The sequence below is a fragment of the Eleutherodactylus coqui genome, chromosome 10 (genome assembly GCF_035609145.1).
Source record: "Eleutherodactylus coqui strain aEleCoq1 chromosome 10, aEleCoq1.hap1, whole genome shotgun sequence".
Taxonomy (NCBI): domain Eukaryota; kingdom Metazoa; phylum Chordata; class Amphibia; order Anura; family Eleutherodactylidae; genus Eleutherodactylus; species Eleutherodactylus coqui.
The window spans coordinates 32,916,447-32,988,535 of record NC_089846.1 but is presented as its reverse complement, the minus strand read 5'-3'; the positions used below and the strand labels follow the sequence as shown (position 1 = coordinate 32,988,535).

The following is a 72,089-nucleotide window of genomic DNA, read 5'->3' as shown; positions in this document are numbered from 1 at the left end:
ACGGCACATTGGGTGAATTTAGTGGAGGCTGGGACAGAGTCAGAGCCTGGGACCGCTCACGTCCTACCCACCCCCAGAATTGCGGGCCCCAGCTCGGTGGTGGTATCTGCGGAGGTGTATGCTTCCTCCACTAAAGCACCCTCCTCCTCCTCCTCCTCCTCTGTCTCACAATCAAGATGTGTTAGCAGCAGCATGTCGCCAGCAGTCGGTGTCGCGCGGTGTGGCAGCACAGCGGTGGGCAAGCGTCAGCAGGCCGTGCTGAAACTACTCAGCTTAGGCGATAAGAGGCACACGGCCCACGAACTGCTGCAGGGTCTGACACAGCAGACCGACCGCTGGCTTGCGCCGCTGAGCCTCCAACCGGGCATGGTCGTGTGTGACAACGGCCGTAACCTGGTGGCGGCTCTGCAGCTCGGCAGCCTCACGCACGTGCCATGCCTGGCCCACGTCTTTAATTTGGTGGTTCAGCGGTTTCTGAAAAGCTACCCACGCTTGTCAGACCTGCTCGTAAAGGCGCGCCGGCTCTGCGCACATTTCCGCAAGTCCCACACGGACGCTGCCACCCTGCGCACCCTGCAACATCACTTTAAGCTGCCAGTGCACCGACTGCTGTGCGACGTGCCCACACGGTGGAACTCTACGCTCCACATGTTGGCCAGGCTCTATGAACAGCGTAGAGCTATAGTCGAATACCAACTCCAACATGGGCGGCGCAGTGGGAGTCAGCCTCCTCAATTCCTTTCAGAAGAGTGGGCCTGGTTGGCAGACATCTGCCATGTCCTTGGTAATTTTGAGGAGTCTACCCAGGTGGTGAGCGGCGATGCTACAATCATTAGCGTCACCATTCCTCTGCTATGCATCTTGAGAAATTCCCTGCAAACCATAAAGGCAGCTGCTTTGCGCTCGGAAACAGGGGCGGGGGAAGACAGTATGCCGCTGGATAGTCAGGGCACCCTCCTGTCTATTTCTCAGCGCGTACAGGAGGAGGAGGAGGAGCATGAGGAGGATGAGGAGGAGGGGGAAGAGACAGCTTGGCCCGCTGCTGACGGTACACCGGCTGATTGCCTGTCATCCTTTCAGCGTGTATGGCCTGAGGAGGAGGAGGAGGAGGAGGATCCTGAAAGTGATCTTCCTAGTGAAGACAGCCATGTGTTGCGTACAGGTACCCTGGCACACATGGCTGACTTCATGTTAGGATGCCTTTCTCGTGACCCTCGCGTTGCACGCATTCTGGCCACTACGGATTACTGGGTGTACACACTGCTCGATCCACGGTATAAGGAGAACCTGCCCACTCTGATTCCCGAAGAGGAAAGGGGTTCGAGAGTGTTGCTATACCACAGGACCCTTGCGGACAAGCTGATGGTAAAATTCCCAGCCGACAGCGCTAGTGGCAGAAGGCGCAGTTCCGAGGGCCATGTTGCAGGGGATGTGCGTAGATCGAGCAGCATGTACATCCCAGGCAGTGCAACAGTCTTTAAGGGCCTGGCCAGCTTTATGGCTCCCCACCAAGACTGTGTCACCGCTCCCCAGTCACGGCTGAGTCGGCGGGAGCACTGCAAAAGGATGGTGAGGGAGTACGTAGCGGATCGCACGACCATCCTTGGTGACGCCTCTGCCCCCTACAACTACTGGGTGTCGAAGCTGGACACGTGGCCTGAACTAGCCCTGTATGCCCTTGAGGTGCTTGCTTGTCCTGCGGCTAGCGTGTTGTCGGAGAGGGTGTTTAGTGCGGCTGGGGGAATCATCACCGATAAGCGTAGCCGCTTGTCAACCGACAGTGCCGACAGGCTAACACTCATCAAGATGAACAAAGGCTGGATTTCGCCAGACTTCTGTTCTCCACCAGCGGACAGCAGCGATACGTAAGCAATACGTAGGCTGCACCCGCGGATGGAAGCTACGTTCTCTCTCACCATCCAAAACGGGGACATTTGTGCTTCATCAATCTGTGTCTAATATTCCTCCTCCTCCTCCTCCTGCTCCTCCTCGTGAAACCTCACGTAATCACGCTGAACGGGCAATTTTTCTTAGGGCCACAAGGCTCACTCAAATAATTTTTCTGAACAATTTTTATAAGTTTCAATGCGCTTAAAAGCATTGGAACTTTAACTTGAACCAATTTTTCGTTACACTGGGCTGCCTCCAGGCCTAGTTACCACTTAAGCCACATTAACCAAAGCGATTAATGGGTTTCACCTGCCCTCTTGGCTGGCCATGGCCAATTTTTGGGATGTACATTAGTACTGTTGATACAGCAATTTTTGTGGGCCCTCGCCTACAGTGTAATCAAATTAATTTTTAGCCCACCTGCATTACAGCTGACGTTACCTCAGCTGTGTTGGGCAATGCAATGGGATATTTTTGTGTACCGCCGGTGGGTTCCAGGGAGCCACCCATGCTGTAGGTGCACACTGAGTTTTTAATACTTCTGTACACTTCTAAAGAACCCGTCTGACTGGGGCATGCAGTGTGGGCCGAAGCCCACCTGTATTACGCACGACATTACTACCTCAGCTGTGTTGGGCAATGCAATGGGATATTTCTATGTACCGCCGGTGGCTTCCTGGCACCCACCCAGGCAGTGGGTCCACAGGGAGTTAAACCTACATGTGTCCACTTGTAAAGAACCCCAGTCTGACTGGGGCATGCAGTGTGGGCCGAAGCCCACCTGCATTACGCACGACATTACTACCTCAGCTGTGTTGGGCAATGCAATGGGATATTTTTGTGTACCGCCGGTGGGTTCCAGGGAGCCACCCATGCTGTAGGTGCACACTGAGTTTTTAATACTTCTGTACACTTCTAAAGAACCCGTCTGACTGGGGCATGCAGTGTGGGCCGAAGCCCACCTGTATTACGCACGACATTACTACCTCAGCTGTGTTGGGCAATGCAATGGGATATTTCTATGTACCGCCGGTGGCTTCCTGGCACCCACCCAGGCAGTGGGTCCACAGGGAGTTAAACCTACATGTGTCCACTTGTAAAGAACCCCAGTCTGACTGGGGCATGCAGTGTGGGCCGAAACCCACCTGCATTAACCCTTTCCAGTCCACTGTGTGACCTGTGAAGACATTAGGGTTTAAGGCTGTACAGCTCCGTTGTTGGTAGACGTCCGTCGGGGTTCTCTTACTGTATATTGCCAGCCTCTCTGCTGTCGGAGCCTATCCTACGTGTCAGCTCATGCAGTACTGGCTTTAGCCAGCATATAGCGCCGTTGTATAACAGCAGAAAAAGAGTAAGCCCCCTAGGAAAACCATATACAAATTGGATTGGAAAGGGTTAAGCACAACATTACTACCTCAGCTGTGTTGGGCAATGCAATGGGATATTTCTATGTACCGCCGGTGGCTTCCTGGCACCCACCCATGCTGTAGGTGCACACGGAGTTTTTACTACATCTGTACACTTATAAAGAACCCCAGTCAGACTGGGGCATGCAGTGTGGGCCGAAGCCCACCTGCATTAAGCACGACATTACTACCTCAGCTGTGTTGGGCAATGCAATGGGATATTTCTGTGTACCGCCGGTGGGTTCCAGGGAGCCACCCATGCTGTGGGTCGACAGGGACTTCACAATAGGGAGTTGTACCTGCCTGTGTCTATGAATTAAAAAGCCCGGTCTGACTGGGGCATGCAGACACCTTGACAGAATGAATAGTGTGTGGCACATAGGTTCCCCATTGCTATGCCCACGTGTGCAGCTCCTGATGGCGGTGGCACAGGATTCTATTTATCATTGCTTCTGTACAGCATTGTGGGCTATCGCTCCGCCACTTTTAAAGAGGGTCGCTGCCTAGCCGTGCCAACCTCTGCAGTGTGTGCCTGCGGTCCCTCGTCATGGCAGACGCAATTCTAAATAGACATGAGCGTGGTGTGGCATGAGGGCAGCTGAAGGCTGCGCAGGGACACTTTGGTGTGCGCTGTGGGGGGGAGGGGGGGCGGTTGGGCAGCATGTAACCCAGGAGAAGTGGCAGTGGAGTGTCATGCAGGCAGTGATTGTGCTTTGTTGGAGGTAGTGTGGTGCTTAGCAAAGGTATGCCATGCTAATGAGGGCTTTTCAGAAGTAAAAGTTGTTGGGAGGGGGGGGGCCCACTCTTGCCGGTATTGTGGCTTAATAGTGGGACCTGTGAACTTGAGATGCAGCCCAACATGTAGCCCCTCGCCTGCCCTATCCGTCACTGTGTCATTCCCATCACTTTCCTGAATTGCCCAGATTTTCACACATGAAAACCTTAGCGAGCATCGGCGAAATACAAAAATGTTCTGGTCGCCCATTGACTTCAATGGGGTTCGTTGTTCGAAACGAACCCTCGAGCATCACGGGAAGTTCGTTACGAATAACGAACACCCGAACATTTTGGTGTTCGCTCATCTCTAATAAAGAACTGAAAAACCGCAGGAGCATTTGTTAAACCAAATGGCATCACCAAGTTCTCGTAATGCCCGTCAGGGGTGTTAAAGGCGGTTTTCCATTCGTCACCTTCCTTAATCCAAATCATATTATATGCCCCACGTAAATCCAAGTTTGAAAACCAGTGGGCACCATTCAACTGTGAAAACAGATTGGGAATGAGAGGCAATGGGTACGGATTACAGGGCCGCAAACCACCATCTTTTTCCTTGGCAAAGAAAAAAACAGCGACCAGTGGGGAATTTGATGGATGTATGTACCCCTTTTTCCAACTGTCGCAGATATAAACTTTCATAGACTGTCTCTCGGGCGCAGTTAGATTGAACATATGGCTTTTTGGAAGTTTACAGTCTGGAACAAGTTCAATAGCGCAAAACCCCTCCCTGTGAGGCGGTAAATTATCTGCCCCCTCCGAAGCAAAAACATCAGCGATATCAGCAATATATTCCGGTAACTCCTCAACTTGCACTGAAGACACCCTTACAGAGATGCAAACAGTATTATAGTATAGACTCAATTGAGAGAGGTCTCCCTTCTTCCAATCCACCACAGGCTTATGCAAATGCAGCAACGGTAGGCTTAAGAGTAGCTGCATTGGAAGGGATTCCATGACATATAAAGTGATGATCTCGGTATGGAATAATCTGATCTTTAAACATATTCCCAGGACACAAAATCTCAAGCACTTCTGTGATAATGGAGAGGCATCAATAGCGTACACATGAATGCGTGCATGAAGAGGTTTTACCTCCAACCTCAAGCGTTTGACAGTCTCATGATGGATTAGGTTATTACTAGCTCCACAATCAAGAAAAACTGTAATTGGATTGCTATCGCCCCCAAGAAGGATTTCAGCAGGTAGAACCAGCCTGGAGGATGCCATCCAAGCAATCAGTAGCCCTAGAGGGACCTTCCCTCCCACCGTGATCTGTTTATACCCAGGACTGTGATGGTAACAAGAGGGTATCGTCTACATCTAGAAGAAAGAAGGTTTCATCACCAACATAGAAGGGGGTTCTTTACTGTAAGAGCAGCGAGACTGTGGAACTCTCTGCCTGAGGACATGGTGATGGCAAAATCCATAGAGGAGTTTAACGGGGGACTAGATGTCTTTATAGAGCGCTATGATATTACAGAATATAGACATAAGGTGACCAGCGGGGTTGTTGATCCGGGTCATACAGTCAAGAAGGAACTATCAAACGTTGATCCAAGGATTATTCTGACTGCCATTATGGAGTCGGGAAGGAATTTCCCCCCCGAAAGGGCTAATTGGCTTCTGCCTCATTGTTTTTTTTTGCCTTCCTCAGGATCAGCAAGGGAGGGGGGTTGAAACAGGCTGAACTAGATGGACATTGTCTTCATCTACCATAACATATCATTTTACCTTTAGGCCCCCTCATTCCTCTGGCCGAGGCTGACGACAAGGACAATTTTGAACCAAACGATTAGTACGATTGCATGCAAAGCTCTGCCCTTTAGACTGCAACTTCTTCCCCTTCTTGATGTTGCCAACTAATGAACCCAGTTGCATGGGTTCCTCCCCACCAGTAGGCATCAAAGATGAAATAGCAGACAGCTCACTTTGCCTTTCTCTAATCCGATGGCCTACTCTGATGGCCAAGGACATGGCATCATCAAGCCTGCAAGGCATCGGACAGGCAACCAATAGGTCTTTAATATTATTAGCCACACCACAGTACAACTGGCTTCGCAAAGCAGGTTCATTATACTGAGTTTCTGTCGCCCAATGGTGGAATTCGGTGCAGAAATCCTCAACAGGAGAGTTTCTCTGATGCTAACCTCTGATCTTTCCCTCTGCCGGTGGAACCCTATCGGGATCATCATAGATTAAACTTAGGGCACAGAAAAAAATATCTACAGAAGATAAGGCTTCAGAGGAGGAAGGCAAGGAAAATGCCCATGCCTGAGGAGCCTCTTGCAGCCTGCATCAAACTATCAGCATGGGAGCAATCCCAGAACAGCCGCAACAGCATGTTCTCCTAACATGAGCCCATTCAAGCATTTATGCGATTTGGTGGAGAAATACATTCGCACCCAAGATCCTGCACTTACAAATACCACAAAGCTGTGAGTGACTATCCAGATGGCATGACTCGACATCTCTCCACATGTCTTCTGTCCACTTGTCAATACCACATCAAGTTGCTGCACTTCCCCGAGCTGGGAGGGGTCTCCGTGATATTAGTTCCTGTCCCATGAGTTTTGGCATGTCTGTATATAATGATCGGATCTCAGTGCCGAAGAGCTGGCTGCTTACTTCAAAAAGAAAATTGATGACATCTGTCAGGAAATAACTTCCCAATCCCAGACTAGCCCTGACCCTAGTCTTGTCAGCACTGCATCTAGCTCCTGCTCACTGTCTGTACTTAGACCAGCGACAGAGGAAGAAGTCTCCAAATTGCTCTTCTCTGCACGTCCCACCACCTGCGCTAGCGACCCCCTCCCCTCTCACCTCTCCGTTCCTTCTCCCCAGTGGTCATCTCCCATCTCATCACTATATTCAACCTCTCTCTGACCTCTGGCATCTTTCCCTCTTCCATCAAACACGCCATCATATCCCCACTGCTAAAGAAGCCGACTCTGGACGCGACTGATGCTTTCAACTACCGACCCATCTCAAACGTCCCCTTCATCTCCAAACTACTAGAACGCCTGGTTTACTCCCGCCTTGTAAGCTACCTATCAGAGCACTCTCTCCTAGAACCCCTACTGTCTGGCTTTCGACCTCAACACTCGACTGAAACTGCCCTTACAAGGGTATCCAATGACCTACTGACAGCCAAATCGAGGGGCGATTACTCCCTACTGATCCTCCTCGACCTCTCCGCAGCATTTGACACTGTTGACCACAAACTCCTCCTCAGTATGCTAAGCTCCATTGGCCTAAAGGACAATGCCCTCTCCTGGTTCTCCTCCTACCTATCTGACCGCTCTTTCAGTGTCTCCTTTGCTGGCTCTACCTCCCCTCCTCTTCCCCTTGCTGTTGGGGTCCCCCAGGGCTCAGTCCTCGGCCCCCTCCTTTTCTCTATCTACACAGCCCCTATTGGACAAACCATCAGGAGATTTGGCCTCCAATACCACCTGTATGCTGACGACACCCAGTTATACACCTCTTCCAGTGACATCTCTGCACCTTTCCTCCAAAACATCACCAACTGTCTGTCTGCTGTCTCTAACACCATGTCCTCTCTCTACCTAAAACTAAACCTCTCTAAAACTGACTTACTGGTATTTCCACCCTCCACTAACCGACCTCATCCTGACATCTCCATCTCAGTGTGTGGCACCACCATAACTCCCAGACAACATGCCCGCTGCCTTGGGGTCATATTCGATTCTGATCTCTCTTTTACCCCCTACATCCAATCTCTGTCCTGAACATGTCAGCTGCACCTCAAGAACATCGCAAGAATCCGCTCTTTTCTCACCGTGGACACGTTAAAAACGCTTACTGTTGCCCTCATCCACTCCCGGCTCGATTATTGCAATTCGTTGCTGATCGGCCTTCCCTGCACCAGAGTCTACCCTCTTCAATCCGTCCTAAATGCGGCAGCCAGGCTCATCTTTCTGTCCAGCCGCTACTCGGACGCCTCTGCCCTGTGCCAGTCACTGCACTGGCTGCCCGTTAAATACAGAATTCAATTTAAACTTACTACCTTCATCCACAAAGCCCTCCAAAGCGCAGCGCCCCCCTATATCGCCTCCCTCATCTCAATCGATCAACTAGCCCGGGCTCTCCGCTCTGCTAACGAAACCAAACTGAGCGCCCCGTTAATTCGAACTTCTCATTCCCGCCTCCAAGACTTCTCCAGAGCAGCACCGATCCTCTGGAACGCACTATCAAAGGCTACCCGAGCAATCCAGGACTCGCAAAACTTCAGGTGTGCTCTAAAAACGCACCTGTTTAGGGAGGCAACCGCATTCCTTAAATAAACCCCTCTGTACGCCACCTGATAACATGCTCCCTGACCTACTGACTGCAATCCCTGCTAGCCACCATATACCGCTCCTGCAGTCATACCGATTCTGCCGTCACACGGCTAAATGTCTGACCATTGTCTATGTGTATAACATCGCTCACTCTCCACCTCACCATACCGTGCACATCTCCAGCCCCTTTACCTTCTGTATCAGCCCACTATTCGTAATATGTAAGCTCGTTGGAGCAGGACCCTCACCCCTATTGTTTCCATCAATTGATTACTATGTAACCGTGGTTCTGTAATGTTTGTACTTTTGTCTTTCTGTATCCCCCCTGTCTATGTAAGCGCTGCGGAATATGTTGGCGCTATACAAATAAAGTTTATTATTATTAAGTCTAGTTAGGTATCATAAATCTTAATTTCAGTATGATTCAGTGTTTGCAAGGTCCAGATGGAGATCTTATGTTCTGAATGGTTTAAAGAGTTGTATGACATTACAAAAAAAGGCTACTTTCTTTCATAAACAGCACTCCTGTCCAAAAAGTTTATATCTACTATATTTTGCCTTCTTAAAGGGACATTCAGCTACAGAAATGCCCACCAAGCAACGTAAGAATACCAGATGTCTTCAAAAGGGAAAAACTTGTGGAGCTTGCAGGTAGTTTGTGCATGCACATTGTATATTGGAGCGATACTATAAATGCAATCACATCTTCAAGACTAAGGGCGAGCACCCACTGGCGTTTTTTACCTGCGTTTTGCGTTTTGCGTTTTTCCTGCACAGGCATAGAGATAACATGTGTTCCTGTCCACTGGCGTTTTTTTTGCATTGCGTTTGCGTTTTTAACATAGGAACTGTCAGTTGCATATGTGTCCTTATTTTTCTCCATGGAAATTAATGGCAAAGCCGCGAAAACGCAGCGAAAACGCCGCGAAAAACGCGCGGAAAAAACGCGGGACACGCGGCGAAAACGCTGCGTTTTTTCCCTGCGGGAAACGCAAACGCCAGTGGGTGCTCGCCCTAAAGCAGTAATGTTCAGGATTAGGCTGTTTTTTACCAAAAATCACACCACTTGTGTTCATAGGTCATATCTGCTATTGCACCTTAGCCCAATTCATTCTAACAGGGACTAGCTGCAATACTGGATACAACCCATGAACAAACCCCTTACCCAATTCTAAAGGTGTCTATACACCCTTGCCGAAACCAGCTGTGTCACCAGTACTAGTCATTAGAGGTGGTGTGAAAGAGCTAAGGCCCTGTTGTGACCTCTTGGCAAGTGCTGACTAGAAGGAGAGTGAAGTCGATGACATTGATTAAAATATGCTTTATTTTGAACCAGTGGGTAATGCGTTTTGAGGTTCTTAGACCTCTTCACCAGACAGCTGGATGAATATAACACTATAGGTCGATTCCTCATGGACCAATATGCAGTCACTCATGACCATTGGGGACCAACAGTAGAATGTAGGCCAGTAGTTTTACATCTTGCATAATTTTCATATATGTACTTGTACTATTGGTTTATGAAATAAAGTTTATGTAGTGGCCAGAAGTCTATGTTGCTGGCCCTCCGTAAAGGTCATACATGTCATATCTTTTGTAGGTGCGCTGTGCAAAGTTGTCTAGTCATCTTGCTATGTGTATTGCACAGCTGCAGCAAATGAGAGGTTAATGTTTGCATGAGACTAGGAGATGTTTGCAAATGTATCAATATTTATTTAGTCACATGATCTATGTTGTTTATAAGTATGAGTGCTTTGGGTGTGGTAGTGAGATTCCATCATCTTCTGGGTTCTGGAGGGAGAGTGCCAGCCACATGGGGGTACCTTCAACACTCATGTGGTGAAGAATTGAAGAAGAAGAGAGGTTTCCTAAGTACCCGAATGCCAGGAGCCAACAGTGAGTGAGGACAAGTAAGAGAGAGATTGAGAGAGCGAGCGAGAAGAGACGGCCAAAACCACTGTGCAGAGGTACTGCTCCCTGAGAGTGTCTGTGGAGTGACCCTACCTCTATCCTCCTCTGGAGAGTTCCTCTTCCAGAAGCGGTTCCTAGCAGATAACTGTAACTGCAGGACCGGTGTCATCCTGTGTTTCCTCCCTGACCTCTAATCTTCTGTTTACCTGCACCAGTGTATTCCTAAGTGTATTCTGGTAAAGTTCCAAGTAAAGTTTTGCCAGACCCTGACCATTCCCAGGGACCTGAAATACGTTACACAGTCTGCGGCTCCTTTATTTACCACCGAGGTTCATCCAGTGGGTAATAGAACACTGGCATCACCCGTGACAACCTTATCTCCTGTTCCATCTATATTGGCCATCCCTCTCCTAGGGGTGCCCGAAAGAGGCCCAGCGCTGCTCTGGCTGAGGCTTTGTGTGTCCCTCCAGGAGGGAGCCTGGTAAATACCACTGTGACAAGTGACCACTCTACACTCCCAGCACCTCAACGTATGCCCTGTGCCTGGAGTCACCCTACGGGATGCTGCAGTTTAGTTACTTTTTAACCCCTTATGAACCAGGATGCTTTGGTCCTAAAAAACCAGACACTTTTTAGGAATTTTATCCATGTGGTGGTAATACTACCCCATTTTTTTCTTCAGCTATCTAAATTATTATTGCTGGCACATCCATAGCAGACCTAGTTACAAGGTAAAACATCCCCTGTAGTAACAATAGTCACTAACCGAGTTGATCTGGATCTGCTAGGACCCTACAGCTTTGCCTTGGCAGGGGGCACCTGGTAGTCACGTAACTACCAAGCCCTCATTGAGCTCTATATAACCGTTATAAACGGCCTCTGCTTTCTCCTCTGGGTCCTGAGTTTACTATCGGCTGGGATTAAAGCCCAGGGCCAAGCACCGTAAATTTACTATGCTTGGTCCCTAAGAGGTTAAGTAAATGCCCAGACCTAAAAAAGACCAAGAGACTTGGATGGACTGATGCCTTCAGTGCCGTGGCCTCACCAAATACAAGTATAATACATATGCATAGAGAAGCTTTAAGCTACATTACAAGTTATGTTTCTGTAAGGTTCCTTTTTGTTTGGAGGATTATTTCCTAATCCTTCTATGCCGGTTGTGTTATTCTAACTATTAGCTGCTGCCCTGGTAAGTGATCCCTGGACTTACCACTAAGGTTGTCATGAATGAAACGATTTAAGACAGAGGATGACTTAGCAAACATCCCTAAGCACCGAATCCCAGACTACGATCCTGATCGATTACATTTCTGTGTATTTGCTCTGCGTTTGGTTCTCTTGGGCAAAAAAGAGATTAATTCCGCATTCATGTTGTTAAACCTTCTGTTTGAGCCGGTTCCATTTTCTCACAGTGACTGACGGAAACATCTTTCTCCTCTTCGGAATTGGGATAGCAGCCCAGAAAAAAAGAGGCCAAACATTTCATCCCACCAAAACTTCCCTCTAATAGTAATTGTGGTTATCCTTTAAAACCTTTGAGTGGCAAATTTCCCACAGTCAGGAAAGTTCCCCTCCCCAAAGAGTCACATCGTTCTTCCTCCACTCCGTAGGCTCAGAAATCCCCCTCCCTTCGCGGTTGCAAGCCTTTGGTATTGTTTGAAGAGTTAACCATTGATGAACAGTATTGCTGCTTGAAAAGGGACTCATTTAATACTACTGTGTATCTTGTGCTTTTAGCCCAAAATGAGCATTGCAACTAAGGTCCTCATGCCATTGCTAGGTTTACCGTCACCGGGAGTAAAGGTGCCGTTCACTGCCCTAGTGCCTTCACCAGCACCATATGGTGCTCACATTTGCATTATGAAGATACCTCTGTAATACGACAACTAATATAAGATGCAGCAATTCATAAAAATAAGAGTGTACAGAACCATAATGCAACTGAGTGCATGAGGCTTTAAAGGGGCACTAACTTTTCAGACAAGTTCTGCTCATCTACTACCACTTTTCTCGGAAAATAGTTCCTATCCCCATAGTAAGACCTATTGGGTTTTCGGGGGGAGGCTTGAAATATAAGACCTCCCCCAAAAATAGGACCTAGCTAAAGTGCCCCCCCCCCCCAAATCAATACTCACCTGGTCCGCGGCGTCCCGATGGTCTCCGGCGGCGCTGCAGTAAACTGCGTTCTCCTCGTCTCATATCTGAGCGTCTGCTGGTGACAGGGCTTTGAATACCTCACCACCAGCAAAACGTGTGCTGTGATTGGCTAATTGAGCGCCAGCAGCCAATCACAGCCGGCACTCTATGAGCCAATCACAGCCATTCAGCCCCGTCACCAGCAAAAGCTCAGCTGTGAGACGAGGAGGACGCAGTTTACCACAGCGCCGCCGCAAAGACCATCGGGAGGCATCGGAACGCCACGGACCAGGTGAGTATAAGGCCCCCCTCCCCCAAAAATAAGAAACTGTGCCCTTTTTGGGGCAAAAATTAATATAAGACACTGTCTTATTTTCGGGGAAACAGGTAGCTTATGTTAATCTCATTATTTCTGTAATATACTTACATTAAAAATGTGGTTGCTTTACCAATGTAAATCATGTTTGAAATGGCCACCACTAGTGGTCTCCCTTCCAGCTTTTCTGCAATCCACTCTCTGTGGTTAGGTTCTGAGCTTCTGCAGTAACGTGGACGCAGGGCCGTTCTCTTAGCAATGAGGGGGGACAGAGAGATATTGTCACAGGGTTGCTCCCATGCATTTAGAGGCTGCAGGCTGTCAGATCTGCAGGCACTGTGATAATGTACAATCTCCGCCTCTCCTATGGGTGGGGGCGGGTGTATACATACATTATATTGGGTTTATTCACCATTTGGCCAAAATAGCTGAATCATCCTGGGAGAATAGAGGGGCAGGAATTTAGATACTGTCTCCTTGCTGACTGGGAAGTCAGCAGAAGGAAGTACAGGACAGTGAACTACTGGCAGAATGCTATGCTTGCTTACACACTGCAAGCATGAAAGTGGATTGCAAACAGCAAAGCAACACAAATATGGGGAAGGCCATCTGAAAATCAGAACATACAGACATGACGCGGGTGCAAACAGCAGCAAATGAGGGTAAGGAGGACACTTTATATTATAGAAAACTTGTTGAAAATTCAGGAATGTTTTAAAAGGACTGTCTCATGAACCCTTGTCTATGTGCCCTACTAGTCCATCATTCGGGACCAATCCCATTCTAGCATTTTACATGCATTGGAATGCTGAAAAAACGGTTGTGAAGACGGACATATGGCCATACCCTCCGCTTATGGTATTAATGTCATTATACATTTATACCACATGTAGCATTAGGGCACCTTTTCATATGATGTGAACTTAAATGATATAAAAGTTGTGACCAAACTAAATACATTTTAAATATAGTATACCTATTTCAGTGTTCCCCAACTCCAGTCCTCAGGGACCGCCAACAGGTCATGTTTTCAGGATTTCCTCAGTGTTGCACAGGTGATATAATTATTGTCGGTGCCTCAGACATTGCCACAGGTGTTCTTACCATAGGATATCCTGAAAACATGACCTGTTGGTGGTCCCTGAGGACTGGAGTTGGGGACCCCTGATCTATTTATTTAGAGTCCCATAGGTTCTTCTAAGGAAAGTCCACACTTCTACAATGCATGCCTGTACAGCGTAGTGGGTGTTGAGACTTGACTCTATGCGTTATATTTCAGCAGTTGGAGGTGCTACCTGCAGCCTGCAAGAGAAACCCAAAACTCAAGAAAGAGTTTCATCTGCATCACAGTTCAGGATCCGACAAAAGATCGACGTGACTGTAGGAAAACATGAGATTGGGGAATTCTGTCCGTCATACAATGGTGATGTGTCTCCAGGTGGGCTGTATGATAGCGGTTACTGTTAGTACATGTGGTTTTCTCGTAAAACAAAAAGGTTGGCTTTCTTAAATGAAACCCGTCACCCGCCTAAAGTACCATAAACTAACTTATGCTGCTGTTAGGGGAGTTGAGGGGGGGGGGGTTAGTTTTTCACACTCATCCGCTACCTGGTTAATGCGGTGCCAACTTGTGAAGTTCACGTTCACCCATACAGTTGTAGGACTTAGTTTGCTTTAGGGCTTTGACAGATGAGCGTGTTACGCAATACGCTCGCTACTGTGCAATTTTGTTGTGCAGTGAACGAGTATAGTCAGTGCCTGCGCAAATACTTGTTCCCACCGCCCTGATTTAAAGGGCTAATTGGCCTAACACGATGTATCATACATGCGTCTGTTTAAGCCCATAGACAGGTTCTCTTTAAAGGGCTTAAACAGACGAATGTGATACAATGCGCTTTTGTGTGCAGGAAACCCCCGTGCGTATAATGCGGGAAATAGAACGCACTGATTTTCCACATGTGGTTTTCGCGGATGCCAAAAAATAGGAATTGCTCTATCTTATGCGTGTATGCGCACCAAAGAACCCCACAAGGGTCTATGGGAGGCGAGCAAACAGGCACATCTATCCGCGCAGGTATGCACTAAACGCAGCGCCTATGCATGATTACCGACACTGCATTTGGCTAATTAGCCCTTTACATCTTGACGGGGTGATTTTCCCACCCCTGTAAATAAGTGGTGCCTGCGCAAATAAGCTCTATAATAGCACAGGCATGAGCACAAAATATACTCATTCACAGTGCAGGAGCAAGCGCATTGCATAGTACGCTCGTCTGTCGGAGCGCTAAACCTCATTGTCCTATGCAGAGGTGTAACTTGAAGCTTCTGGGCCCCAATGCAAAACCTGTAAAAGGGCCACAACTATAATGCTTTATTCATAGTACTGGGCTCCCTATATGGAGAAGAGAGGCCTTATGGGCCCCCTAAGGCTCCTGGGCCCGGGTGCAACCGCATCCCCTGCATCCTCTATAGTTACGCCACTGGTCCTATGATTTCAGGTCATCTTTACATATAATACGTGGGACACATACGCCCATAAGAGTGAGCCCCAAGGCCTCATCCACACAGGCATATACAATTACGGTCCATGAAATATGCAGTATATATGTGGGGGGTTTTTGGTGCATATGTTGCATCCATATTCACTGCGTTTTTCACGCATGCAAGAAAAAAAATGCAAGAAGGCCCAATTGATGTCACTATTTCCCCCCACTGTCTCTTATCAACATGCATAAAAATGCAGTAAATACGAATGCAACCGCATATTTGCTGCGTTTTTACATGATGATGAAAATACGCTCATGTGACAAGGCCATGGAAATCAATGGGTTTCTATTCACTGCGCGTTGTGCACCCAAATCTTGCGCGTGCAAAACACTGCGCAAATATGACCATGTGACACAGGCCTCTGGCTGGCGCCACACGGGCGTATGTGTATTTTCACGCACCTAAAAGTAACATCTTGGCGGAATGAACAATGCTTTTTTGCGTGCGCATCGGCGTATTTTACTGTACTTTTTGCGTATGTTCATTTTAACGCGGCAAAGAAACACGCACCGATTGAAACGGCTAATTGGTCTTAATGCGTTTAGGATGGGCTATTTTTCCTGCTCAATTACGCAGTGTTTCACGCATCTCTTTGCGTATTGCGTGCACATCTGCGCACCCTCCATTGACTTTTATGATGACCTTTGGTGCAAAAATACGCAGTAAAATAGAACATGTTCTATTTTTTTTTTTGGCGTGACCGAAATGTGCAAGTAACATATGGAAATGTGAACGAACCTATTGAAATCCATGGGTTCTCTTCTCTGCGTATTGTGCGCGCAAATATGACCTCGCTCCACCAATAACGAGGACATGTCTTCACAGGTAAGCCCACAACCATAGTGCATAACAACAAGGCTACAACACAGGCTCCATCTCTTGTCAACCTGCAGCCATTAGCCCCTGTGCAAAAATTTGGGTCCACCACATTGCACCTCTATATCCCAACTGCTTCTAATGAAGAGGAGGAACCCAACCCAACCAGGTGCGTGACGACCTCCGTACCCCGCAGTCATGTCCTTCTCTGTACTGCCTGCAGCCTGCCCAACAAGACTGCAGTTCTACCAATATGAGGAAACATGAGGAAATGATACAGAAGGTATATTGGAAAAATTGTATAAGCCTCTGTTCACACCTGCTTTGTGGTTTCCATTTTTAATGGAAACCATAATGCAATGTCGGCTCCATTACACAACGGATACCAATGGCAAACAGTGGACTCCATTAATTTATAATGGGGTCTGTTAGATCATGCTGGGGTGACTGTCATTTTCCTGGAAAATTAGAGCTGTGTGAAGGCATTAGTATACAAATATTAATTATACCTTTAAATGAACACAGACTCGCATTATATTCATCACCCTATGTGTGTATCATCCATCAAGCAATATACTTGCATTAATGTTTTTTTTTTTTTTGCTTTAGCATTGAAAATCAAGTTTGAAGTGCTTGCCACTAGGGGTCTCCCTTCCAGCCCCTTTGCAGACCACTGTCTGTTGTTAGGCATTTGGCTTCTCTAGGGACATGGGGAATCTGTAAGTTACAACATGCAACGGAGGGGCAGGCATTCAAATGTTGCCTTGCAGCTGATTGGCAGTAGACATAAACAGAAAAAGCGTGCTCCATAGTGCAGGAGGGGCTAATTGAGAAACAGTTGCAGGAATATTGTTACCTGGTTCCGCACACCATATGATTCTTGAGCAAAGCAGGAGAAAAGCAGTGTAACCCGATGCAGTTTGCGAAACAGGTAGATACCAGCTGATCGTTGAAGAACTCTATTAACCCCTTGAGTGGCGGGTTTCCTACCACAATGTCGTGCCCACCAGGGCAGGTTTTTTAAAATGGTCTAATCATTGAATTTCAACTAATTTTGCAGTTGCGTCTCAAGAGCCATAACTTTTTCATTTTTCCATTGACATGGCCATATAAGGGCTTGTTTTTTGCGGGACAAGTTGTGATTTTTTAAACAGGGGGGAGGAAAAAAAATGGGGAAAAAAGAAAAAAAGTGGCCATGTCATTAAGGGGTTAAATAATGTATTTATGATGTAATTACGACGCATGGATACCACATGTGTGATTGTATTTTTGATTTTTTTACAAAGTAAAGGGAGACAAGTGTTTTTATAAAAAATTTTATAATTTTTAAACTTTTTTTTTTTTTTAATTTTTTTTTTTTGTCCCTTTAGGAGACTTCCACAGGGACCCATCAGGACCCCTGATCACATTCCGGGGGTCCGATGGTGACAGCCCTTTACATGCTGCAGTGACAGCCCTTTACATGCTGCAGTCACATAGACTGCAGCATGTAAAGGGTTAACACAGCAGAGATCGGAGGTTTTCTCTGATCTCTGCTGTAAGAGCTGGTACCTAGCTGTCCTCTGACAGCTAACAACCAGCTCTCCCTGCCACAGAGACCATCGGCTTGCTTCTGACAAGCAGATGGTCTCTATGGCAACCTGTAAACAAACCAGGAGATTGCCGACATATCGGCAATATCTTCTGCTGGTTTTTCAAAGCCCTTGCTTTGTTCTATGTGGGTCTGTGCAGGCAGAGCACACTGTCACAGCTTGTGGCATTGTGCTCTGCAGCTCCCATAGTGATACATAGCCCGGAAATCTTCCGGGCTATGTCACTATGAGCAGTGGAGCTAGTCCCGGAAAATTTCCGGGCGTGCCACTCAAGGGGTTAAAGGCCTACTCCTGTGAAAATATTTTTCCATGCCTGCACCCCTAACTTGATTGACTGTCACAGTCTGGAGGTTTCCTATATATATTGTAGCCCGTCTGATGCTTATCAGGCATCATCTTGATGGTGCTTTCCCTTTCACATCAATCCCATGAAGCATCAGCACAGCATTACATGATCAGCTACAGTTTGTACCATCTCTGCAACCCTTCCATTACCATCTGCATTGTATATTCTTCCAAATAAGCTACAGACCATAACAATCAGTAGGATGAGCTGTCATCTCCTTCATTATAACTAAGCAGTAATTGTAGTAGGAGTTTCCGTGTCCCATGCTAGGCAATTTTTTGTTGTTGGGTCCATGTAATGTCAGACTAAGAAACTGACTAGAAACTGAACACATAACCCCAAGTAAATCGACCTGGTCAGAACTGAGATCACGTGATCACCTGAGGAAAAAGAGGCCAGGAGTTTCAAATAGCTGACTGATATTACTACATCATGAAGGCCATCAAGCCAGACTGCACATTTCAGAGTCAAAATACCTAATACCTGACCTGAGGAAAGAGTCATTTTGACTCTGAAACGCGTAGCCTGCCTTAAAGGGCAACTCTGGTGATTTTTTTTCCCCCTCATAATGTAGCATGCCTTTACCCTTTCCAATCCTTTTTTTTTTTTGATTCATGGTTTCCTAGAGGGCTTGTAGTTTCTGCCATTATATAACGGCGCCAGGGGCATAACTATAGAGGATGCAGGGGATGCGGTTGCACCCGGGCCCAGGAGCCTTAGGGGGCCCATAAGGCCTCTCTTCTCCATATAGGGAACCCAGTACTATGAGTAAAGCATTATAGTTGGGGGCCCTGTTACAAGTTTTGCATCGGGGCCCGGGAGCTTCAAGTTACGCCTCTGAACGGCGCCATCTGCTGGGTAAAGCCTATAACTACGTGCTGAGATGCATTGGAGAGCTGCAGGTAGTGGAGCGCCCGGCGGAACATTAAGAATACCCTGTTGGACCTGAAAGGGTTAATAAAGTTCTTCACCGATCCGCTGGTATCCACCTGTTGATTCGCTGACTTTCCTCCTTCTGTGCATCTGATTGGAGCAGGGCTATGTAATGCAGCATGGGAAGTGCGGAAGGGAAAGTCCCGGCCAGTACAGTGTCGGTAGAGCGGCTAGTTTAGAACCCGTCCTCCATCTGTAGACTGCAAACAGCAGAGAAATAGAAAATCTACATGTAAAAGGGATTTGATAAAACTCAAAATGGGAACAAACAGCAGCATAGCTGCCGCCAGTAAAGAGTTGGGCTGCTTTTGAACATTTTTTTTGAAAACTCGGGAACGCTTTAAGTTATTTTTGTAGTTATGTGAACTTTAGATTAAAAATAAAAAATTCCAGCAATGATCAGATTTTTTTTTTTGCTATGAGCCACCTCTCTATATTTCCTTTTTTCTTTTTTAATTACTAAGCTCTGAGGAATTTAGCCTTTATAGTTTGGTAGAAAGAACGGAAAGCTTCCTATGCTGGAAAATGAATAGGACTGAAAGGGATGGTAAAAAGAGCAAAACCACCACTGAATGCACTGCGGGAATACAAAAAGCTCACAGAAAGTTAAAGGAGCCATCCGCTTTTAACAATCTCTTTTTATTAAAAGGGTCTTTGAAAATAGGCAAATCACACATTGTCGCACTGCGGGAGCTCCCAGCAATCAACTGAAATATGCCGGGGGAATCTGGCAGAAACTGTACAATTCCCCTGCAGTACCACTAGAAGCAGGTGGTGGTGTTGTGTGCGGCGGGGCGGTGACAGATGGAGGAGGGGGCAGCAGCTTTTTCTTATATATAAATAGTATAAATTACATTTTGTTTCATTAAAGGGTACATATAATAACCTATAGCATAAACTCTTAAAGGGACAGTAGTCAATTACTTATCACCCATTATGCACAGTACGCACTAATTTACCCGTTGTGTTACACTGGCATAAAAATCTCCTGTTCATCTCTTCTGACTAGCGGCTACAAGCCATATGATGAATGAGCCTTCCATCATCATGCCCGACACCGGTTATTGCATGTTTTGACTGACCCATTATGCTCCGGGGCGCCATACATGGCAGCAGAGCTGCTGTAATTTGTAATCCATAAGAGGGGAGCAGGGCACTGCTCACCCCTCTTACACAATCACAGGGAAGATTAATGATTGCAGGGTCCTCATTGAAATCAATGGACTACCGTATCTGTTTAAACCCCAGATGTGCCAGGTCCTTCACAGAGAGAGACATTCATATTGAAAGACTTAAAAAAAATTTTTTAAGTGGGGCGGAACAAGTAAAAAGCCGCAATTGCACCATTTTAGGTGGGTGTTTACAGTATTCATGGCCAGTATGATTACAGCGCTACCAAATGTATATAGTTTTTTTTATATAGTAGCACTGTAAAAAATGACCTTTTTCACTTAGAAAGGAATGGAGTAAAAAAAGTGATTCTAATATTTCTAACACCATATTTGCTGCTGAAATAGAGGCGGACGAGTCCAGGAAGCACTCCCCCCCCCCCCCCCCTTCCCCGCCCCGTCTGCTTCCATTCACAGTAAGCAGATAGCCATTCAAAAGTGACCAGCTGCTGTTTACACTGAACGACGCGCTGTTCAGTTTTCTGCATGCAGAAGCTGAACCACCGAACAATTCTCATTTAGTCCCTGATGCATGTACACAGGATGATTATTGTTCAGATTCCCATGGGAGCGCTGTTGTGAGTTCAAAGATAAGCTCGGCTACCTGTCACAGTTACGACGGCCAACAGAAGCGCTCTCCAGCCCGCTCCACCTCCATTCATTGAACTATTATCACTCCTATGTGAAAGAACAGGAGCGATACTAAATAGGTTTAAGTTTGAGCACCCGACAATCGTCGTGTGTTAGGGTGCTATTACGTAGGACGATAGCTGTCTCAACGACTATTACTTTTGTGCTTTCACATAGGAGTGATAGCTCTTCCCAGAATGGAAGTGGAGAGCTCTGGAGTTCTCTTCCTGCTGCCCGCCTCCATTCACAGTGAACAGGCAGTTGTTCAAAAAAGGAATGACTGCCTGTTTACACTGAGTTGCTCATTGGTTGCTTCTTTTCGATGAGCTGAACCAAAGTGACTAGCAACTAGTGAGACATTACTCTCTCAGTACCCTATCAGGTCTCGCTTTCACACTGGACAACTATCCATCAAAATCGCTCATTTGAGTGATGTTTCGGCCAAGAGTTGACTTGGATAAAAGTACCCTAAAAGGATGTAATAAGTTCACAAGGGTGTGGTAAGAGTGGAAGGACAGCAAGGCAGACAGTGGAAACAGGTATTGCCATACCAGTTTGTTTCCTGATGGGTTTAAGAGATCTGCCCTTCCATGTGTTGGGTTTGAGCCACTACAGGGTCAATGTATTTTTGGTTGCCTTGTTGGCTACCACCTGCACATAAGAAAGATGTTTACAGTTTTCTACTGTATATAGTATCTATTTATCGATATATAGCATCCACTTGGGTGATGTAGTAGTGTATCTATTATTCACCTTAACCCTTTCCAATCCAATTCTGTATTGAGGGTTTCCTTAAAGGCTTTCTCTTTTTGCTGTTATACAACAGTGCCATCTGCTGGCTAAAACCAGTGTGTGTATGTGCGCCAGAGAATCTCCGACAGCGGAGTAGCTGGCAATAGACAGTAAGAATACCCTGTCGGATGTCTTCTGACATTGGAGCTGTACAAGCTTCAATCAGAATGTAGGAAAACGTCAGACAGTGGATTGGAAAGGGTTAATACTGTAATCATTATTGGCTTTGGCTCCATCTCTGATATGGTGATAACTAGAGATGAGCGAACCTACTCGTTTCGAGTAATTACTCGATCGAGCACCGCAATTTTCGAGTACTTCAGTACTCGGGTGAAAAGATTCGGGGGGCGCCGGGGGGCGGGGGGAGGCGTGGCGTAGCAGCGGGGAACAGGGGGGAGCCCTCTCTCTCTCCCTCTTCCCCCCACTCCCCGCTGCAACCCCCCACTCACCCACGGCGCCCCCCGAATTTTTTCGCCCGAGTACGGAAGTACTCGAAAATCGCAGTAGTCGGGCGAAAAAGGGGTGTGGCCGAGTACGTTCGCTCATCTCTAGTGATAACCCTTTTTATAGTTTAAGGTTTCGTTGTAGCGATTTCCTTTATTAATCTATTTTATATTATTTTAAAGAAACAAGAATGAAGCCCCCGACCACAAAGACTCAAAAATGTCAAAAAATGTTTTAAAAGTTGACCCACTAAAACCGCTGGTTCAGACTTCTTCAAGACGAAGGACTGAAAAATGGACACGTGTTCCATGTAAAGAAGCTCTCTCCACAGCTAATCTCTCCGTCCACTTTTGTGAGGACGTGAAAGGACTATATTCATCCCCCTCAAGGAGGGGTCTAGTAGACAACACAAGGAATAGTTTACTAGGAGAGACCACTAACATAAGGAATCCCATCCAGAGGCCAGTTAGTAATATAGGCTACAGACTGGGGTCTTATCACTCAGACAAGATAGTCGAAAGCTCTCAGTATGGACTAAATGTCAGCACCCTGAAGTTAAGCGATGATAAACCCAAAGGATCGTACTTGTTAAATCAACGTAGAGGACTGGACAAGATAGAATCCTTCCTTAAAAGTAGGAAGGAACATGAAGTGCAAGAAGAGCAAAGTACAAGATGTAAAAGTCAGTCGGATGTTTTAGATTTTGAAAAACGGCAGACGTATATTTAATATTTTCCTATAGCCGAGTCCACCAGGGAGGTGATCCAGATAGGATAATACATACTGCCATTACATAGAAACATATCGGTTGTTGAAGGGGATTCTTCCATAGCGTAACTGAAAATTCAGAAATCAATCAAATGCTAGTTGATGGCAACTAGCTGCCTATAGAAGGTTCCACCCAACGCTCTCTTTGAAGGGCGTCAATGGAAAAACTTTCTAAACCCTCCGACAACTTGTGGATTAGTCACTCCATGGAATCACCACCTTCCTGTACACAAACTAATTCCGTTCCAAACTGAAGTTAATTTTCAATTTTGGTTCCTGCCAGCTTTATTGAGCCTCATAGAAAACACTTCTACACAGCACTTTACATCAACAAAGCGCATAAGCAGTGAAAATAAACCCTGGTCGCCTGGCCTCTTACTATACATATGATGTCTCGCTCTTAACAATCAGGCCTCATAAGCCATAGAACTGCACAAGGTGCATCCCTTACCCTGTCGTATGGCTCCTTCAGGCCTTTTTTCACAGCCTGTATAGCTCCAGCCAGGAGTCGCTCTCTCTTCCACAATGGGAGCCACAACTGAGAGTCTCACACCTCTTTTTAATTAGGCCTTAAGCATAATCAACCAGCTCCAAAGCAGAAAAACCATCTTTACTAACCATTCTTCTGAAAGCTGACCCCCTAGTGGCTCCAACACAGCACTACAATGGCTTCTCTGCCACAACCTCTATAGCCAGAATGGTGACTATACCAATTTATACACTCAATATCCATTTAAAGGGTAACACTACTGAAAACCATAGTTTCCCATGTGAATGTTGTCTTGTCTTCTTGAGGTTTCTTGAAGGTTTCTGAATAAAATATTATGCAAAATAAGTCTGGTCCATTACTTAACAGCAATGCAAGAACCGAAACTCTTTATAGAGCTATATTGAGTAATGGTGTCCCAGAATCTCCTTCAAGCTGCTTCCCGTTTCCTGTAGATGATGTATGCATGTTGTCAGCCCATCATCTCTGCCCCTTGCTACATCAGGCCAGAATCTACATACTACCTGTGACATTAATACTGATCCGACCTCACCTATCTATGTGAATTCTGGATGAGGCAACATAAGTGTTACGTTCATGCAGGGCGCCAGTACGGCAATCCTCACAAACATCACATACACATAAAACTATGACACGATAATGTCCATATATATATAGAGACTTAGGGGTCCAACCACCATCGGACAGGTGGAACAAACAAGACAGAACTTGGAACAAACACAGACAACACCAGACAAGCAAATGTCTAAAGACCATGCATGCGCACATCAGAATAACTGTCGCCCATGTCAGGGCACAGCCAGAATACATACACATCAGTTATGGCTGATTTGGTGGCTAGGGGAAACACCTCCCTGTCAGCCAATAAGTGCACACACCAGAGGAGATAATGAAGCAGGAAAAAGAAGAAGGGAACATTAAACACTGAGGGATTTGTGACAGACAACACCCAAGGGAAAGAGCCATTGCACAGTGCAGCAGGTGCGGACATGTGAACCAGGCTGACGTACAGACACCACTCCGGTGCCACTTCCGGAATGTGGTTGGCACGCTGCAACAATAAGACATGCAGTAGCCAATGTCGACAGACAATGACTTCTACAATCAAGATGGCAGTCAGGAGGACTATTCTTTTCTAAAAAGCAAGGTAAATGTTGCATGCGGGAAACAGAACAATATGATAATATGAGCTCGGTTAGGGGTGATAAGTGATGTTTTTGTGTCTGCTGGACTTTCTGTTAAATTACATGCTTTTAGGGAACAAAAACACAATTTTAAGGATACTATCATGATTATTTATAACAAAATGTTGGCTTTAAGCCACAGAAAAAAACTACCATGTATCTATAAGATGCGGAGGAGGCAATCTGAGCCAATGATGAGATGGGGGTTGTCCCAGACTACTTCAGATTAGTCACAGATCACAGCTCTGTCCTAATGGAGTTGAACTAAAAAGCAGTCAAGGAGCAAGATATCAGGAAAATAAATAGCAGGTAATCATCTCAAGTAGGTACTACTAATACATCTATAATGTTGCTGTTGAAGGAGTGATAACCTGTCCAGCATGCACATGCCCACAATCAGACTTTGTGTTAGCTACTTTGGCTAGCAACACCTAGGGCCATAGGTTTAGGTCACTGTGCATCCCGCTTTCTACCAGGGGTCACTGGACCCTCAAGACAAGACGAAGAAAATCTAGGGTATTGTCCTCCCAGAAGTAACTCTTCCAGCACTTGCACCTCAGAGAATCACTCTTCTAGTACTTGCTGTGCTTTTGGGAATTACCAGAGTATTTAGATGGATATAATGTATATGACAATTCTTACAGACTAAATAGGACCCAGAATGTCTACGGCTCAGTTCTCACGGCTCTGTGCTCAATCTTTATGTTGGAAATTACTTTTGATGTGTTGGACAACATGCCCATAGGATTTATCAGCCATGCATCTCCTTTGGGCATATGTTTGCCCAATATACGTTGGTATACTGTGTTGAAGAGTGTAGTCAACTATGCTTTTCACTGCAAGGAGATGGTGCAAACAAGTCAACCACACATACACTGAATGACTACTTTATTAGAGACTATGACACCTTCATGATTGGAGCTTCCAAGTATGGAAATTCGGCCTGTGACCCCCGGAGTGAGGCATAAAATTAAGTGACAGGTTCTCCATAGATGAGTTTCAAATGTAAATCCATATTAGAATTGCAAAATCGAACGATTTGAGTGACTTGCAGCAACACATGATGGTCATCAGTGCTAGACTAGCTGGAACCAGGATTTCAAAAACTGCCAAACTTGTGCGTTTTTTTAGTACATTGGTATGAAGAGTATCCTGAGAATAAAGTGATTAAGGAAAAACATCCAATGGAAGGGGAACCTGTGAATATGAAGGGTCGGTGATCTAATGATTACCCCAATTGCCAGATTGGAGTTGGAAAATAATTTTTTCCCTTAAAAATGGAGAAAGTTGGCTTCTGCCTTATTGGGGTTTTTTTTTGCCTTCCTCTGGATCAACATTGGGGGGTAATAGGCTGAACTTGACGGACATATGTTTTTTTTCGGCCTTACATACTGTTTCTATGATTTTAATAACTTGTCAATGAAAGGGGACAGAGGAACATTTCAAGAATCATTCTGATGAACAGGACAAAGACAGTCAAGTCAATTGAAGCTGAAGAAGACCCCATTGGTGCTGATCGTCTGGGTATCTGCAGCTTGCACCCCAGATCGTATACTTTGTGCCCAAAGCTATGGAAAGGTGATGCTGCTACATTCTCTATGCAATTGATTGAACTGCCTGGCAGTCTTATTTGGGTACCTTTTGGTACTACCGGTATATCTTAAACCATTTGGTGAAGCAACAGTAGAAGCACAAGGAATCAACAGACAATCGTCCATTGAACCCATTGAACACTATATTAAAGCCATTAACTGCTTAACGTTTGCAGGGAGCGTTGAAGGTCGTGAATACACAGCAGGTTGTTTATGTTTCCATAACTATAAATTAGACACCTATTAATCACCAAGTCGCAAGTAATGAAAACAAGTAAGAAAGCGTCCACCTCTGATCTGCGTCTTGTAATTCTGTCATACTGTTTATATAGCAGTAAATGTATCACCTACAAGCAGTAACTCAGGAAGGAAGTGTAACTCTTCAAAGAAAGTGTTGGGATGAGGACTTCTAAGTATGGAAAATAATTATCAGGTAAAACCGCAAAGAGCTCGCTGCTTATCTAGGTGTTTACAGATTGACAAGCCCCAACAGCAAAGTCTTTGCTCTTTTTTTTACTGATCCTGTCATTAAAGGTAATCGACTGAAAATATCAGGTAGTTTTCAGATGTGTTTTCTAACCAGGGGCATAGCATAGGGGACGCAGAGGTAAAAGTTACACCTGGGCCCTAATCACTGAAGAGGCCCAAAGGCTACATAATTTGACACAAGTATAAAAACTGGCACATACTAGGTATTGTAGCATGGTTTTTACATTACAGCAGCCTATGGTTGTTATCACTACGATACATTTTTACCCCTTCTAGTTAATGCGGCAACTGTATGTTAACCCCTTAGTGACTGCCAATACACCTTTTTACTGACCTCACTAATGGTCTTTAAAACCTGCACATACATCTTTTTAAGGTAGTGGCTTGGCTAACTACTGACAGCCAGGCTCCTGCTCTAACCTCTAGATGTGGATCCTGGCAGTTTAACTCCTTACATGCCATAATCAATAGCAACTGCAGCATGTAAGCAGATAACAAGGGGAGGGGGCTTTTTCTGTCACCCATCAGCACCCCGCAGTGGGATTGCAAGGTACCAATGGATTCTAATGGCTGCCGGGAGCCTGCAAAAAGACGCCATATCAGGCATGTAACTCAGCCTATTAAGCCCCGCCTCCAGCAGAGTCAAATAGGCTACTGTCATAGGTTTTTGTGGAATGCACTACATAAGTAATGCAGTGTACTATCCAAGTGATCAAACAATCACAAGTCACCTTGAAGGATTAAAAATAGCATTAAAAAGTTCAATACAGTTTAATTTTCAAAAAAATCCAGTTTAAAAAAATATTCATATTTTCCACACAAAACACATTTTAAATTGATAAAATACCAAGAAAATGCTTAAAAATGTGGCACATAATAAGTATTACCACATTTGTAATGACCAAAAAAATGTTATTTATTGCTCACGGTGAACGCCATAAAAGTAATTTTAAAAAGTAATGACAGAATTCTTATTTTTGTATTGTTAACCTCCAAAAAAAACATAATAAAAAGCAGTCCAAAAATCACATGACCCCCTGTTGCTGTAAAAATAAAAAGGTTCTGGGTCTTAGAATGCAGCGATGCAGATTCAATAGCTTTTCTTCAAAAAAAGTGTTTTTTTGGTACAAAAGTAGTAAAAAAAAATTTAAAAAATCTATATAGACTTGGTACTGAAATAACCGTGCCGATCCAAATAAGAAAATTACCATTTTATTTTTACCGAATGATGAATGTTGTGAAAACAAACCCCCAAAACAATGGTAGAATTTCTGGGATGGTTTTCGAACCCCCACCCCCCCAAAAAAATGTCATACAACACATTATGTGTACCCCAGAGCGGCGCCATTAAAAAGTACAACTCGTCCCAACAAACAAAACAAGCCCCCATGTGGCTAAGTCAACGAGTTAGAACTCTTGCAATGCGACAATGAAAATCATTTGGTCATTAAGGCAAAAAATATGCTTGCCACTAAGTAGATAATATCAATATGATTTCCATACACGGATGTCAGTCCATGGGTGTACACGGTCAAGCTCAAATTTGGATAAGAAACATTTTAAAACCCTCAATAAGAAATGCTGCATCATGTGGCCCACTTAAAATTACACAAAGGTCAAACAGCGGTTGCGCGACCAACGATTGCAGTCTAGTCCTGTGATCTCACATGGCCATCGAGCTCAATGGAGTTGCAGTGTGAGCCACTCGTTGCCACGATTCGCACTTTTCAAAAAATTCCACTTTCATGGATTTTTTGCATCCTGTGACTCGCACAGCGACTCCATTGAGTTCAAGGGCAGTGCGAGATTGCAGGCCTACATAGCGATTTTTGTTCACATTACCCCCACGTTGCTGCCAAAAATCACCATGTAGCCCCACCCTCAGGGTGTGTTCACCCACGGGAATTAGTTGTCAAATGTCATCTGCACCAAAATTCTGCAGTACAATGTTAGTGAATGGGGTTTAGCAAACCCCATCCACTCACAGCAGTAGAAATCCATAGCGGATTCTAGACATGCTGCAAAATTCTGAATCCACAGCATCCTCTATCCATAGTGGAATTGTGGTGGATTTTCACCATGGATTTCATTCATTGCCATGTAATTAGTGAATTTAGCAGCTTAATCTGCACCAAAATCCACAACGAAGTCATCTGTAGATTTCATTGTGGATTTTTGGGTGGATTTACTTGCAGAAACTTTTTGCAATGTGTGCACATACCCTCAAAGGGGTGCTCTACTTTGGATAATCCATACATCCTAGAAGACACCCTTAATGCCCGTTTAGACACAACCACTAATCGCTCAAAATTCGCTCAAAAGCCATCTTTTGAACGATAATCATTGCGTCTAGCTGCGCGATCATCGTGCACTGTTCATTCATCACTAGAGATGAGCGAGCATGCTCATTTAGAGCAATTACTCGAACGAGCATCGCTATTTCCGAGTAACTGCCTATATGTCCAAAAAGATACCGGGGCGGCGGGGCTGACTGGGGGGGGGGAGATCTCTCCTCTAATCCCCCCGTTACACCCCGCTACACCCCCCCCCCGCGCCCCCCCCCCCCCCCCCGAATCTTTTCGGATGAGAAGGAAGTTACTCGAAAAAAGCAATGCTCGTTCGACTAATTGCTCTAAATGAGCATGCTCGCTCATCTCTATTCATCACTCATTTCTGACCAGCTAGAAATAAGCGATAAGTCTTATAAGCACCGCATGCTGATATCTCAGTGGGCGGTGCTGATAGTATTCTTTCAGCTGGTATCCCACTGGCAGTTATCAGCAGGACACCAGCTGAAAGCCCTGAGAACAAAGCAGCTGTTTTCATATACAAAACAGCTGCTTTGTTCTCTGAGCTATCGCAGCAGTATCCCACTCCACCTGTATTAACTCTTTAGTAGCTAATTGTAGCTTATTGTAAATGGGCCTTTAACAATAAGCAGACAACAAATTGTCCCCTGCTGGGATCCCCAACAATCAACTATGGGGAAATCTGGCAAGCAAGTGCTTAGCTACCCTGAGCACCCTAACAGGACGCTTTGGGAAGGGGGGGGGGGCATTTTTCATTTAAATGCATGTATTTTAAGTTTAAGTATTTCTGCAATATGGTTTAATTAAAAATTAAACTGCAGTCTGAGTCTCAGTAGGTCATCCGTCAGTGAGGCTGGACTGACTGCTTAGTTTTCAGCCCGTATCTCTTCACTCCTGCACTTTTTATTAGCCAATTTACGACAACTACAAAGATTAACTTTGTTGTCATATATTAGCTGATAAGAACATGCAGAAGAGGAGAGAACAGAGAGAAACTAAGTCATCAGTTATAGATCTCCTACTGATACTCAGTCTGCATTTTCTATGTACAGTGATATGTAGAAGCTGCAGAAGGCAAACAGTGCAAACTTTTAGATTAAACTGTGTTGCAAAAAATTGTCAGCCCAATATATATGCATTAAATGTGCCCCTGAAAGGTGTCCATAGCCTTTAAAGGAGTTGTTCGAGCTTAGAAACAGTGCCACATCTGTCCTAGGGTTGTGTCTCCTATTGCAGCTCAGCCCTATCAAAGTCAATGGGGCTCGGCTGCAATATCAGACACAATTTACAGAGAGGTGTGGCAGTGTTTCTAGAAGAAAGCAGCCATGTTTTTCAAATCATGGACAACCCCTTTAAAAATTACACAGTATCCATTGAAATCAGTGGGTTGTCTATATAATAAAGGACAGGGACATTCTCTAAGAGATGACGATCCTGAACCGAGGACCTTCTGCATTAACTCAGAATTCCCTATTAGGATATATAATAAAATGGGTTTTCTAAACTAAACCCCTACTTAAAACTAATAGAAATTCCTAATAATACATCATACAACATCAACAATGAAGAATGTGGACACAGTCAATACAAGGAGAACATTACATTACTTCACCCTTTCTCCTAGGTTGGTGGGGGCTTGCAGCACCTCCACCCCTCTACCGCCACCACCCTCCGGTTGGGTGATCTCATTGATCTCTTATGTGACCACACCATGCCTGATTTCTTAAATCATCTGATCACTACCTTATGTACTAAATGTACATTTGTTATTTTTTGAGTCTTTAATCCCTTTTCAATATATTTTAATTTATCTTTAAGTTATCATGATCTCAATGTAATTTCTCTGTTGGCGCAGAAGGCGTTTGGATGAGGGAACTACTTCCTTGGCACCATTCAAAGTTGGTTCAAGCATGAATGAACGTTTAAAGCTCCCAACTACAATCAGAACCTCACGCAGTCCAACAAATCCTATCAATATTAAGCCCTTATAGCGCCTGTGGCATTTTCTTTTTCCATGTGAACTTGAGCCCAGGGCGGAATGGATGTCAGCTTCCATTGACGGGAGATTGGCAGTGCCAGGACATATGCCCCTGCTTTAGTATCCGGAGCTTCTACAGTGGTGGGAAGGGAGACTCACAGCAATAGAAAGAGTGAATAGTAAGTAACTGGGAACTCTAATTTCATTCATGTCCTCAGCAGGGTTGAGCTGCGCACAGGACAAATCTCCTTTTAACAAGCCCAGTAAGAAAATGGCCTTTTTAGTAGTGGGATCCAGGGCGGCTGCCCTCCGCAGACCCCCGGTGAATGCTGTCATACTGCTCTAAGCAAGTAGTGACATTTAGCAGAGGGGGCTACAAGCAGATTTACTCTGATGCTTTCCAGACTTCCTTTGAAGCCGGGCTCAAGAACTGCTTGCCAGGCCTACGGTCATTGTCATCAGGACTCGGAGAGCGGTAATAAGCAGCGCTGCTGCCATCTAGACCTCAGCGTACTGTGAATAGAAAATCTCATTAAGAAAATTACTCCTGGGACTAAAATCATCCGCGTTAAAACTAGGATTCCCAATGTAGTCCTCTGTGTGTCGCTACTACCCTGTTTCCCTGAAAATAAGACATACCCTGAAAATAAGACAAAGCATGATTTTCCAGAATTTTTGAGGATGCAAAATGATTTTTCAGGCTTTTTGAGGATGCTTGAAATATATGACCTACTCCAAAATTAAGCCCTGCTAACAGTTAATTAAAAAAGTCAATTTAAATAGTGTCCAGGCAGCTATACATGTAAAAAAGTTAAACCTTTTTGAACAAAAATTAATATAAGACACTGTCTTATTTTCAGGGAAACACGATAGTGTTTTATTTCACAGGCTGGGTTAACATGGGGCGGAAATCCTACATCGGGACCGCACGGAAATTCAGCCAGATTTCCGCAGCTAAAGTCCCAAGACATTTGGCGCGGGTTTTGAAAGCGGCTTATTCCGCTGAGGCCATCTCTTCCCATAGAGAGGAGAGAGCCGGCAGCGGAAACGGCGATACAATTGACATGTCGTGGCTTTGCATTCCGCACTGCATGTCAGTTTACGCGCATCTTGGCGGACTGTCCGCAGTATGTGGAGGAGATTTTTGCGAATCTCGTTCACTTTGCTGCTTAGTCTCACGCCTAAGCTAGCAGGCGGAATTTCCATGCAGAAAGGGCGGCTTCACATGAGCATGTGCGCAATTGCATGTTACTCAGCGCTACCTATTTGCACTGTAACTAAGTCTTCTTTGCGTGTGTCTATGTATTTTACTATACTTTTGTGCAGGTAAAGCATGTTTTTTTGCGCAGGGGACACAACCACGCTGCTATTTAAATGAGTAATTTGTCGTTTTCCAGTGAAATTGCGCTGACTTTCATGCATCTGCTTGCATATTGCGCACTCCTCATAGACTTCTATGGGGATATTTGGTGTGCAAATCCACGTAAAAGTTGAGCATGTTGCGTTTTTGCTCTGTACTTATTCTGCAATTAAGGGCTTAAACAGTGAGGGGGCAGGGCTAGCCCACGGATCCCTCTAGCCGCGCCCCCTCACTTGGCTAGATCACTATGATAACCCCTCTAGCCCCGCCCCCTCTCAAGTCCTGCCCCCGCTGTCAGGGAAGCCCTGGCAAAACCCCATAGCCCCGCCTCTCTCTCCTCTCTATGGGGGATTCCTAGGATTTTTCTTATTGCTGTGAGGCTTGAAAGAAGACCAGAAATGAGAATGAAACCATTGAAAATCATTGGTTTCATAATCACGCGGTTTCACTCACTCTCACATTGCTGGAAAGTCTATCGCCAATGGGGAAGAGCCCCTACACCCAACAGTCATTTTGCAGACACCCATCTAGTAATACATTGAATCTCTTTTGGCCTTCAGATTCCACTTGGTGTCAAAATTGTTCTGCAGCAATATTGGACAGGAAGCTTCTTGAAGTTGCCACAAATTAGATAAGAGTACTGCCATGTTCTGAATAGCTGGCAGGAAGGGTTCACCAATTCTTGCTGCTTGTGCCAAATTCTGACCTGCCATCAGTACCGTGCAACAGAAATCTGGATTCTTCTGACCCGGCACCGGTTTTCCACTGCTCAGTGATACAATTTTTGTGCTCTTTTGCCCGCTAGAGTCTCACCTGGAATGATGAGTTGGACTTCCATAGTTGGAGCACCAGAATTGCATTCAGCTGCGATTTGCTTTATTGCACCCCCTGTTTATTAGATGGAGTCTTGACATCCTCCTCTGATCCCTTTTGCTGGCTTCCATCACAGGATCACCTTTTGGAAGATATTTTCCCTCGATCACACCATTCTCGGCATACTCTCCACATTGTTGCACAAGAAAACCCCACAAGGCTGGCAGTATATGAATTCCTGGCCCCGGTCTTTCTCCGATGACCAGGCCTCGTTGGAAGTCGCTCAGATCGCTGGATTTTCCCGTCTAATATGGATTCACACTGAAACTCATTCATGGAAGATTTGCTCACTTGATGTTATGCTGCACCCCAGGGTCACGGGTCTAATTTCTGTACAGGGAAGCTCCAATCACGAAAATGCCAGTGTCTCTAATAAGGTGACTATTCTCTGTATGTGTGCCATTGACTTGTTTGCACCACCTCCTTGCCATAAAAAACATAGTTTGCTTCAATTTTCAACGTATACAGGGCAAATATATTCCATAAGACACATTTGGTTCTTAAATTCCATAGGCATGGTGTTCCGTATGTCAGAAGCACTTTTCAGCATCCAGTACACACTGAGTGCAGAGCCGTGAGCACTGAGCCAGAGACATTCTGAGGTCCTACACAGGGTCCTATTTAGTCATGGTTGTAAGAACAGCTGTATACAGCACATCCATCCAAATACCCGACCACTCCAAGATAATATTGTGTCCAAGATCAGTTTCACACAGCAGCATTTTTACATCAGTGTTTGCAAACCGAAACCAGGACACTGCCCCCTGCTGGTGTGATGGTCTGGAGGCCATCGCATACGACAGTAGGTCACCCCTAGTAGTGTTACAAGGGACAATGACGGCTCAGCGATATGTTCAGGACATCCTGCAGCCACATGTGTTCCTCTCATGGTGACTTCCATGAGGCAGCAGGATAATACCCAGCCGCACACGCACGGGGGTCACAGGAATCTGCATGCTGATGGTTTCCTAACAACAACACAATTTTGTTTTCTTCCTAAAATGCACAGTGCTCCATTGTTTAATGTGATCCCTCTTCCAGCATAACCATATTACGCAAATCCCATCTCCACAACAAGCCCCGGGCATAGGAGGGCTCGATCACATCAGTGTTTTGTTTTGTTTTCTCCCACACGATGTTCGATTGCATGAAAAAATACGCAGCATGTCATATTTTGGCGCATATCATGTACAGCAATAGGCAATCGAAGTGAATGGGCCAGCACAAATACGCAGGAAGCCTGTATATATATATATATATATATATATATATATATATATATATATATATATATATATATATATATATATATATATTGCGTATTTGCACAGCAATGGGCCCTTCTGCATACTTTTTTTTTGCATGTGCAAATACAGGCAAAATTTGTGAGCATAGGCGATTTTCGGTGGCGTAATCACATAGCATATTTGACGCAAGTTTTGAAGCAGCGCTTTCTCGGCGGAAATCTCGCGGTTTTTCGTTGCGGCCAAACCGCACGATTTCCGCCCGGAATCCGCCCAGTGGGAACTCAGCCTGGTACTGTATACACACCTGCGTTACGGTCAGTTCAGAGTTTCCGTCTCTTTGCTCCTTTTTTTTTAGAAGAGAAACTAAAAAAGAAGGAAAAAAAATATATAGTTTTTTTCCCCATTGATTTCAATGGGGTTTCATAAAAATGGAAAGTAAACGGGAAAACTTCAGCTTGGTTACATTCTGGCAGGTTTCCATTTTTGGGATTGAAAAGTAACGCAGCAGACTTCGCTATTTTTCCGTCCAAAAAGACGAAAGCAAACGAACGCCTTTTCGTTTGCTTTCCATTCTTTTGAAACCCTATTGAAGTCAATGGGGGAAAAACTGATCTTTTTTTTTTTCAGTTTCTCTCCTCCATGAATAGAGCAGAGGGACAGAAGCCCTAAACTGACCCTAACGCAGGTGTGAAAGCAGACTAAGGCCTCATGTCCACGGGGAAAATCAGGCCCGCTACGGATTCTCCATGGAGAATCCGTAGCGGGTCCTTCCTGCCCCGCGGACATGAGCGCTTAAAATCAGAATTAACTCACCCGCAGCGGACCGGGCAGTTCTTCTCCTCTTCACGGCCGGATCTTCTTTCTTCGGCCGGCGGATGTGCTCGGCACGCCGGCAGCGTGCCACGCGTATGCGCCAGGCACATCCGCCCAGCCGAAGAAAGAAGATCTGGCCGTGAAGAAGAGAAGAACTGCCCGGTCCGCTGCGGGTGAGTTAATTCTTATTTTAGGTCTCCCGCGGATCCGGTCGGCTTCCATAGGTTCCAATAGAAGCCTGCAGGAGACCCGCACGAAAATGGAGCATGTCCAGATTTTTTCATGCTCCATTTTTTTTTAAATCACTTTTATTGACCATCCGCGGGTATTTATCTACTCGCGGGTGGTCAATGCATCCCTATGGGATGCGGATCCGCATGCGGGTGATCCGCTGCAGATTCTAAATCCTATTGTGCCCGTGGACATGAGGCCTTAGGGCTCCTTCATATGAACGTGTGGTGTCAGCATATTACACGCACTGGTTTTGCCATAGGCTCCCATGTCGCTGCTTACACATATTGTGCGAAATACGGTGTGCGATAAAGATGGCAGCATGTTCTATCTTGGCACGTATTGGTCATTGGTGGCAAGTACGCTCCCGTAAAGCTGCCCTTTATGTAGTATCAGCATACAACTGTATCTTAACAGTAGCATGTATTGTAAATGCAGAACAACACTGCCCTCTGCTGGAATCTGAGTAACACTGCATCTTATACATTTTGAGATCCTGAACACTGGATGAATTAATACAGAATAGAACATCTTCGAATAAACCTTTCAGGAAAAAAAAAAATGGTAAAAAAATACAGTAATTCATTATATCTAGAGATGAGCGAGCACGCTTGTTTAAGGCTGCTACTCGATCGAGTAATTGTGTACTCGCCCAAGCAGCATGCGGGGGGCCGCGGAGGGAAGAGTGAGATATCTCTCTCTCCCTTCTACAATACACTGCAATACTTCAGTACCGCATTATATTGTATTTTTTGACATTTGTATACCGTATTAGAGGTGTATTCCAGGATTTTATTATTCATGACCCATCATCAGCATAGGTCATCAATAGTTGGTCATCAGGGATCTGCCAGTTGGGATTTCCACCAGGCGGCTGATCGTCCTGCCCACTGTCAGTGCAGCGAGCCGAACATTCAGGGTCAGGGCCAGAAGTATAATAATAAGAGGACTCCTACTTAAGGTGTCCCTCGGTTTTGGGACAAAACTCTGTCCTGGGAGTGGAGGGTGGAGGGTGGAGGTGGTATGTTACTAGTAGATTATCTTCTCAGTAGTCTCTCCGTTCTCCCAGTTCTGAAGGCAAAGTTTGGGCAGCCAAGATGGCCGCCTCAATCTTTAGACTACCTAATCCCATATAATGCATTGGTACTATTTGGACTACCAATGCACTAAGCCTGCTCTGCGATTGGCCAGCGCTGCTCACGTGATCAGCACTGGTGAATCACAGAGTAGTACATAACGTAGTTAGAAAATAGTAGCGCTCATCCTGGCCGCCCGTAAACGGCAACTAAAACCAGCCAAATGGAGGGAGGACCAAGAAGATGATCTACAGGTAATATATCATCTCAGCCCTCTAATACTGGCACTGAATTGTGTCCCGAAACTGGAAGGTTGCTTCAAGATGCATGTTTATAGGGGGTTTTCCAGGAATTTATATTAATGGCCTGTGCCAAGTTATAAAGTCATCCAAAGGATAAGATATAACTATATGATCCAACTGTTGGAATGCCCACCGATTCCAAGAATAGGGAGTGCTTAATATCCCTGCATGAATGAAGTGGCAGTCGCATGAATGTGCGCTGCTCCACCATTCATTACAATAGAAGCGTCTGAGATTGTCAAATACTTGTACTCAGCAGCTTCCGACAATCCTACTGAAATTAATGAAGTGGCAAAATGACTTTAGCTCCAATCATGAGTGGTGAAAGACCCAGCAGTCAGACCTCCACCAATCATGAAGTGTATTACCTGTGGATAGGGAATAACTTTACAACTTGGCACAACCTCTTTAAAAGGGATGTCTAGGACTTACCATTCATGAACAATGCTCGGGATAAGTCATCAATAGCCGATCGGCGGGGGTCTGCTGCTTGGGATCCCTGGCGATCAGCTGATCTCCGGCCCTCCAGTGAGTGAGGATAGCTCAAGAAGCAGATAGTGCTGCGCACGTTGGTATTACAGGTAGAGCTGCCATGGAATTCAATGAAAACTGTGCCAGTAGAACCAAACTAAGCTGCTGCCGTGTTGACAGCGCCGTCAGCCTCTGGCTCTGTGCGCACTGACAGCGAGCTCAGTGAACTGCTGATCGGCAGGGATCCTGAGCAGCGGACTCTCGTCAATCAACTATTGATGACCTATGCTAAGAATTGGTCATCAATAGCAAAAATCACGGACAACCCCTTTTAGGGCCTTTTACACAGCCCAATCGGGCAAGAACATTTGAGCGGAAGTTCTTTTGCCCAATCACTGGGCCATGTAAAAGTGCAAATGATCAGCCGACAAGCAAGCAAATGTTCATTAGTCGGTTGATCGTCTCATTTAGACTTGTTAGCTGACTGTATATCTCCCCATGTTAAACCATTGACGGTCTATTAGGACAAACAAAAGGATTAACAATCATTAATCTCCTAAAAGATTCTGAATCGGCCTTTGTAGTGACCTGATCAGAGGTGTAACTTAAAGCTTCCAGGCCCCCGCAGCAAAATCTGTAACGAGGCCCCAACTATAATGCTTTATACATAGTACTGGGCTCCCTATATAGAGAAGAGAGGCCTTATGGACCCCCTAAGGCTCTCGGGCCTGGGTACAACCCCCTATAGTTATACCACTGGGCCTGGTAGAAGTCGGCGATCCTATTGTTCAACGCTTGTCTACTGGAGCGAATTCCTCCATGTGAAAGAACCTTTAGAGTCTGCGACCATAAGTCACGTCCAATTCAGGTGAACACAGTAGCAGACACAGAGGCATGGGTGTATGCCTTGCTATCGTAGTGAAGGGGGCTGTGGCGCTACAGATGGGGGTAAATATTTGTAACATTTGGCATCTGTGACCATCCATAAAGGCAGTTTCACATATGTGGCAGGGATTCCACTTTCCTGCTCCATTCGGGGAGCAGGAAACAAGAACCCCCACAGCCAAACACTTCCATCTCTGGATGGAACCGAACAGCGCGGACATACCCTATTGACTATAAGGGGGGGTCGACCTGCTTTGCACCCAGCTGTCCGGCTTTTGGAAGGAAGAAAAAGTGTTGTGCTTTTTCTTTCAGTATTTTCAGCCAGACAACGAAGATGTGAAACCACCTTAAACACTTCTAGAATCTCTCTTGCAATATCCAAACAAGTCAGTTGCAACATTGCTGCCAACAAATGCACAAGAGAACAACTTTCTGCAAAACTTTTCACCAGAGGCGTAACTTGAAGCTCCCGGGCCCTGATGCAAAACCTGTAAACAGGGCCCCCAACTATAATGCTTTACTCATAGTACTGGGCTCCCTATATGGAGAAGAGAGGCCTTATGGGCCCCCTAAGGCTCCTGGGCCCGGGTGCAACCGCATCTCCTGCATCCTCTATAGTTATGCCCCTGCTTTTCACGGATTCCAATACTACAGCAGGTAGCGCAGGATCTGGCATGCTGCACCTTACAAGGAGAGGAGTTCAGTGTTTGATCAATGCCTGGGCTACAAAGCGGAGCGGCTGCAGTGGAATGTGAATAGCCGCTCCAGCCTACCATTCAGCTAGTTGCTATCTTGGCAACAGGAAAGCTTTCTTTGCATAACAAGGCCTAGCAGAAGACCTGAACCCAGCAGGAGCGGCTTCTTAAGAACATGCAGTGAAGATGTGGAGGAGTCCGGGAGAATACTTTGCAAGCAGCACAGTGAGATACCTTGAGAGGCATAAAGGGGAGGTTAGTAACAATGTAACCAGATAGAAGCAAAACACTAAACAAAGTCATCTTAGGTTTGTTTATTCAGGATTATTCTTTTGGTTACATGTAACAAATATTTGGGCTCACTGATGGAGTTTTAGCAACATTCATGTTGCCTTTCATTGCCCTTCAATTTGCCTGGAAAATAAGGAAATTGCAGCGTCTGCATGTTAGACACAAGCGAATGAGATGATATCAATTTGCATTCGAACAGTGGGGCAGTGTTTATCACCAGAAAAATGGCGCAAGTGACATGTTCCATATTTATGAAAGACCCATGGCACGTGTGACAGGCTTGAAAAAGATGCATTGAAGGGGATGTGGCTAAGGGCTCATTCACATTAGTTCTGGTAGGTGAATACACGCTGTATTTACGGACCGAAACGGTGCGAATTTACTGCACATTGAGGGTTATTTTATGTGCGCATACATTGCATATTTCACACGCACAGAAAAAAGGCACGAATAGCCCATTGATTTTATGTGTAAATATGCAGTGGATGCGCATATATCGTGGGTTTTTACGCAATCCCATTGACTTAAAGGGGTTGTCTCGAGGAAGCAGTGAAATTTTTTTTTGCCCAGTCCCCCTTATTAAGCATACATTACTAAGCCCCCCTGTAAATGACTTTTCTAGCTGGTTTGTACTTACCGTTCCAGCGTTTCAGCAACTTATAAAAATTTTCCCAAGATGGCCGCCGGCATTTTTCCCGTCGCTTGCTGTAGCCCGACGTGCGCGCTCCCGAGACGCTACCAGCTGTGTCTCCCTGACAACCAGACGCCCCGCAGCCACCGACCGGACCCCTGGATTGAACGCGGCCGACCACGGCACACAGTCACCCACCGCCAGGCAGCCAGTAACCGGCGCTAGACCCCTGACAACAGACGAAGGCCCCCCCGGCCCAGCGGCAGTCCCCCCAGCCCAGCGGCAGTCCCCCCGGCCCAGCGGCAGCCCCCCCCCCCCCCCCCGGCCCATCACTTACCTGGGCGGCGGGACGGCAGGACGGCGGGACAGCTGGGCAGCTTCTCGGGACAGCTGGGCGGCTTCTTGGGACAGCTAGGCGGCTCAAGTTTCTGCACCTTCCTCTAAGAGAGGATGATACAGAATGGCCGCTCCAGCGCGCTCCCGAGAAGTGACAGCTCGTCTGCGCATGCGCAGAAGAGCTGTAGCGGCTAGCAGGCTGAAGCGGCTCGTGCTGAGAGCAGAAGACCGGACTGCGCAAGCGCGTCTAAAAAAGCAAGCCGCCAGCGAATTTAGACGGAACCATGGAGACGAGGACGCTAGCAACGGAGCAGGTAAGTGAATAACTTCTGTATGGCTCATATTTAATGCACGATGTATATTACAAAGTGCATTAATATGGCCATACAGAAGTGCTGAAACCCACTTGATTTCGCGAGACAACCCCTTTAAATGGGCTATTTGGGCCCATAATATGCACCAAAATAGGACATGCTGCATTTTTTTCATGCATGTATTAACGCAGGTCTGAATATCCCAAAGCAAATCCATGGGGTTTCAGTATCAAGCACATAAATTAATTGTGAGTAAGGGCGGCTTCACATGATTTTAAGCACAGAAAAACATGCGGTAACGCGACTTTATGCACATTGAACGTCACGTTATCGCACGCATAACTGCAATTTTTACTGTACTTTTTGCACCGCTGAGGACCATTCTAAAGTGAGTTAAAAGGCCATGCAGCCTAATTAGTGCTAGGTGGTTTCAATTCCCTGCGAAATTGTGCAGCGTGTTGCGCCATTCACACAGGTATCACCTAATTTGAGCATGCTGCATAGCAGAGAGGGAACCTCCTGAAAACAATAGCTTCTATTCTCTGCATATAATGTGTGCACAAATATGTCCATGTGAGTCCAACCTATGGCCGGCTTCACACGGGCGCACGAATCTCGCACAAATATGAACCTCATACTTTTAAATGGGGCTATGCACATGAGCGATGCTATGTGGGAAACAAATCGCAGTGTGATCTCACATCGTAGCAGCCCAAAAATTGGATCAGTCAGTAGTGAAAAAACATCGCCTCATCAAATGAATCCAGATTTCTGTTGCACGGGTTATTCTGATGGCTGAAAACTCCAAAAAATTGTCTGTGAACTGTGTGGGAAAGTCTTCAACAAGTGTTCAATTTGCCTGCAGCGCCTCCACAGGGGAAGTAAGACATTGCACTATTCTACATAAAATCAATACTATTTCACTAGCTTCTCCCGATCTGATGAACCAAGACATTTATTACAGCCACCTGAAAAGATGGAAACTGCGGCACAGGTCGTCACACCGGCAGGGAGAAGCCAAAATACGTAAAAACAGCCCTTCTATCTAAGGTCAGAAGATTCCCTGCAAGGGTGCATTCACAGGGGCGAGTTTGAGGTGCGAGTTTCCTCCGATAGTGATATGGACGGCACTCGCACGTGTTAAAGGGGTTGTCCCGCGCCGAAACGGGTTTGTTTTTTTTTCAAACCCCCCCCCGTTCGGCGCGAGACAACCCCGATACAGGGACGTAAAAAAAAAACCGCTCAGCGCTTACCTTAATCCCCGCGCTCCGGTGACTTCTATACTTACCGGTGAAGATGGCCGCCGGGATCCTCTTCCTCCGTGGACCGCAGGGCTTCTGTGCGGTCCATTGCCGATTCCAGCCTCCTGATTGGCTGGAATCGGCACGTGACGGGGCGGAGCTACACGGAGTCGGCATTCTGCACGAGCGGCCCCATTGAAGACAGGAGAAGACCCGGACTGCGCAAGCGCGGCTAATTTGGCCATCGGAGGGCGAAAATTAGTCCGCTCCATGGGAACGAGGATGCCAGCAACGGAGCAGGTAAGTATAAAACTTTTTATAACTTCTGTATGGCTCATAATTAATGCACAATGTACATTACAAAGTGCATTAATATGGCCATGCAGAAGTGTATAGACCCACTTGCTGCCGCGGGACAACCCCTTTAATAATACATTTTTCATATGAGCCATTTTTCGTTCAGTGATGCTGCAAGATTAAAAACTGCTGCATGTCCTGTTTTTTGACAATTCCTTGTAAGAAAGCAACCATTATTTCTTGTGGGAACTTATATAAAAAAAAAAAGTGCGATGCAATTTTTACCATTGAAATCTATTGAAAGCTCCTGCGATATTTCCATGCATGCAAAAAACACGATTTCGCGGTAAATTGCGATGTTGCGCGATCGTGATTTTAACATTACAAGTCCCATAGACCCCTGCAGAAAAAAAAAACTGCTGCAAATTTAGCAGTGAAAAAAAACTGTAGTGGGTAGTCACCCTAAAACTCGCATAGGCATGCGTAAAAATGCAACGCTCATCCTGCAAATGTGCATGTAGACGTGCTTACACCCATGTGACACCGACTTAAGGAAAATGAAAAGGCAATAGGGCAAGATTAATTCTTAGCCTTAAAGGGGTTGTCCACCTGTACACTATTGATCAGTGGGGGTCTGCCGCCCAGCAGGTCTCTCGGCAGATGTCAGTGTGTGCAGACCAGATAGCAGGTAGTTCCCTACATATTGCAGCGGCCTGGTTGGTAATGCCGGCACGGAATTCATACATTCCCATTGGTAAGGTGAAAGCCACTCAGAGAACAGCTGATCGGCCAATGTCCGACCCCGCCGATCATGTACTGATGATCTATCCTGAGGACAGGCCTCAATATTGTAGAGGTGGACAACTCCTTTATTAGTATTTTATGGGGCTACTTTAATGTTTAAAGGGCTGACTGTGCAAAATCTATCTGTCATAGGAAGGATTTGACTGATACTGATGGGCAGGATAACTTCCTTCATTGTGCTTTTGGCAGGTGAATTGCTGCGCTATTTCTCCAGACTATCAGCTTGTCCTCACGTGTTCTGATGACAGTCGTATCCATGTGTGGGAAGCCAAGAGTGGGTTACTGAGGCATAAAGTGACGGGACACGCAGGTAAGTGCCTCATAGCAGGGCCGCCGACTCAGGTGTTTAGTTTAAGGGGATATGCAAATGAAAGATGGAACAATACTTCTGCAGTGCCACCTATTGGAAGGCAGCATTCCTGCAAGTCAGTGTCTGACTTTCTAACAAGCCTTATAACAATGACTAGGAATTGTGAGCCAAAGCCAGAATTCCATACACAGACAGCTGTTTCGAGGTGATTGCCCCTCATCAGTGGGCAGCAGGTCTCTGGCTTGGCGAGTGATAGTGAAAAGTGCTTTTAGGGTACAGTCCCACAGTGCGGTAACCACAATGTGGCCGAGTCCCCACCCACAGTGGCCAATTGCTATAAGATCTTGCCAATAGAAGGGCAGAATAATGGGCAAAATCTGCAGCCATTGGCTGCAGTTGGTGGGTGGGCCTTTGGAGACATTGTGGTTGCTGCACTGTGGGACCATACCCGTATTTAGTAAGAACATATTTGATAGCAATTACAGCATGTGTGAATAAGTGACTTCTAAGGCTAGGTGCACACTAGCCCTGTGTTAGAGTTGCTCCTGAGAGGTTCAGGCGCTCCTCGCATCAGACAACACACAAACACCAGTCTGAGCACTATTTGCATTGGCGTGTCCTATTGACCATCCATTAGACAGACAGGAGTAGGACATGTGATAAGTTTTTACATGCTGACCATAACCCCTTGTGAAAAAATCTCAATGTGCAAATCCTCATCGCCCTATAATGGGATGCTGTCCGTCAGTGTGCAGGGGACCTAAATGTAGATGTCAGTTCCCAAAATGATTCCGGTACACTGCAGTGATGGAGGTGAAAACCTCTGTAGTCAATCTTTTTTTTTTTTTTTAAACCGAGCTGTCGCCTGAAAATGCTGCCTCACAATATTTTTGAGCAGCACATATAGGGCAGCATGTTTAGGGGACACATCCACTTTGAAATGTACTTGAGTTTAACAACTTTTCTAAAATACATCCGGTCCTTCTTACACTCATTTTCTGCTGTTTGATGTTTTTAAGTACTGATTTTCATGTGGACTTTCCCATTTTTCTGATGTCCTGCTGTTTGCCATGCACTTTCAGGCAGGAGCCTGTAGCAAGCTTAACATTCTGCCAGTAGTTCACTGTCCTGTACTTTCTTTCCCTCATTTCCCATCTGCACTGTTCTGTCTCTTGTCCAACCAGCAGGGAGACAGCATCTGAATGCCCACCCCTCTGCTCTCCCAGGACAATTCCGGCATTCAGAGGCTTTCTGGCCAAATGCTTATTAATCTCAAAGTAATGTAGGCACACATAAATGCTGTAACAGCAGGAAAGATAGAGATTGCAGACACCATGCCTGCAGATCTGTCAGCCTATGAGTGCAGGGTAGTGAACCTGTAAAGATAGCCCCTTCACGTCAGCACCAACCCCAGGTCCTAGTATCTTAATAACCATAGAAGCTCAGCAACAGGCAGTGCATTGCAGAAGATCAGAAAGGGAGACCCCTAGTGGCAGCCGCTTCAAACCTAATTTATAGTGGTGAAGCAACAGCATTTTAATGAAAGTTTATCACAAAATTGATGACACTAGCAGAAGCTAGTACATGACTGAGTAGAAGTTGTCTGAAAAGTTAGTGCCCTTTAATAAATGTAATGACTGTGGGTTACTCTGCATGCATTTATTTTTACCATGACAGTAAAACATATTATATGCTAATAAGCATCAAATGCTAAATTAAATTCACTGTGACTTAATGTTGCAACAGGAAAAAACATGAAAAAGTTGAGAGAATGAATATTTGTTATAGGTACTAATAGTTGGATATTGAGAGCTCCACCTAGTGGTACATTTGTGCACTGCTACAAATGTATACGTGTTTCATTAAATAGAACCAGAAATAATCATAATAAACAACTAAAGACATAAATAAACACATTATTGCTGTTTCTAGTACTATTTTACATAAAATATGCATTGTTTCCATAAGATATGGTCTGATTTCAGAAATATACTTTTTTAGTGCTAGCATATTAATCGGTCTGTCATACATTCTGGTCTGACTTGTGACAATATCTCCCTTGTCCCCTGTGCCTCCGTAGGACCAGTAAAGTCTTGCTGCTTTTCCCCTGATGGCTCCCTGTTTGCCAGCTCATCACATGACTGCACTGTGCGGATATGGAGGGTGGATACGGCAGATTGTCTCCATGTGCTAACTGGTATGTTATAAGAAACTCCAGTGTGATATAAGGCAGGGTAACAATTAGATGTAAACTATCGTGAAGGTCAGAACAAGTGATCTACTTATTTAGGTTTTACTATTTTTTACTAAATAAAAAACCCTTTTTAAGGAAAAAAAGATGCTCTCTATTTCCATCTGAGACACGACTTCTTTATTTTGTCCATCAATAGAGCGCCGTTAGGGACCGTTCATGCAGGACGGAATATTCTGTTACAGCATTATGGCATATGCCGTACCAGAATTACGCTCCAAAATTTGCACGGCTAACTGTGGATTTTGCTGCAGAGTGCACGTCTATAGCAGTGATTGGCTGGCCGGATCAGGTCACCTGATGCTCGCCTCACAGAGGCTGGATTAGCTGAGGGACAGAGCTGCTGTGAATTAGGGAGAGGGTTAGTGTAGGTTAGGAGGAGCGTTTAGGTAGGGATCCATCCTCAAAGAACCCAACAGTCCTTTTTAGGACTACAACTCTACTTTTGTGCATCATCAGTTTGGCTGCCTGGGACCAGTAGTGCGCCCAAAGCATTCACAAGCATCCGGCTGTATACTGCATACTGTTACTGGTTCTATACAGTAAACTGCTACTGGTGTGCAGAGAGTATTTAGAAACTAACAAAACTCCTCATTTTTCATTTTTTAATTTGTTTTTGGCTGAAAGCATTTGCATAATAGGCCCAATTGTGTGTCCTGTTGATCCGCACTATATAACAAGACTGTATACATTTTACATGGTCTATTTTTTTCTAAATTGTACGTAAAATACCCCTGTGTGTGTCCTGTCAATCCGCACTATATAAGAAGACTGTACCCATTTTACACTGTCTATTTTTGGCTTAAAGGAGATGTCCCGCGCCGAAACGGGGTTTTTTTTTTTTAAACCCCCCCCCCCTGTTCGGCGCGAGACAACCCCGATGCAGGGGTTAAAAAAACCACCCGCACAGCGCTTACCTGAATCCCGGCGGTCCGGCGTCTTCATACTCACCTGCTGAAGATGGCCGCCGGGATCCTCTGTCTTCATGGACCGCAGGGCTTCTGTGCGGTCCATTGCCGATTCCAGCCTCCTGATTGGCTGGAATCGGCACGTGACGGGGCGGAGCTACACGGAGCTACACGGAGCCCCATAGAGAAGAGGAGAAGACCCGGACTGCGCAAGCGCGGCTAATTTGGCCATCGGAGGGCGAAAATTAGTCGGCACCATGGAGACGAGGACGCTAGCAACGGAGCAGGTAAGTATAAAACTTTTTATAACTTCTGTATGGCTCATAATTAATGCACAATGTACATTACAAAGTGCATTATTATGGCCATGCAGAAGTGTATAGACCCACTTGCTGCCTCGGGACATCTCCTTTAAAGCATATGCAAAATACCTCGCAGTTTGCGTAGAATTTCGATGCAGTGCATTATACAACATGATCAACACTAGGGGTAAGGGTCAAGGACGAGGACATGGGCATCCGAATGAGGGTGTGGGCAGAGGCCGAGGTCCTGGGTGGGGTGAAACAGTGCCTGCTGCTGAGGGAGAAGTAGAACGGCGCGTATCTACGCTTCCTAGTTTCATCTCACAGTTTGCACGTCCGCGTGGTACACCATTATTAAAACCACAACAGTGCGATAAGGTGATGACGTGGATAGCGGATAATGCGTCCAGTAATTTATCCATCACCTAGTCTTCCACGCAGTTCACTCACGCTAGTCAAGGGACTGGACCTGTGACCTAAGGGACTGGAACCGTATCCCACCCTGCATCCATCCCGTCACCTGCACGGTCCTCCACTGCCTCCACCAATGTGTCCCAGCGCAGCGTTTAGCTGTCCATTACACAAACATTAGAACGCAAGCGCAAATATGAAGCCACCCACCAGCATGCACAATTGCTAAAAGTGTATATCTCCAAACTGCTGAGCCTGGAGATGCTGGTAGAAACTGAGGCTTTCCGCAACCTCATTGGCAGCGGCCGTCCCGCGCTACTCGGTCCCCAGTTGCCAATATTTTTCCCGCTGTGCCGTCCTCACCCTACATCAGCACGTGTCACGGAATATTAACTGTGCCCTCACCAACACGGTCACTGGGAAGGTTCACTTAACCACCGACAAGTGGACAAGTGCTAGAGCGCAGGGACACTACATCTCCCTGACGGCACATTGAGTTAACCTGGTAGAGACTGGGACAGAGTCTGACCCTGGGTCCCCTCACATGCTACCCACACCAAGGATTGTAGGTCCTACCTTCCTCCACCTGTAAATTACCATCTGTGAGCACGTCACCTTAAGTCGGTAGCTCGAGGCGCTGCCGCACTGCCGTGGGGAAGCGTCAACAGGCCGTGCTGAAACTCCTGAGCTTAGGTGATAAGAGGAACACCGCCCAAGAGTGGTTACAGGGTTTGACGGAGCAGACAGATCTGCGGCTCTCGCCGCTGAACCTCCAACCAGGCATGGCCGTGTGTGACAATGGGCGTAACCTGGCGGCGGCTCTGCAGCTTGGCAGACTAACACACGTGCCATGCCTGGCCCACGTGTTCCATCTGGTGGTTCAGCGCTTTCTTAAAAACTACCCCAATTTGTCTGAGCTGCTCAGCAAGTTGCGTTGCGTGTGCGCACATTTCAGAAAGTCCATGACAGATGCTGCCACCCTCAGGAGACTACAACCGTGCTTCCAGCTGCCAGTTCACTGACTGTTGTGCGACGTGCCCACTCTCTGGAATTCAACTTTGCACATGTTGGCCAGGGTTTACGAGCAGTGTAGAGCCATTGTTGAATACCAGCTGCAACATGCCCGTCGGAGTAGTAGTCAGCCTCCGCACTTCTTCACAGAGGAGTGGGCATGGATGTCTGACATCTGTCAGGTGTTAGGAATCTTTGAGGATGGTGAGCGGTGATGCCGCCATTATTAGCGTAACCATCCCGCTGCTTTGCCTGCTGGGAAGGTCGCTGCTAAGCATTAAGGCCAACGCTGTGCAGATAGAACAGGAGATGGGGGATGACAATACGTCGCTTGATAGCCAGATAACCCTCAGGTCTGTTTCTCAGCACATATTGGACGAGGAGGAGGGGGGGAAGAGACTGCTGCCCACACTGTAGAGGGTACCCATGTTATTCCTTCACATCTGTTCAGCGTGTATGAGTTGAAGAGGAGGAGGAGGAGACAGAGTCATCCTCCTAGTGAGGACAGCGATGTGTTGCATACTGGTACTCTGGCACACATGGCTGACTTCACGTTAAACTGCCTTTCCCGGTGACCCTCGCGTTACGTTAGATGAATTCTGGCCAACATGGATTACTGGGTGATCACCCTTCAGGACCCACGGTATAAGGAGAACCTTTCCACTCTCATTCCTGAAGAAGAGTACGAGAGTGATGCAATACCACAAGGCCCTGGTGGAAAAGCTGATACTAAACTTCCTATCTGACAATGCTAGCGGTAGAGGACGTAGTTCATTTGGACCAACTAGCATGGGAGACGAGGGGAACAGGCAGCATGTCCAGCGCAGGCAGGGGAACACTCTCCAATGCCTTTGCCAGTTTTATGGCACCCCAGGCAGACTGTGTCACCACTCCCAAGTCTAGGCTGAGTAGGAGGGAACAGTGTAAAAAGATAGTGAGGGAGTACATAGCCGACCATACCAACGTCCTCTGTGATCCCTCTGCTCCATACAGCTATTGGGTGTCAAGGCTGGACACTTGGCACGAACCTGCCGTATACGCCTTGGAGGTGCTGGCCTGCCCTGCTAGCATGTTATCAGAGAGGGTGTTTAGTGCTGCTGCGGGGATTATCACGGATAAGCGTACCCGCCTGTCAACTGACAGCGCCGACTGGCTTACACTTATTAAGATGAACAAATCTGGATTTCCCCAGACTTCTCTTCTCCACCGGTGGAAAGCAGCTTAACATAAAGTATCTTTAAGCTGGAACTGGAGAACCATGTACCCTCTATCACCCGAAAAAAGGGGAAACGTAGCTTGGTCTATCCTTCTCTGATCTTCCTCCTCCTCCTCCTCTTCCTCCTCCTCCTCCTCCTAAACCAGCATGTGAGCATGCTGAACAGCCAATTCTTCAGAGGGCCAAAAGTCTCTGTAAAAACTATGTTTTTTGGAGGGCTGCCTCCAGGTTCTGTCAAAACAATTTTTTCTGAGGGCCGCCTCCAGGTTCTCGCCCGCAATTTTGAAAAGGTTCACCACTAGAGTTTAGCAAACATGCTGGTTCCAGCTTCATATGCCCACAGAGTCCACAAATATATCCCAACGCAGTGTCAAGCTATCTGACACTGAGACAGAATGAATTGTCCTGGTTTGGCCACTCTAATTTCTTCATAGTACATGTTGTCTTTCCCTGGGGTGCTGGTTAAAAAGCCCCTCAAGGAGAGACAGAGGCTGGGACAGGCGGTAGCTTGCCTGTCGGTAGACCGCCACCTGGATCCCATTACGCAAGTATGAGCTCTATGTTAACCCTTTCCAATCCATTTATTTTTTCTCACCCATTCTCCCCAGCTGCAAATAAATTGGAGCTGGGAGAATGGGTGAGAAAAAATACATTTTCCCTGCACCCTCCTGATCTGACAGAGTTCAGGAGGGTGCAGGGAGGGACCTGCTTACCTGACCGGCGTCTTGTGCATTCTCCTTCTGCCTCCCGGCTTGGCGATCATGTGACCGCTGGGGTCAGGTGACACCTGGCGGTCACATGATCGCCGGGTCGGGAGACACAAGGAGAATGCACAAGACGCCGGTCGGGTAAGCAGGTCCTTCCACGGTGCAGGCTCCCGGCTCGGCGTTCATGTGACCGCTGGGGGTCAGGTAACACCGGCGGTCACATGATCGCCGGCCGGAATCTATGCATTACATAGCGCTAATTGAGCGCTATGTAATGTGTAAAGGAGTGGGCAGAAAGGGTTAAAAACCCTTTCTGCCTTCTCCTCGGGGGTCCTCGATGACGACCAGTGCAGGAGTGCATCTGCACCCGATGTGTCTGACGATCGGGTGCAGTTGCACTCCTGCACTGCAGTGTCGGGCCTGCCCCGACATCGGAGCTGTGGAGGAAAATGATGATGTCGGGGCAGGCCCGACATTGGACTGGAAAGGGTTAAAAAAATATTTCAGGGGTTCACCTGCACTCTGGGTAAAAAAATCTTTTGTTTTAAAATGGGTTGTTGAATTGTGGAGATGTGTAGAAGTACTGGCATCTGAGTCCCCTTTATGCCCACATTTGTGGCTCATGAAATTTGTGACGGAGGTGGCATGGGATTGGAATTATGATCATATGTTAATTTATCATCAATTCTTATCAGCATTGTGGGCTATCGACCACACTTTCAAAAAGGGTCGCTGCCTGGCCCCGCCAACCCTCTGCAGTTTGTGTCTCCTGTTCCTCCTCATCCAATACGCACTTATAAATAGACATGAGGGTGGTGTGGCTATCAAGCGACCGTGTGGCATGAGGGCAGCTGGACGCTGCGCTGGGTAAAATTTCAGTACGTTGTGGCCAACTGAGTAGGTGAAGGGTGCGCCTTACCCCGTCTGGGATGGGGACAACTGGACCGCTGGGCTGGGAAAAATTTCAGTACGCTGTGGACGCAGGCTCGTGCCTGCATCCTGGGGGGGATTGGACAGCAATGCCAGCATTTAACAAAGGAGAAGAGGCAGTGGCGTCACCCGCAGGCGGTGATTGGTCTTCGTTGCAGCTAGTGTGGTGCTTAGCTAAGATGTGCCAGCGCGTGTGCCTTGCTGATTATGCTCTGGTGCAACTAAATTGTTAGGGGGGTGACCACCAGGCTCTTGTCCACAATTTGGCTTAATAGTGCGCCCTGGGAGCCTCAGATGCAGCCATGCATGCTGCCCCTGCTGTTCCCTCTCCGTTTCTGTGGCGTTTTCATCACTTTCTGATGTTTTCAGGTGAATCACACACCCTCCCCTATGCAGAGCATGGGTCACCTTGAAAAATGCTCGAGTCTCCTATTGACTTCAATGGGGTTTGTTTCTCGAAACGAGCTCTCAAGCAATACAAAAAGTTTGGCTCAAGTAATGAGCACCCGAGCATTTTGGTGCTCGCTGATCTCTAATATTAGCCTTTTACTCCCCACCTTAGTAGTATTGAGCAATTCCACCAACCTGATTGGTTGTTTGGGTACACTCCCCCCTTTTGAAATATGCTAACCGGATACCATTGTTGTTCTAAAATGTATGTTTCCTACAGTTTTCTCATCAGCTCACTTCCTTTCAGATCATTCTAAAAGTGTGGAAACTGTTAGTTTCAGCCCAGACGGCGCCTGTTTACTGTCTGCTGGATGGGATCGTCTTATCATCCTGTGGGAAGTGCAGGTACGATGTAACATAGCAACATGTTGTGCAAGACTGAAAAACCGACACATGTCCATCCAGTTCAGCCTATCCCCCCCCAATTGTTGGTCCAGAGGAAGGCAAAAAAAAAAAGAAAACACATCAGGTAGAAGCCAATTTTACTCATTTTAGGGGGGGAAAAATTCCTTCCCAACTCCAATCCGGCAATCAGAATAATTCCTGGATCAACAACCCTTCTGAAGTAATCAATGATTATAACATACAATATCATTACACTCAAGTAAGGCCTCCAGGCCCCTCTTGAACTCTTTTAGTGTGCTCGCCGTCACCATGTCCTCAGGCAGAGAGTTCCACAGTCTCACTGCTCTTACTCAGTACTGCAATATACATGTAAGTATTAGTTTTTCTATGTAAGCTATGAAGGGGACACATACAAGTGCTGCAACGCACTCCATTATGCAAATCAATATTTTAGCAACCCTCCAGTTTTGGGACAAAATCTGGTCTTGCTTTCAGTCATCCAAGATGACTAATGCAATTTTAAGACTAACTAGTCCCCACAGTGCATTGGTAGTGTTAGACTACCCTATACCTGCTCTCTGACTGGCCAGCACTGATCACGGGATCAGTTCTGGCGAATCAAAGAGCGGTAGAGCATAGTGTACATTAGGTAGCTAGAAAATTGCATCCGTCATCTTCTGCGGTTCAAAGGGGTATCGGCAGAGAAGAGCAGCAGTTAATATACACCAGGGCGACAACTGGCTGACGTCCCTAAACTCACTAGAGAAACAGGGCACAGGGACTGATACAGACAGACACTGGGACAAACAAACACAGAGGCAAGTCAGACAATCCGGGTCGGCAACAGGAAGGTACGCGGTACAAAGGGTCAGGCGAAGGCGAAGTCTGGGTCAAGCAAATAGTAAAAAACTGGGGAACAGGCAATTCCAAAAAATGCGAGTGCAACTGAAGACCAAACTAACACTGGCAAATGCTGGAAGGCACTGAGGCGTTTAAATGCTGTCAGAGATCCCGCTCTAGCAGCTGATTGGGGCGGGGAGCCTGACAGCAGCAGAATACACTCACCGAGGCGCTGGGGAACCCGCCCCCAGCCCTGCAGGACAGGCGGATGCCAAGGACTCGCGCCTGTTCGGCATGGTGACGAGGATGCGGTGCGGGGCGGCACCCGCCGCGTCCCTAGCAACTCAGCAGCGAGGAGGAATGCAGTGGCCAGAGGAGGTCACCAGAATCAGGGCTTGCCTGTGCCGCACAGCTGCAGCCTGGGTGACAGGGCCAGCGGTATGGACACGGGGGCCCCGCGAACCACCGGTCTTGACAACAGCCATATCCAGCTGTATGACGTACAAGCCTGGACTGACCACCAAAGAACCTGAAAACTCTGATGGGTCAAGACTGACCCACTAATGGACCCTAGATGTCCCGCAGCAGACTACGGTCTATGTCCTATGGGTAGATTTACTAATAATCTATTTTTGATGATATCATACTTGACATTGATACAAGTCTCAAAATGATACAATGATAGCAGCACAACCAAAGGAAGGAGAAACAAAAGACGGTGCACAGTCCTGTAGTGGGTCCGGACTTAAAGACCCATTCTCACAGCATCAGAAGTATCCAACGGATGGGCCAGCACTTAGGAGTTTCTTCAGAATATATAAATCTTTATATACCTATACAGTGGGCTATACTATATGTTGGGCTATGCTATACACTACCGTTCAAAAGTTTGGGGTCACCCAAACAATTTTGTGTTTTCCATGAAAAGTCACACTTATTCACCACCATGCGTTGTGAAATGAATAGAAAATAGAGTCAAGACATTGACAAGGTTAGAAATAATGATTTGTATTTGAAATAACATTGTTTTTACATCAAACTTTGCTTTCGTCAAAGAATCCTCCTTTTGCAGCAATTACAGCCTTGCACACCTTTGACATTCTAGCTGTTAATTTGTTGAGGTAAGCTTGTGAAATTGCACCCCACGCTTCTAGAAGCATCTCCCACAAGTTGGATTGGTTGGATGGGCACTTCTGGCGTACCATACGGTCAAGCTGCTCCCACAACAGCTCAATGGGGTTCAGATCTGGTGACTGCGCTGGCCACTCCATTACCGATAGAATACCAGCTGCCTGCTTCTGCTGTAAATAGTTCTTGCACAATTTGGAGGTGTGTTTAGGGTCATTGTCCTGTTGTAGGATGAAATTGGTTCCAATCAAGCGCTGTCCACTGGGTATGGCATGGCGTTGCAAAATGGAGTGATAGCCTTCCTTATTCAGAATCCCTTTTACCCTGTACAAATCTCCCACATTACCAGCACCAAAGCAACCCCAGACCATCACATTACCTCCACCATGCTTAACAGATGGCGTCAGGCAGTCTTCCAGCATCTTTTCATTTGTTCTGCGTCTCACAAACGTTCTTCTTTGTGATCCAAACACCTCAAACTTGGATTCATCCGTCCACAACACTTTTTTCCAGTCTTCCTCTGTCCAATGTCTGTGTTCTTTTGCCCATCTTAATCTTTTTCTTTTATTGGCCAGTCTCAGATATGGCTTTTTCTTTGCCACACTGCCCTGAAGCCCAAAATCCCGCAGCCGCCTCTTCACTGTAGATGTTGACACTGGTGTTTTGCGAGTACTATTTAATGAAGATGCCAGTTGGGTACCTGTGAGGCGTCTGTTTCTCAAACTAGAGACTCTAATGTGCTTATCTTCTTGCTTAGTTGTGCAACGCGGCCTCCCACTTCTTTTTCTACTCTGGTTAGAGCCTGTTTGTGCTGTCCTCTGACGGGAGTAGTACACACCGTTGTAGGAAATCTTCAATTTCTTAGCAATTTCTCGCATGGAATAGCCTTCATTTCTAAGAACAAGAATAGACTGTCGAGTTTCAGATGAAAGTTCTCTTTTTCTGGCCATTTTGAGCGTTTAATTGACCCCACAAATGTGATGCTCCAGAAACTCAATCTGCTCACAGGAAGGTCAGTTTTGTAGCTTCTGTAACGAGCTAGACTGTTTTCAGATGTGTGAACATGATTGCACAAGGGTTTTCTAATCATCAATTAGCCTTCTGAGCCAATGAGCAAACACATTGTACCATTAGAACACTGGAGTGATAGTTGCTGGAAATGGGCCTCTATTCACCTTTGTAGATTTTGCACAAAAAAACAGGCATTTGCAGCTAGAATAGTCATTTACCACATTAGCAATGTATAGAGTGCATTTGTTTAAAGTTAGGACTAGTTTAAAGTTATCTTCATTGAAAAGTACAGTGCTTTTCCTTCAAAAATAAGGACATTTCAATGTGACCCCAAACTATACTATACAATGGGCTATACTATACAATGGGCTATGCCCACCACTAGTGTGTAAATAAACTGCATTCTAAATTTACTGTGTATATCCTCTATTTAACAGTCTGGTCAGAGATTAAAGACTTTCGTTGGCCATCAAGATGCCATTCAGTGCAGCGCTTTCTCAAAAGATGGTTCTTACTTTGTAAGTATTGTACTATTGAAAAAAATATGTCTGCCATATTAGAATAAGGATCACAGAACTTCAACTAAGTGTCTATATGGGGACAATGATGCCCAGGGTGCATATATGTGTCAGTCGGAGCATTGGGTTAGGAGCTCATATATTTGGTATGCACCTTGTATCTGAATCAGCAGATGTGGAACCGCACTAGTTTGACTTTGGGTCAACTCTAGAGGCGACACTTGAGGAACCTGGTCTTCACTTTTTCACCCCACCAGTTGGTTTCGCTGCAGGGTCCCCAGGCCATTATACTAGTGACCCCAGTTATGTGGCTGATGATGCTACAGTACCTGGGCGTGTGAACAGAGGCGTAGTCAGAGCAGTCCAGAGATGTGGCATGCACCGTACATTTCAACACAATAGCCCAGAGATCAGGGGGCACGGAATAGGTTCAGCAGAGTACACACAGGCCAGAAGTTGGGACAAGCATCAAGAATGGCCAATACAACAAGCTGAGGTCAGGAGTGGAGAATGCAGCAAAGTTAGGGTAAAGCCAGAATCAATAGCTAACAGGAGGCCAGTTTACAGCATCTACTATGAACAGGAGGAGACCACATGCCGTGACCATCAGCGGTGACAGGTGGGGCAAGATGGCGGCTGCAAATCGTAAGGACTTTTATGGTGCAAGGTGCCTAAATGTGCTGTTGCTAGCTGCCTCTGTGAGGCAATATACTTTCGCTATATGAAATCAGAGGCAGAAGAAGGAGGCGTTCTATAGCCTACAGTTGGTAATAAGCCGTGTATTACAGCTCCTTACAAGGACCTATAATGCATGGATAACATTTATTATGTACTATACTATAATACACAAAAAGTGAATGAATACATTTTACTGAGTGCATACATAAATATATAATATACATAAAATGTGCACTTTGATTGAGTCATATGTTACAGCCTGTGTTGCTGTCAAGAGCTGCATTCACAATTCTGTTGGTTGCTATTAGAAAAACTTAACTTGTCCAAATCTCTAACAACTTAGATGACATATAGAGAAAATTAGATTACTATATTAAAAAAAAGGATAATATTGAACCTCTTAGCAAATATGTACGTCCTGTGCGTGCGATATCTATGGAGCAGGATCAGGTGCTGAGCCCGCTTTATACACGGCAGTCTTTGACACCTGTCCGCAACAGTCACAATCAGCATTCATGACGATTAGAGATGAGCGAGTATACTCGAGCGAGTAGTGCCTTAGCGAGTATCTCCCCGCTCGTCTCTAAAGATTCGGGGGCCAGCGGGGGGTGGGGAGGAACGGAGGGGAGATCTCTCTCTTTCTCTCCCTCTCCCCCCCCCCCCCCCGCTCCCCGCCGCAACTCACCTGTCACCTGCGCCGGCCCCCGAATCTTTAGAGACGAGCAGGGAGATACTCGGCTAAGGCACTTCTCGCTCGAGTAATGTCCCTTAGTGAGTATACTCGCTCATCTCTAATGACGATCATGACTGTTAACCCTTCTGACAGCAGCAATTAAATGCCCCAATCGGTATTTGGGGGTCCCAAATGGCACATCCACAATGACATCGTGTGGTGTCGTCTAGAAGTCATGGCAGCCAGAGGCCTTCTGAAGGCCCCCAGAGCTGCCATGTATTTATGCCTATTAAGACTGGCCAGTGTTAATAGAATGTCTGCAGAAATACCATATACTGTAAGGCCTCATTCACATGAGCGTCAAAATTGCACAGAACTTAGCCGCGCAAACAAAATCACGGCTAACTCCGCAAAGAATAGCGTGAATGGGAGATTTCCCGCTATCAAGTCTCAAGCTTAATTAGCGGTAAAACTGCCCATTCACACGATTAGGAGCTGCGTGTCGCTGAAAACAAGCGCTGTTGCTCCAGGAGCAAAGAGAGAGAGATGAAGCAGGTTCCTCTGCAGGGGAGAATAAGGAAATTCTCCGCTGCTGGGAACTTCCTTATTGTCCCCTGCAGGGTAATTCCTTCTCTCCCCACTATGGGGTATCCCTTCAGCCTCACTGAGATGAAGGAAAGTCCCGTGGGGCTCTCCATCTCTCTCTCCTCCTGAAGCAGCAGTGCTTGTTTTCAGCAGGGAAAATATGGGGGAATTCCCCTATAGTGGGGTGAGAGAGGCTGGGCTAGGGAGGTTCTCTGAGGGATTCCCCATAGCATGAAGAGAGAGGGCGGTGCTAGAGCTGCTGGGCTGGAGAGTGCTTCCCTCAGGGAAGTTATGGCTCCTGGAATGCGACGATGAAAAAAAAAAAAAGAAAAAATTAGTTGGTCATAAAGGCGCAAGCAGGCTTGGTCACTGAGGGGTTAAAGGGAATCCAGTCAATTTAAAATTGTCAGAAAATGACTATAATAATAATGATTTCTCTTGCAGGCCACGGGGTCCTGGGATCACACTGTCAGGCTGTGGAGTCTGGGTAATGATGCACCCGGGAGAGTCCTGAAAGGACATAAGGGGAATGTCAGCTGCGTGAGCTTTTCTGTTTCTGGGATGCTGGTAAGAGGGTGCAGGTGCCTGCATGCTGATTGTTTCTAAACTCTCGGGGTCATTTATCCATGATTTGGTTTTTAGTGCAACAGAAGTGTCAGTTCACCAAAACAGAACATTTTTTTTGAGCACTGAACCCATTGGGTTAGGTTGGTTTCACATCCCGCTGGAACCTCCAGTCTGAAGTTCCATCGCAGATCCAGCACAAAATACCGGAAGAAAATACTCTACATGCAACACTTTTTCTTACAGCAAAAAGCAAATATTTAGTCAATGGGGTCCATTCAGGACTGTTCAGTTCCATCATAAGACAGAGCCGTTTGGTCAGGGGATTCCCCTCTGCTGCTCCCCGAATGGAGAAGGAAACTGGAACCCCCGACGCAGATGTAAAACCATCCTTACTAATAGATTTGGTGTAGGCTAGCTTTGGGAGCAGTGTCTAACGGATTATCTGTTCTTTATCCTTCACTGCCTTAAGGCCCTTTTACATGCAATGATTCTCGACCAAAATTTGTTCAAACGTCCGAAAAAGAGCGATAATCGTTACATGTAATCGTGGGCATCATGCAGTTTTCGTGTGAACTATGGATTTTGGTTTACTTAACTCTTTCCAATCCACTGTCTGACATCTGAAGACATTATGATTTAAGGCTGTACAGCTCCGATGTTGGAAGACGTCCGTCGGGGTTCTCTTACTGTATATTGCCAGCCTCTCTGCTGTCGGAGCCTATCCAACGTGTCACCTCATGCAGTACTGGCTTTAGCCAGCATATAGCACCATTGTATAACAGCAGAAAAAGAGTAAGCCCCTAGGAAAACCAGGATACAAATTGGATTGGAAAGGGTTAAACCATGCACTGGAATGAGTGAAGCGTTGCTAAGCAACACAGCATCCACTGCTAAGCTGCACCATACACTGCCCAACCGAGAGCGGAGAGCGATAGAGAGACACAGAGCGCGCGCATAGAGAGACACAGAGCGCGTGCATAAAGAGACACAGAGCGCGTGCATAAAGAGACACAGAGCGATAGACAGAGAGAGCGCTAGAGAGACAAATAAAGAGAAACAGACAGAGAGATACACAGAAAGAACGAGAGCGACAGGCAGACAGATAGAGCAATAGAGAGACCAAGTGAAAACGATAGAGACACAGAAAGAGCGCAATAGAGACAGAGAAAGACAGAAAGAACGAAAGAGACAGAGCGATACCGAGACAGAAAGAGAGAGACAACGAAAGAGACAGTTAGAGAGAGGCAGACAGAGAGAGAGAGAGAGAGAAACAATGAGAGAGAAAGACAGACAGACCTGTAGGCTTTTTTATATTACATATCTGCTGCGAATACAAAGTGACCCTCTGAATAATCACTTAACCAGCAGATTTAGAAGTTCACAAGCACCACTTTTGAAACATTTTATGTTCAGGTAGCGGTCATCGGGTCAATCTAGTATAGATAAAGAACATCTGGCCAGGCAGGCCTAAGGGGATGGTCAAACCTAAGGGGGAGCTATCGCCCCCCAGCCTGCATCTGCCTAGTGCTCCTAGAAGTTGGCAGTCGGCGCGCTGTGCAACCGCATGGATCACACATAGCTAAGGCCGGCTGTGTAGACAGGCATCAATATTAGGTCAGTGGGGCTCCAACTTTTCGCGCCACCAATGATCAACTGATTGAAAAGGCTACAGTACGCCAGTGAGCGCTTTATTGTTTACAAAGCACATACATTTAATAGCGGCTGTGCTGGTATTGCAACTTATTCCCATCTACTTCAATAGGATTGAGCTGTTGTAACAGCCACTAGCAAAGGTACAAATCTGTGTTTGCTAAACAATGAAGGGGATGCAGTGCTCCAGCAATATATCAGCTGATCGGTAGAGGTGCTACAATTTAGACCACCAGCAATCTGATATGGATGGTCTATGCTTAGGATAGACCATCAGTATAAAGGCCCATTTACACGGAGCGATGATCGCTCAAAAATCGCTAAAAAGCGTTTTAGCGATAATCTTTGCTTCTAAATGCGCGCCATCACGCACTTTTCGGGCACTGCTAGCTGATTGTTAAATTCAGTCCAACCTAAAAATCGTTGTTTGGCCTTATCAGCAGTTCTCCGTGGGTAGTGCTGATAGCATTGTTTCCCATCAGAGAACAAAGGAACTGAAAGCAGATAAGAGCCCTCAAGCTATTAACTGTTTTCAGCTAAAGGCTTCATTTGCACACTAAATTGCTATTAAGTAGCTGAGTAGCTACTTAATAGTTTATGCAAAATGATCACTTGAAGCTGGCACTCAATCATCGCTCCATGTAAATGGGTCCTTACAGTCCCAGAAGACTCCTTTAAATAATAAAAGTTGCTCAAACACTCACATAGGCCTATTTGAATTTTGTGCACACTGGCCCTTTAAGACAAACCATTTTAGTCTGAGCGGCCTTTGAAATAATGCTTCATTATTAAGATATGCCAATTATTTGATTAGGCTTCTGGATCATGGGACAAAACAATCAGAGTCTGGAACCCACGCAGCGGTGCCTTGATCTTTCTTCTGAAAGGACACTTGGATTGGTTAAGAACCTTGTCGTTCTCCCGTGACGGTATCCTTCTGGCTTCCACTGGACATGACAACATGGTAGGAGAGGGATGATGTGTATGCATCGCTAACCATTACTACTGTAAAGCTAGATTGTCAAAAGAAATCAAGCAACTAGCAGGAGTTGTCGGAGTGGAATGAAACTTTATATGTGTGACTGTAATAAGCCGCCATCAGCCGAAACAAAACATGGCCATACTACATGAGAGTATATGGGGGCCGGAGTGAACCAGGGACTGGAGCGTGAGAGCACAGAACAGGTGAGTATATTACTTTACACCTGCACCAGCCTGTAGGACTCAATAAGTACCCCAGACATCTCCTTTAACTCCGAGTAGTTAGTCAGCAATTCCTTGACATCCAATATGGCCACTCTAGAACATGTGTCTGGCTTTCCTGGTGTTACGGCACTCTGCCCCCCGAGCGCCAGTTGGGGTGCCCTGATCTCCCGCACCCCCACTGTCCCTGCCTACTTGCCTCGGCCCTGGCTAACCCCAGGCGGACAACTGGACGGCGGTCCCTGCCCTGGCTAGGGACCTGGCGGCTGACAAGCAGGAAACTACCTAATGGGGGAAACAGAGTGCCGACAGAGGAGGCAGATGAATCAGACCAACAAAACTTGCAAGGCTGGAGATGGGACTCACAGGCAAACTGGCAGGGTGCTGGATAGCAACTAGTGCTGACTGGGCCAGACTAGATTAGAGGCAAACAGAACCAACACAAACAGACAGAGTAATAGGGGACCAGAGGGAGCTGACCGACAACTAGGGACTGACTGAGGGGAGCCACAGAGGGACTGACTGAGGGGAGCCACAGACAGACTGGCTAGGTGCATGCAGAACCAATAACTGGCAATGAGCTCAGTTCACTGCCAGTCTTTTAACCACAAGGTTCCGCCCAGGGGCGGAGAGTGGGAGGAGGCAACTCCACCCACTGCTGTATAAGAAGCACAGAGGAGTGCGGGCGGCACCCTACGGGCGGGCACGCCCATGCCGCCACCCACTGGCCAACCCAAGCTGCTGGGATGACCTCGACACAGGGCTCCAGGCTGCTGGAGCCGACGCCGGAGCGACGCGCGCCGACCGCGGGACCCCATGCCGCACTGTATGGTAACACCTGGACTCCTTCAAACATCTGCCTAGTTATATATAGTTACAGGAGTTGAGTCTCCCCATATAACTACTCTGATTTACCTTTCAAAAGTCTGGGTGAGAACCCCAGTGGGAAATGTGATGGCAGCCATATTGGTTGTCAATGTGTTTTCCCAAAAGATGGCCATTATCCTTTCCAGAAACAGACTCAAGCATCTGCTCTATCACAAATGTCTTTTCAATTTTAGCATGAATTGCTCCTTAATTTTTTCAGGGGGGGGGGGACAGGGTTAGTCCACCCCAATTTCCTTCCTATGTGCAACTGTCTCAATGATCAACAGATCACCGTTGGTCCTGGTTCTGTAACCACTCTGGGAAGTATAATATTAATGGTTGAGGAGCTACTTTATGATTGCCCGTTTCCAAATGAATGCTTGTGAAGCAGAAAGGGATAGGTGATAAAAGTGTCAGGTTGGTGGGGTGTTACTGCTAAGACCCCCACTGATCCCAAACATGGGGACCCTGTGTTCCCCTCTCTCACTGCAGGCTTTCTGCAACCCTCCACAGTTGAGTGGCAGTCAAGCATGTGCAGTGCCGCTCCATTCATTTCAATGGGCTGACAGAAGTAGCAGAGTACAAGCCCTCTGGCATCTTCGGCAGCGCCATTGAAAATGAACGGAGCAGCAGCACCCGTGCACGACTGCCACTCCAATCAGTTTCCTCCTCACTGTGGAGGGTGCAGTGAGCCTGCACTGAGGAGGCGAGGGGGACAAGCAGGGGCGTAACTATAGAGGGTGCAGGGGATGCGGTTGCACCCGGGCCCAGGAGCCTTAGGGGCCCATAAGGCCGCTCTTCTCCATAGAGGGAGCCCAGTACTATGAATAAAGCATTATAGTTGGGGGCCCTGTTACAGGTTTTGCATCAGGGCCCAGAAGCTTCAAGTTATGGCTCTGTGCAGCATGGTTTAGGTATGGGTACGGGTACAGATAGAGGGGGGGCCCCAGCTCACCTTTTGCACTAGGGCCCCTGAGCCTTTAGTTACGCCCCTGGGGACAAGGGATCCCGTTTCTCAGCGGTGAGACCCCCACTGATCAAACATTTATCACCTCTCCTATGGATGACTGCTAAAAGTTGATTCTGGTCCAACCCCTTGAACATTGTACTCTCTTTTACAGGTAAGACTGTGGGACTGTGAAAACGGAAAATGCCTAAAGGTCGTCAAGGTATGTTGTAGAGTAGGAACATGAAGTAATAGCAATGTCTAGTTTTCTAAATTAAAACTGAATATAAATAGTGATATCAGATTATAGCACAAGGTTCAGTCTTAGGGAATTTGCCAAGTACCATTTATAATTCTGTTAATACTGAGGTAGAGTGCTAAGGAGCAACTGAGAAGCAAAAAAAAAGTCCCTCCCTAAGGGTGCATTCAGACGACCGTATATCGGCTGGGTTTTCACGCCGGCTGATATACGGCGTCTCTCTCTGCAGGGGGGGGGGGGGGGGGAGGCTGGAAGAGCCGGGAGCAGTGCTCTGAGCTCCCACCCCCTCTCCGCTGCCCCTCTGCACTATTTGCAATGAGAGGAGGCGGAACGTGGGCGGGAATAAGTTCTGGGAATTAGCTCCGCCCCATCCCGGTTCTCCTCATTGAAAATAGTGCAGGGGGGTGGAGAGGAGGCAGAGAGGGGGTGGGAGCTCAGTGCACTGCTCCCGGCTCTTCCAGCCTCCTCCCCCTGCAGAGAAAGACGCCGTATATCGGCCGGGCGTGAAAACCGAGCCGATATACGTTCGTGTGAATGCACCCTAAGAAGGAGTTGTTGGAATGTAATGAAACTTTCTCTGTGTGTTTGTAACGTTAATATACACAAGTAATAACAATATCAGAGCAGAAGGATCATTTAGGCCCCCTGTCCACGGCCAAGGTGGAATATTGCTAGCGATGTTCTGCCGTGGGGGAGCAGGAGGAGGGGGGGGGAGAACTGACAGGTATCCGCGGTGAGCTTGAAAGATATGCTCACTGTGAGGAAAAGTAAAAAAAAAAAATCGGGCTGCGCTTTCCATAGTTAGCCTTTGGAAAGCATTCACTGCGTTACCCGCAGCAAGATTATCAACTCGGATAATACAGTGACATATCGCCCGTGGATAGGCAGCCTTACTGTAGAAAACTGAACATTGAAGGGAGGCTCCAGTACCCTGTTGTACCGCCTCTAGCTTGGATACAAGATGTGATACGGGGGGCATGGAGGCTCTAGTACCCTGTTGTACCGCCTCTAGTTTGGATACAAGATGTGATATGAATGGGCATGGAGGCTCTAGTACTCTGTACCACTCTAGTACCACCTCTACCTTGGATACAAGATGTGATACAGGCGGCCATGGAGGCTCTAGTACCCTGTTGTACCACCTCTAGCATGGATACAAGATGTGATACGGGGGGCATGGAGGCTCTAGTACCCTGTTGTACCGCCTCTAGTTTGGATACAAGATGTGATATGAATGGGCATGGAGGCTCTAGTACTCTGTACCACTCTAGTACCACCTCTACCTTGGATACAAGATGTGATACAGGCGGCCATGGAGGCTCTAGTACCCTGTTGTACCACCTCTAGCATGGATACAAGATGTGATACGGGGGGCATGGAGGCTCTAGCACCCTGTTGAACCACCTCTAGCTTGAATACAAGATGTGATATGGGCAGGCATGGAGGCTTTAGTACCCTGTTGTACCACCTCTAGCTTGGATACAAGATGTGATACAGGCGGCCATGGAGGCTCTAGTACCCTGTTGTACCACCTCTAGCTTGGATACAAGATGTGATACGGGGGGCATGGAGGCTCTAGTACCCTGTTGTACCGCCTCTAGTTTGGATACAAGATGTGATATGAATGGGCATGGAGGCTCTAGTACTCTGTACCACTCTAGTACCACCTCTACCTTGGATACAAGATGTGATACAGGCGGCCATGGAGGCTCTAGTACCCTGTTGTACCACCTCTAGCATGGATACAAGATGTGATACGGGGGGCATGGAGGCTCTAGCACCCTGTTGAACCACCTCTAGCTTGAATACAAGATGTGATATGGGCAGGCATGGAGGCTCTAGTACCCTGTTGTACCACCTCTAGCTTGGATACAAGATGTGATACAGGCGGCCATGGAGGCTCTAGCACCCTGTTGAACCACCTCTAGCTTGAAAACAAGATGTGATATGCGTGGGCATGGAAGCCCTAGTACCCTGTTGTACCGTCTTTAGCTTGGATACAAGATGTGATATGTGAGGTAAAGTAGGGAGCAGACATGTTTATGGACTTCAACATTACAGTCACCCTCTCCCAAACCTAAATTCGGCGATAATAGGCAACAGTAGCCTATAGGTGCCCATACACCTTCAACGACTGTCGGACGAACCATCATTTGACCGACAGTTTTTTCAACCAACAACCCCATACAAACGTATGTTCGGCTTAGCTAAGCGTTCATGTTTTTATGGAGGTAAGCCACAGCCAGTCCGCTCTGGAGATGACTTATCACAAAAGGATTGGGCATTGAAATTTGGTATCCCTGATCCTTCTTTTCCCCCCCGACATCATCTGTGAAGACAAATCTGAGTCACCCTCGTGCACAGTAGAGTCGTCCAACACCACAGGTTCGGACAGCTAAATGTGTATGGAGCTTTATGTTCAACTGTACATCAAAAGGAGATTGTTTTGTCCCTTTACGAACTAGATAGCTAGAAGTGATGTCATGATATGAAGATATGTAAGGTCGGGGCATGTGGAGTCAGATACAATGATGTACATGGAAGCGTAGGATGTGACTGGGCATGTTATATAATAACTACTCATACTCCTAATATTACATGTATTCCACCTCTTTCTATTGCAGAGCATGCTGGAGATGACACATGTCTGTATATTCTCACCAGAAGGCACCCTAATGCTGGCTGGTGCTATGGGGTTTCACCAATCGCAGTACTAATATACCATGAATGGTCACAGGACACAGACTCATTCTCCTCCAGCTTCTTGGAAACTTTCCAGACACCAAGAGAAACTTCCTGGACTGCTTAGGAGCAAAAACAGTTGACTGAGTGCTGTAACCTCCATAAACAAATGGACACCTTCTAAAACGGAGATCAAACTTTGCACCTTTGTCAATGGTTCCGTTCAGGGTTCCATTCGAATATGATTTTCGGCTATTCAAATGAAACCCGTGGACTTAAAGTTTGAACATAGACACTAACATGGTGTGAACCCAGCTTCAGCGTGGACGGAGGATGCCATGGGAGACCTCCGCAAATGTGACAGGGAGGTGGTGAGCGGAGATGCCACCTTGCCGGCAGCGGCAGGACACTACCAGGGTTGGCAGGAGCCGGCAGCTGTAAAAGTCTGAGACCGCTGGCCAAGGAAGAGTCACAGGGTCACCAGCAGCTGACATGGCATGCCATAGAGGCCAGCTGTGAAACAGCCGCTAGGAAGCGTACATGCCAGAGGGAGCGTATACAGCTGTCAGCCTGGCCCTTCCTTACTGCTGTGCCTGGCCAACCGATGTCTACACTCCTACGTCCGGTGTAGACAAAATACAACAATACCAAAACTGTTACTCTATTTATATTGAATGCCAATTTCTAAACAGCAGCGACAACCGGGTGAATTAATTGCCGTATTTTCCTGACTATTAGGGTGGTGTTTGCCGTGTTTTCGCATGCAAAATCTGCGCATCCTAAACACAGAGAACAGAACCGATTGATTTTAATGGGTTTGTTCTCATAAGCGCATTTTAGGGTTCCTACAGCCGCTGTATGGGGAATTGCAATACAGCCCCATTTAAGGGAGTCAGGCTGTGGTGCAGTTCCCTGCTCAGCATATGGTCAGAAGCATCACAGTGCAGATACACACTGAAGACCGTTGGGGTCCAGCATATACCATCACTTACTATTGTAAGAAACACCTCTCCCTAGGATGTTAAAGGGGCCGTCCAGTTCCTTAGCATAGGCCATCAATAGTAGAGCAGTGGGGGTCTACTGCCCGGGACCCTTTGGGATTATCTGTTTACCAAGGCTGAGTGATTGTGCACTGGGCTGATTTCTGCAGGAAGCAGACAGCTCCGCTCCACATGCAGTGACCAGGCTTGATATTGCAGGTCTATTTTCCATTGAAATGAATGGGTGTAATACCAAGTTAGGCCACTGCAGTGGGAACAGAGCTGTGTGTCTCCTGCAGAATTCGCTGCAGTGCCTAATGGAACGTACCCAAAGAACAGCTGATCAGCGGGGGTCCCTAGCAGAAGACTACTGCCAATCTACTATTGATGGCCTCCTCTAAGGATAAGCCATCTATAGTTTACAACAGGACAATCCCTCATAATGCTATCACATATGTGTACTTTTTGATTGATCCAGTGTCATATGACTAATAAAATCTATTAATACCAAAAATCAGTTTCATGGGTTTTTTTTCCCATTTTTAGTTTTATCCAAATATTTCAGGATTTTTTAACATTTTTATTTGACACTTTCTGAAGTTTGCTCATGTGCCATGATATCAGTATAGATCTGCCCCTGTCATGGGGAGGGCATGGTAACATATGCCCTGCCAATCAAGCCATAGAATTCTATACCCTTTCAGTCCTCTCTAGAGCTCTAGGGCTGTCTGGTCATGGAGGACCAATCAGTAATGTCACTGGAGGTCTCCATCCATGAAAGTCAAACTTCTTGTTTTATAGACAGCAACAAGAGTACCAATAATACCAGCGCTACTGAAGTGAATGTGAGCTGAGCTGCAATACTAGACACAACCCACAGACAAGGGTGGCGCTGTGTCTGGAAGAAAGCAGCCATGTTTTTTTAATCCTGGAAACCCCTTTAACACAGAAGTTATTTGGCCCTCCAAATGTAGAAAAACTACAACTCCCAGAGAGATCCGCCGGCCAGCAGATGATGGGGCATGATGGGAGTTGTAGTTTTGCAACAGCTAGAGATCCACAGATTAGGGCTTGTTCACATTTGCAGCAGAAGCTGCATGCAGAGCAGGAAATGCCGGGTGAGCGCCAGACAGGATGGCGGTAACTGAATGTCCCCCATTATAGTCAATGGAGTCCGTTCGGCGCGGTTCCGTCACATGTCCACAATGTTTGGCCAAGAGATTCTGTTTTCCTGCTCTCTACGGACGGATTTACATAAGTGTATGTGTTTTTGCGCAACGCTTTTGCACATTGCGTATTGCAGATTTGTGCGTGCAACTGCGTTTTTCCTGTACTTTTTGTGCATGTGAATCATGCGCATTTGCACAATGATGCTCTCAGCCATTGAAATGGTCAGTTAGCTTCATGACTTCAAAATGTTCCTTCCCTGCACAAATGCGCAGGAAAATAGAGCATGAATTGCGCACGCAAAATATGCGCCTGTGAATGAAGCCATTGAAATCAATGGGTTTTATTTTCTGTGTATTTCACGCAAAAAGCTGTGTGAATCCGGTCCAAGGGTGCCTACCCACTAGCGTTTTTTTTACGGCAAAATTCGCAGCGTTTTTTTTTTTCTGCAGGGGTCTTTGGGCTATGGGACATGCACAGCTAAAATCGCGATCGCGCAAAATCGCGATATCGCGATTTTTACATTACAAGTCCCATAGACCCCCTGCAGAAAAAAAAAACCTGCGAATTTCGCAGTGAAAAAAAAAACGCTAGTGGGTGGGCACCCTAAGGCCGGTGTAACTAAAAAGTATTTTTGCAGCGGTTTGTGCTCGAAAAATTTGCATGCGCAATATGCAGTCAGTAAGACCCCATTGATTTCAATAGGTTTGCCCACACAAGCGTATTTTGCATGCACATTTCGGTTGCGCAGAAAATAGGCAGCATGCTCTGTTTTCCTGTGCATTTGCGTACGGAAAGATCACACATTGAGCTAATTAACTTAATGACCCGTTTCAGTGAATAAGAGCATGGTGGCTCCCCTTCAAACAGTAAAGCACGCGCATGTGCGCATAAATACGCAACGCCCATTGTGCAAATGCACGCCAAAAGGCAGGACACTTACGCCCGTGTCACAGCAGACTATGGCGCCATTCATATCTGTGTTAGAGGCCTTCAGAGTCTGATGCCTGCAGAACTTTCTTGTTTGGTACAAATGACAGACAGGCGCAGGAACCGAACGGACCTGTTATGGTCAGTGGGATCCGTTCGGCACAGTTTGGTTCTGTTAGGAGACGGATCCGTTCATCCAGGGGATTCCGTTTTTTTTGCTCCCAGATTGAAGCAGGAAAACAGAGCCCAACTGAGCAGACCCCATTATAGTCAGTGCAGTCCACCCAACTGAGCAGACCCCATTATAGTCAGTGCAGTCCACCCACTGAGCAGACCCCATTACAGTCAGTGCAGTCCACCCACTGAGCAGACCCCATTATAGTCAGTGCAGTCCAGCCAACTGAGCAGACCCCATTATAGTCAGTGCAGTCCGCCCAACTGAGCAGACCCCATTATAGTCAGTGCAGTCCACCCAACTGAGCAGACCCCATTATAGTCAGTGCAGTCCACCCAACTGAGCAGACCCCATTATAGTCAGTGCAGTCCACCCAACTGAGCAGACCCCATTATAGTCAGTGCAGTCCGCCCAACTGAGCAGACCCCATTATAGTCAGTGCAGTCCGCCCAACTGAGCAGACCCCATTATAGTCAGTGCAGTCCACCCACTGAGCAGACCCCATTATAGTCAGTGCAGTCCACCCAACTGAGCAGACCCCATTATAGTCAGTGCAGTCCACCCAACTGAGCAGACCCCATTATAGTCAGTGCAGTCCACCCACTGAGCAGACCCCATTATAGTCAGTGCAGTCCACCCAACTGAGCAGACCCCATTATAGTCAGTGCAGTCCACCCAACTGAGCAGACCCCATTATAGTCAGTGCAGTCCGCCCAACTGAGCAGACCCCATTATAGTCAGTGCAGTCCACCCACTGAGCAGACCCCATTATAGTTAGTGCAGTCCGCCCAACTGAGCAGACCCCATTATAGTCAGTGCAGTCCACCCACTGAGCAGACCCCATTATAGTCAGTGCAGTCCACCCAACTGAGCAGACCCCATTATAGTCAGTGCTGTCCACCCAACTGAGCAGACCCCAATATAGTCAGTGCAGTCCACCCAACTGAGCAGACCCCATTATAGTCAGTGCAGTCCACCCACTGAGCAGACCCCATTATAGTCAGTGCAGTCCACCCACTGAGCAGACCCCATTATAGTCAGTGCAGTCCGCCCAACTGAGCAGTCCCCATTATAGTCAGTGCAGTTCGCCCAACTGAGCAGACCCCATTATAGTCAGTGCAGTCCACCTACTGAGCAGACCCCATTATAGTCAGTGCAGTCCACCCAGCTGAGTAGACCCCAATATAGTCAGTGCAGTCCACCCACTGAGCAGACCCCTTTATAGTCAGTGCAGTCCACCCACTGAGCAGACCCCTTTATAGTCAGTGCAGTCCACCCAACTGAGCAGACCCCATTATAGTCAGTGCAGTCCACCTACTGAGCAATCGCCATTATAGTCAGTGCAGTCCACCCAACGGAGCAGACCCCATTATAGTCAGTGCAGTCCACCCAACGGAGCAGACCCCATTATAGTGAGTGCAGTCCACCCACTGAGCAGACCCCATTATAGTCAGTGCAGTCCACCTACTGAGCAGACCCCATTATAGTCAGTGCAGTCCACCTACTGAGCAGACCCCATTATAGTCAGTGCAGTCCACCCAACTGAGCAGACCCCATTATAGTCAGTGCAGTCCACCCACTGAGCAGACCCCATTATAGTCAGTGCAGTCCACCCAACTGAGCAGACCCCATTACAGTCAGTGCAGTGCACCCAACTGAGCAGACCCCATTATAGTCGGTGCAGTCCGCCCAACTGAGCAGACCCCATTATAGTCAGTGCAGTCCACCTACTGAGCAGACCCCATTATAGTCAGTGCAGTCCACCTACTGAGCAGACCCCATTATAGTCAGTGCAGTCCACCCAACTGAGCAGACCCCATTATAGTCAGTGCAGTCCACCTACTGAGCAGACCCCATTATAGTCAGTGCAGTCCACCCACTTTGCAGACCCCATTATAGTCAGTGCAGTCCGCCCAACTGAGCAGACCCCATTATAGTCAGTGCAGTCCACCTACTGAGCAGACCCCTTTATAGTCAGTGCAGTCCACCCAACTGAGCAGACCCCATTATAGTCAGTGCAGTCCACCTACTGAGCAGACCCCATTATAGTCAGTGCAGTCCACCTACTGAGCAATCGCCATTATAGTCAGTGCAGTCCACCCAACTGAGCAGACCCCATTATAGTCAGTGCAGTCCAGCCAACTGAGCAGACCCCATTATAGTCAGTGCAGTCCACCCAACTGAGCAGACCCCATTATAGTCAGTGCAGTGCACCCAACTGAGCAGACCCCATTATACTCAGTTCAGTCCACCCACTGAGCAGACCCCATTATAGTCAGTGCAGTCCACCCACTGAGCAGACCCCTTTATAGTCAGTGCAGTCCACCCAACTGAGCAGACCCCATTATAGTCAGTGCAGTCCACCCAACTGAGCAGACCCCATTATAGTCAGTGCAGTCCGCCCAACTGAGCAGACCCCCATTATAGTCAGTGCAGTCCGCCTAACTGAGCAGACCCCATTATAGTCAGTGCAGTCCACCCAACTGAGCAGACCCCATTATAGTCAGTGCAGTCCACCCACTGAGCAGACCCCATTATAGTCAGTGCAGTCCACCCACTGAGCAGACCCCATTATAGTTAGTGCAGTCCACCTACTGAGCAGACCCCATTATAGTCAGTGCAGTCCACCCAACTGAGCAGACCCCATTATAGTCAGTGCAGTCCACCTACTGAGCAGACCCCATTATAGTCAGTGCAGTCCACCCAACTGAGCAGACCCCATTATAGTCAGTGCAGTCCACCTACTGAGCAGACCCCATTATAGTCAGTGCAGTCCACCCAACTGAGCAGACCCCATTATAGTCAGTGCAGTCCACCTACTGAGCAGACCCCATTATAGTCAGTGCAGTCCACCCAACTGAGCAGACCCCATTATAGTCAGTGCAGTCCACCCACTGACCAGACCCCATTGTAGTCAGTGCAGTCCACCCAACTGAGCAGACCCCATTATAGTCAGTGCAGTCCACCCAACTGAGCAGACCCCATTATAGTCAGTGCAGTCCACCCAACTGAGCAGACCCCATTATAGTCAGTGCAGTCCACCCAACTGAGCAGACCCCATTATAGTCAGTGCAGTCCACCCACTGAGCAGACCCCATTATAGTCAGTGCAGTCCACCTACTGAGCAGACCCCATTATAGTCAGTGCAGTCCACCCAACTGAGCAGACCCCATTATAGTCAGTGCAGTCCACCCAACTGAGCAGACCCCATTATAGTCAGTGCAGTCCACCCAACTGAGCAGACCCCATTATAGTCAGTGCAGTCCACCCAACAGAGCAGACCCCATTACAGTCAGTGCAGTCCGGCCTTTAGGCACCGTTCAGCCAGGGCATTGGTTGCTGCTCTCATAATGGAGCAGCAGAACCTTATCCCAATGCAGATGATTATCAGCCAGGGGTTGTTTTAGCTTTTTAGTAAAATCCAAATGCCCACACTGCATATGTTCCATGTTATATTACATGCCCTTACTCAGTCCATATTGCATATGTAACATATTATATTTCATATATGTGTGTTGTGGCTCAGTCCATTTGATATGTGTTCCATGTTACATTACATGTACATATGCTAGGGTTCAGTCCATATTTTATTACATGTATGTATGCCCTGGATCAGTCCATATTATATTACATGTATACATGCCCTTCCTCAGTCCATATTACATATGTTCCATATTATATTACATGTACG

General features: G+C 46.7%; 1 protein-coding gene across 2 annotated transcripts; it reads left to right on the top strand.

The window, feature by feature from the left end:
- The first annotated feature begins 38,756 nt into the window (after positions 1-38,756).
- Positions 38,757-66,640, top strand: WDR38 (WD repeat domain 38). Of its 2 annotated transcripts, XM_066580792.1 has the most exons (9): positions 38,757-39,039; positions 42,888-43,008; positions 45,089-45,205; positions 51,442-51,539; positions 54,956-55,036; positions 57,417-57,539; positions 60,004-60,153; positions 62,381-62,428; positions 65,089-66,640. In XM_066580792.1, the coding sequence occupies exons 1-9, from the start codon at positions 38,971-38,973 to the stop codon at positions 65,179-65,181; spliced, it is 900 nt and encodes a 299-aa protein (XP_066436889.1). In that variant the 5' UTR covers positions 38,757-38,970; the 3' UTR covers positions 65,182-66,640. The 2 variants fall into 2 exon arrangements, with proteins under 2 accessions (XP_066436889.1, XP_066436890.1); XM_066580793.1 differs by lacking the exon at positions 45,089-45,205.
- The last annotated feature ends 5,449 nt before the right edge of the window (positions 66,641-72,089 follow it).

Excerpts from the sequence above, each read along its gene's own strand:
- WDR38 (XM_066580792.1), top strand. The coding sequence starts at position 38,971 with ATGTGGAGGAGTCCGGGAGAATACTTTGCAAGCAGCACAGTGAGATAC. Across the intron at positions 60,154-62,380 it reads CCACTGGACATGACAACATG|GTAAGACTGTGGGACTGTGA; the intron begins GTAGGAGAGGGA and ends TCTCTTTTACAG. Across the intron at positions 62,429-65,088 it reads AATGCCTAAAGGTCGTCAAG|AGCATGCTGGAGATGACACA; the intron begins GTATGTTGTAGA and ends TTTCTATTGCAG.